Here is a 72,089-nt window from a genome sequence, read left to right as displayed (position 1 = left end):
TATTTGCTGTGAATAATCTTTCGACGCGAGTGGCTGCGCTCCACCATACGTCAGCGATTTCGTGTTTAAGATCGCAGTCCACTACGGTTCCTGATGAAGAGTGAAATGACCGCATTGGACAAGAATTCGAACGCACTTCTTGATATTTTATCAAACTCTTCATGACTGTCTGTATGTTTATTATTTAAAAAGATGATGCAGATGGGTGTCATACAAGCACGGAAGGCAGTCAGTTACGTTTTTAGTACTAATTTGTAGGAGCCAAGATAGAACAACTGCGCGAATAATAGGGCCCGAGAAATGAATTTACTCAGTCTTTCAGCGCTTGCTGTAAATGCCTATTCTCTGTAAACAAGAATTTATAATTTTGCGTAGTTACGTTTTGCCATTCGCCCAATCAAACTTAAAAAGCTCTTTCCAGTAAGTGAATATGACTGTCAGCAATATACCTCTGCCCTCGTTGATCTTTGATATAAAGCTCAGTCTTTCAAGTTCAGAGCTGGCTACGTGAAGCAATGCGCCCATTAAAAAGATTGAACAAATGTTCAGAGAAACAAATGTTTATTTGTCTTCGTCATAATTTTATAAAAGGCTACGCCAGAACATGAAGCTGCCAGGAGCCTGTGATTAAGCACGTTGCAGCAGTATAGGAACTGTCAACACGTCTAGGGCTCAGTTCTTCAATTTACTTGGAGCGAATTTCTTTCAGTGGTGGTGATGGTGGTGACCAGCCTCTGGATCGCAAACTGTGGAAGCACTGTGTATTTCCGAGATTTGAGATTTCTATAAAGAAAAGGACAAAAAGAGAATGCCATCGGGCTTACTTACAACATTCGATATCCCGTCAAGCAATTCAAGTTAGCCATTCACGTCCTCTTCATGTTGTTATCACTATATTTTTACGTAATGCTAATTTGACCAAATACAATCTTCGCATTTAGTTATGATGTAACAATGTTCCGCGCGTTTATTGAATTTACGAGATGGCATGAAAAATGCAAGTATTGTGAATCAGAACCCACGAAGGTTAGCAGCATACCCTACAGAACAAACACAGTGAATGACCGAAGAATGAAGACAGCAAACTGACGTCCACCATGTGGCATAAAAATCACGCCGAAAAGACAGTAAAATAGCGGGTGATGGCTGAACCTAAAGACATAATGCAGCTGTGAGTTAGAAGAAATACAAAGAGGCTAATTCATATGCTAATTCATGCACACTTATTTCCCGTCTTTAAGCAAGCACCAACTAGGCCAGCAAAGACTCCTCTTAAAAATACAGCTGAGCCAAACACTTCATAAAAAGATAGTTTGTGGTCTTGAATTCAGTTGTCTACACTGGCTAAATTAAGCATGTCACGCATGGTGTCTTCAAAGCTATTTCAACATGCATTTATTAACTTTACACTTTCATGTAGCGCTTACTCCCTGCATACAAACACTTGGCAGCGCATATATGAGTACTCATATTCAGTCATTATAAGTACTAGCGCGCCTGGGTTCTACATTGTCAAGCTACAATCAGACATTGGCAACTAACCCAAAGACAAAAACAAAAATTTCTGCCCCCCTTCTTTTATAAAACATGCGCGCACATTTAATTAAAGATGACTTAGTGCAGCCAAAAGATCCACGCGTACTTTTAGTCCTGCGAATGATTAAAGTAAGGACTACCGCACATTCGAATTAAGTCTATGCCGTAGCAAATCGAAATGTTATTATTTAAACATATTATCATTACGTTGTAGTTGTTATAGCGGCTTGATACAACCCTTACATTGCAACCCAAGTCTTCCACTTCAGCCCTCAGTACTGGTTCTTTTACGGAAACATCACAGTAACGCTGTAAAATAAACTGGGTCATACTTACAGACATGCTTGGTATGAATACCTATGATCCTCGTACAGGCGACTCTATAAAGTAACATTATTTTTATGAAATAAACACTTACCGTAAAATGGTTCGCCATGGCAGCTTCCTATTGAACAAAAGAGAGTGAAAAGTTTTTGTAGGTTTGCGCACGCACTGCGAACATTTTACGACACGATTACACTTCCGTTGATATTTGACGGTTCACTGTTATGTCAAAGTTGAAATGGTATTTACCCAAAGATTTCACATTTTTAAACAATCGTGTAGTTTGGGAAATTCTATTTTCTCTTAGTAAACTGTACTTGTCGTTTATGGTTCTTCTACATTAACGTTAAAATATCTAGCAAGAACATTCGGTTAAGTATATTTTGCCATTCCGTGTCTCATTTTTCACCGACAATATTTACTTTATAAAAAAACACTGTAGATTCTCACTAACGCCTCTACGTTCATCTTGACGTGTGTGGTGTCTTTAGCCACGTTGCATTAGGACAACTAATACGGTTTCCTTTCTTCTTCCTTTACGCTTATTCCTTTTTCACAGACATTGGTGCTGTCGCACGTTAAAGGTAACATGCAACTTTAATAGAATGTGTTTTTATCATTAAACATGGGCAATAAGAATGGTCGTATTGAATCCTGCATGAAGAATATAATGTATATAGACTGTTGCCTGCTGTTCAGCAAATATGGGAATTTAGTCTTTGGGACTTCCTATAACCAAGAAGTTTTCAACGACTGCACGCTATTACCTGGAACCTGATGCGTTGGCTTCGCTGTTGGGTGTTAAAAAGCCCGATAAAGAAGAAGGCAAGAATGTAAATTTAAGGGCCCATTTTGTTTATTACGCCCATTATTATTGAGAACTAACAGACATTGATGCCAAGAGAAGTACATGAGATCTTATTAGAAATAATTGTAATGTAAACGTGAAGAAAAAGAAGTGTATGAAAAGATAACTTGGTACCGACAGAAAAAGAATCACTCACAAGGTCGTTTCCAACGCACAACTTCCGGATAACGCAGCTCCAGTCTTTGCAGCCGAGAGTTTTCAATGCCTTGTTAAAACTTTGGTTCGCCTGCAACATACCATCAAGGGATCAGTTTACATGGCCGCACGTTACGAGAATTTCTCAGACACACACACACGTACACATGTACACCAAAACCCACACAAGATTGTATACACATCTGACATTTAGATATTTTCAACTCACAGAAAAACAAGGCAAATGATTCACATCACCTGCAGATAGCCACCACTTCGTTTATTTTTTTTTTCGAATGACATGCATTTCCGACAGCTCTCACTGCGTACAATTAGGTAAAGTTTTTTGCCGAAACTGCAGGGTATGGTAAACAGAAGTGAACGAAAAATGTGTAAAACGATTCTCGAGCCACAAGACAAAAATACTAGAGAAGGAAAGGCGGGGAGGTTAAACAGTCCAGGATAACGAGTTTGTTATTCTAAACATGGGAACAGGATGGGGGAGATTGAAAGAGGAAGAAGGAGTGGCAATCTAATCACAAGCTTCGCTCTATGTGCGTGTAGTTCCTGTCTTACCTCTGCTGAGATATGCAGCCCAATGCACTGGAGTTCAGTTCTCAGCTGATCGTCTTGTTTCTCTGCGCAGAAGAAAACCGGGCACTTCGGTCAGTAGTATAGACAGATAAACCTTATAAGGACACGGGTGCATATTTCAAAGATCAGTGAAAATTGCTTTCTATGTTCCAGCATTGGCGCACCAAGGGAGCATGTCAACTCGAACATGCCCACCGTTGAAAACGTAAATGCTAGAAGGGCAAGTCATGAGCATAATAGAGGAGTGGCGGCAAGTGGACTCCTATACAACTTTAGAAGTCTGCGTCATTTCTTCCGCAGAGGCGAGTGCACAAAAACCTGCATCTACAAGAGCGCAGTCGAGACTGCTGTGATTGGCCGGACTGTCGGTGACTCCGCCTGCGGGCAACACTGCTGAGTGCACCAGCAGGATTAATGCTTAAGTCACATAGGTGTTCGGCTACCGCACTTCCGTCTTCTTGGCGGCGCATATCTGTACCTAAGTTCTTGTTGTATCCAAGTATAATATTTGCAATGTCGTTGAGTGCAAAACAGTGCAGGAAGTGACGTTGGAGACAGAACAGACGATCGCTTATAATCGAAGTTTAATGTAAGGTTTTCAAGAAAGCGGAGTGGGTATGAAAGCGATGTAACAGACAAAATCGTCACGTAAAAAACGTAAATTTATCATACATAATAACACCTAGTAAGAAAGCATTTTTCTTAGCCGTCAGCGCAACTACATTAACACATGTGTGGTAATTGATGAAATGCATGTATCGCGTATTTGGCTTGCCTGATGTATTTGACCATCAACAGTTCTCTGTCGTACTGCAGTCCGCCCAATGACTTTACAGTGGGTCACCAAATGGCTCCGAAATCAACGCTTATGCAATCAATCACTTTGTGAATACAAAATAGGAGGTCACGAATGTGGTACATCTAGATAAACATGACTGCCATTTTCAAAAGGGCTACAGTTACTCTTTAAAGTTTTGTGGAGGAACTGCGCAGTTACCCCTGAAAAGGGCTCTTCGCTCCTCCTCAAGACAGAATGCTTGCAAAAGGTTGCACACGGCATGGCAAAAAGGGACACTTTCCTCCTTGCGGGGTAAAGCGCCCGTTTTTCGGAGTAACTGCAAAAATGTTCGCGTCATGCGCAAATCACCCATCGGTGCCTACACAAGCTTGTTTCCTTTCAGACGGTGCCTAAGCGTGGTGTGGTGCAGTGGTTAGTGTACGCGTATGCTGGCTGAGTGGTTGTGTGTTAAAATCCCCTGTGTTTGCTGCAAATTTTTCAAAATTTATTTGTGATTGTGATGCTTGTATATTTATTGTAAATCTGATCAAATGCCAGCACGCTGTTCGAAAGGCTGGTTAAGCAAACAAAAAACCTGATTTTTTTTTTTTTGCTAACAGTTGCGCGTTTGAGAAGTAACCGCGAGAGCGTGGTTACTCCTTCGCAGTTACTCCCAAAATGGTGCAATGGGTGTGGCAAGTTAGTTACTCCTCTAAAGAAGCAACCTAGATGCCTCTTTTCCTCCTTTACTTCTTACAGTGCAGATTTCACTTTTGACGTTCAACAGCGTGAATGGTGTCGCTCTGCTGAAACATTGCAAAATTACGACATTTTACGCGGTAATGAACATTTTGGCCGTTAAATTATGTAGAAGAATGCAATCAAACAATTACGTGCACCAAGCAGCATATAAAGATGGAATATTTGAGTCGATGCACCTTGAAGCATCCTGCATACTCACTGCAGAGCTCGAGATGGTGGGCGAAGCTCACAGCGGCGAACGTTGCAAGCAGGGCACAGACCACAAAAGCCTTCATGTTTACTCTCTTGTTCTTCGCTGTATGAACACGACTGAATCGAAAAGGTTGAAAGTGGTGAGTGGTGCGGACAGTCGAAACAGCGTCCCTATTTATACTGCAAAGAACGCTGTCCAATTGCTGCTGCAACACGTGGTACCTGTTACCTACACGAGGTGCCAGACAGACGTCACGAAAACGAGCAATAACGAAGCTTTTTCTACTCTTTTGGTCAGACGTGGCGTCAGGTTTGCAAAGTGCACGTGTGACCACTGACGCTGCCAACAACAGCCCTCCGTTCTTTCTGATGCTCACGCGCAGGAAGCAGCCCTCAACGCATAAGAAAACTGCTGCCGTGTACGTGAGAAAATCAAGGACACAAACCACTCGCCACCGAAGACGCGCGCGCTGTTTCTCGCTGTTCGCAATATTCGTTGCACGACGCCGTGAAATTAACCTCGTGTGGTTCCTTCCTTCGAGATCCGCCGGCTGACTGAGAAACATGGTTCATGGTCTATGTGCTGAGTAATAGTCACTGAAGTTTAGCATTGCGTTGTGTATAGTTACTTTTCTTTAATTCATTAATGTAGATTCGCCATTTCTTCATATTTCCTGGTAGCTTATTCTAAAGCGCCTCGGTCCTCTTCGCCTGCAGCTTAAGAGCCCCCCCCCCCCCCTCCCCACGATGTTTCTCCTGCCTTTCCTGCTTTTTTTTTTTCTCACGACAAATGTGGGAAGATCGTTCTCGGCTGGCATGCATGAAGGTCTCCATGGTGGCAGACCGAGTCTGTGGCGCCGCACATACGCTAATGGCAAGTTACGTTGGTTTATCACTAGTTTTTTCTTCGGTCCTTGCACGTTTTGTTTTCCTTTGCTCTTTTCTTATTCTCGCAAGTGCGGTGAAACTGCTTATTATGCAGTGCATGGGTGCAGCGTTGCAATGGGCTTTTTTTGTTATTGACTAGCACAGAGTGCTAGAAGAAAAAGTTCAGTAACGCGGCTCTGTTCACTGGCCTAGACATTCTTTCTACGCTATAGTCCTTCTTAACTATGCTGAGGTACCGGAGCCCTCCACTACGGCGTCTCTCATAATCATATAGGGGTTTTGGGACGTTAAACCCCACATATCAATCATCAACTATGCCGAGGTAGTTGGAGTTGGAAGTTTTAGCATATTATAACATAAAAAATAGTGCTCGGCAATGCATGGATTAACTTCTCATGAGTACAAGAAAAAAAGATTAGTACAACAAAGTGAGAGTACCCGATTTTAGGTTTTTCTGTCAAAATATGCGCCATTTTTGGTAAATTAATTTGAAGGCGTAGGGTTCTTAAAATCGAGACAGCTGTCACTGCATTTTGTAGCATTTGCATGTTTCCTATTGTTGGAAATAAGGAGAACGGGGAGCAAATAATTGAAGTAAAAACAGCATTAGCCAGTTCTCTAACCGGCTAGCTACACCATGCTGGGCGAAGCTAAACAAAGGACAGTACCAAATAAATATTAAGAAAAGAGAAAAAAGTCACCGCCCGAGAATTCCGTACAGATGCGTAAACGGCGAAGCTGAAAAGTGTGACCCCAACGTAGAAAGTGTGTTCACTGGATTAATCCAGACGGTTCATAAAGATATTTCTCAATTACTTGTTACGTGTGTCTATAAATATTAATTGGTGTTTGCTGACACTGTGTGTTATCTTCTTCATTTTCAGTGAGTCACTAGGGAGTATGATTTTCCTTATTTCTGCGACACATACATTTTCGCTACAAACCCCGTATAGCAATAACAAACCGCATAGTGTTCTGTTTCATTCGATAGTCGAATCGAATAGCTCACGTTTTAACCTCTGAATGTTTTGGAATTTTCGTTCGCGTACTTGTAGAGTAATCAGCACTGATAAGAAAACCCAAAGAACAGCACCTTGAAAAAGTGAAACATATTTTCATTTTTATTAACTTGCAAATTACGGTTATGCAAGTCATTACGGAAATAATGAAGCAAATAAGTAGGTGAAGGAAATATTGCTTTTTGCTCCTGTGTCTGTGAAGCGAATGACTCCTCAATCATTTATCGGTATCGTAATATTCGTCAGGTTAGTTCATGAAATAATATTTAACTTAGGTCTTAGTGTTATTTAAAAGCTGGTCGCAAAGTACCACATAGAATACGGAAGTAGTAGCCTAACGACTGTGTTCACCCTCACTGTTCTAGTCAGGGCGGGGAGGGGGAGAGGAGGGTGGATGAGCTCGCTCGGAATTTTCAATTTTGCATGTATGGGGGTACTCACACAAACAAACGCATGCACGAAAATTCATAAAAAATAATTGAACGCCCCCCCCCCCCCCCCCATCTCACCGCCACTACCACCACCGCTGAAAGAATATCTGGTAACGCCAGCCTACACATCAAAAATACCTCGAAGGCTCTAGTCGCTACCGTCTATCAGCTTACCTCAGTTCACACTATAGCGGTAATTTTTTGTTAGTTAACTGTGGCGGTAATCTTACTTCGTTAAGGTTTTTAATTATTTCTTGGAATTCATTGTTCTACAATTATAGGCCTGTCTTGAAAACGATTCCCTTATTATTCGAAAGCTTTTCGAATAGTATGTATTTCTCATTCGATTCGACCCTAAATTTCGCTATCCCTAAATATTATTATTAATATAGTAATTATTATTATTATTATTATTATTGTTGTTGTTGTTGTTGTTGTTGTTGTTGTTGTTGTTGTTGTTGTTGTTGTTGTTGTTGTTGTTGTTGTTGTTGTTGTTGTTGTTGTTGTTGTTGTTGTTGTTGTTGTTGTTGTTGTTGTTGTAAAATTACACTACTTACAAAGCCCTAGTTTTCGCCCGAAGAGAGAAAACTTTATGGGCGGCATAACAAGGTCGTTGAATTCAGCTTGCCAGTGGTTCCAAGGATGGTTGTTGCCAGTAGCTCACCATGACCCTTTCGGCACACTTATTATGTTGCTTGAGGGGATGAGTGTGTGAATGTGTGAGTGTTTCGAGGGGTTTCCAAGTGGCTCTAAATTTTTTTACAATATGACGAATTACAAACTAGCCCAACTGCAAGTTTTAATAATCCTGCCACAATATATGTAAACGTTTTAGAGGGGCAGTGCTGAGTAATGAGGCTTGCCAATTTCTGTACCATATAAGTGACAGAACTTTTTGCTTACACAGGCTGGGCCACTTTTGGATTCACCTAACCATATACAGCTTCGCTGAATAAAGGGAAAAGAAGAGGAGGGGGAAGGAGAAGTGAAGAATGCAACACTGCTTGAAGCCTTAATTTTGAAAACTTAAACTGCGCTTGGAACAAGGCACTAGAGTAGACGACAACGAACGCAGACGAAAAAGCAGTTTATTGAAACCCCACAATTTTGTCTCCTAGAACAATGCGCGTGCGAAAGAACAGTCATGGCCTCTATTTCACGCAAGAAAATTATCTCTTTCTTGAACATATACACAGGTGGTTTGCGGACGCAAATGTCTGTTCTCTGTCTTGATATCCATGAAAATTCTGAGATCTCGCGTGCTTTTTGGTCCTTTGCTTACCCTTGCACCTTTGCAGTATGAGAAATTGGCTCGCAGTTCTTGAAACATGTCCTACAGTAAACTGGCAGGTGTTTCCCCCTGCCATCTTCGAGTGAGAGTGCTTCATTAAAGGATTATTAATGCAGGTTCAGGTATGTCCCACCCCACAAGTCAGGGGGCTTCATACGCCACCTCCGTTTCTAAGAGTACATGCACGTGTTGTCTATAGTAAACGTAAGGGGGAATATTTGTTGTCTTTAACGGCAGTGTAGTGATCCTAGCTTTCATTGAAAAGAACTAGAGTGGACGGAAAATCACTCTTCCTGGCGGCGATTGTGGAACTTTTTGCGAGTGGCTGTCACAGGACAGGCGACGTTCACAAGAGATGGCGGCTGACCAAAAAATATGCATGCTACCTAACACAATGTAACGAGACGTGGTTTGTTTCTTAAGGTGTAGATGGGGGCGCTGATCGTCCCACCTGATTACGAGGCTGCTTGAAGGTTGTTGATACACTTTATACTAGCATGAATAAAAATAAACAAACACACACGTACAAAAGCACAAGAGACGAGCAGAAAGAAAAACTTTAGGAGGCTAATTAGCCTCTCCAGCGAAACATACCATTGGTATTTCCGGCAAGGGCTTACAGACTTGATGTCCGAATTGTTTCTACGGTACGAATAGATGCATGAGCCCAAAGGAGAGTGATGGCTTTCAAGAGCCTGGCGTCGCCTTGCGAAGGTTTGCAATGACACTGGAGTCTGGGTAATGACGGCGGAGAGTGCACACGGCCAGGTGTATACCCCTTAGCCTGAACTCCGGAAACACGTTGCCGAGGTTAGACACTCTAGCTTGGTCACCCGACTCTGCCTTACACCAAATTCCATCTCTCTATTTTACCCTTCCCCACACGAACACTTTTTTGCGCCTGTTCTGCGCCTGATCAGCGTCCACGTCTCCGTCGTCTTCTCTTGCCGCCGCCCACAGAGGCTCACCCGCTCGTTCACGCGCACACCACAGAAGCCATCACTCAAATATTTTGTTCTTTGAGCAATATGAACGAAATAACCCACGTCATATTAGGGCCCAGTACACTCCACACCATAAACCAATCACTTCATGGAAAAGGTTTTCACTCCTGCGTTTGAATACAGCCAATAGAGTCAGCGCCATCATTTTCAGCACCGTTAATATACTGAACGGCAAACATGTACCCTTGCAGCGCTAAGCTCCACCTGAGTACTCTATAATTCACATATTTAGATTTCTGCAAGTACTTAAGTGGTTGGTGGTCCGTCTGCACTATAAATTGTTCGCTATGAAGATGTATATGAAATGGCACCGTGGACGCTGAACAGACCGTTGGTGTCCCTACATATTCCTGAGATTACGAAAAAGCGTCGTGTTAGTTGTGCTCCTTCAAACAACTCACTCTGGCTCTTTTGGCTCAATGATAAGATGATTCTATTCCTGTATTCACTTATCAATCTGTGACTTTATTCGCTTTAGTTGGGGCCTTTGTGACACCTCATTTAGTTACATCTCTAAAATACAAGTTGGACCATAAGTCGCCCTCTATAGCTGCGGAACTTGTCGCAATATGGATATCCGTCCAGTTTGTGTCCAGAGAAGCACCACGTAAATGGTTGATTCTATATGACCCAAATCTGCATTGCGAGCCATTGACTTCTCTTCAAAGAGCAGACAAAAATTTTACATTAGCTTTAGAAGTCATTAAAACATTCGACCACGTGCTGAGGAATGGTCACAGAATCACATGGAAATGAATCCCTAGACACTGGGGACTGGCAGCCAATGAGCTTCCTGATACTGAAGCAAGAGCCGCGGGGTTTAACGCCCACATTGAAGATAAAGTGTCGTACTCCAGAAGTGGCGTGAACTCTTTATTGAAAAAGGCTCATGTGAGAGTAGTGAAATACCATAGATACAGGCGCCTGCGAGAAATAGACCATGTCTTTTCGCCTCCCAGCCGACATGAAACGAGGCAACTCCAATCTGCTTCCCCAAATTCGCCTGTGTCTTGCGTTCACTCACCGGTACCAACACCCCACCTGCCGTGCGGACAGCCCGAACTGTGAAGGTTTCCAAGTGTGCGAAACGACCGAGCATATATTTTGTGATTGCTTACTTCACGTCTCGCAACTGAAAACACGCGCTTTAACACTGTCAGGACTAGGAGTGGGAACGCTTAGTAAAAGTGGCATTTTATAAGCAATGTGTGATTATACTAGATCATAAACTGCTGAAGGGTTTTTATAGGTTTTCTGAAAAGTACTGAACTGGACTCTAGCGAAGCCACAGTGTTGCACCGTTACTTCATGTGTGTATAACTTGTTTCTGCTTACCCTTCATCACCTCGTTTTTTCCCCTTCCCATGTGACGATTAGCAGGCTTGTGTGAACTAGCTAAGGCCGACGTCTCTGCCTTCTAATGAATCATCTCTCTCTTTTTGTATTGCCCACACTAATGCTAAGCGCTCTCTCTCAGCAGTAGAATAACGTGTCTCTCGTGGAAAAACCTGCTTGATAGCATATGCTACAGGATGAAAATTACTGTGATCTTGCTTCAGCACTGCCACTATGTTTTTATCAGAGGCATTGGACCTCAATACGAATGCTTAAAAAATCTGATGCTCTCATAATGGGATTTGTTGCGAGAGCATGGCAGATGTCTTCAAATGCTAAATCTATCTCGAGTGTCCTTTCGACTTTGTCCCTTTCTTGCTTTCTAGTGGCTCGTACCACTGGCTTGGCTGCCTCAGCGAACATTGGAATAAAATCCCTGTAGCAGCTGGCTAGCGCAAGGAATGACCTTATCTTTTTTTTTGTGTCTGGCCACCTGACCGAAAGTAGGTTCTTCACTGTTGTCAGCAGCGGTCGAATGTGTCTTTCACTCACTCAGTGTCCAAGAGAAACGACACTGCGGTGACAAGCTTGCATTGCCATGTCCTCACAGTAAAACTAGATTACTTGATTATGTCTAAAAGCTGTCGGAGGACTGCTGTATGCTCATTCCACGTATCGGTAGCAACAAGTATATTGCCTATTTAGTGCTGCACCGCGTTCATGTCAAGGAGATGTATCCTCATCAAACGCTTAAGCACCACCGATGCACTTTTGATTCCAAATAGCATAAACTTGAACGGGTATAGCCGAAACTGTGTAGTAAAGCTTTTTTTGTGTTGGATTTTCTCAAAAAGGGTACCTGCCAGTATCATTTGGACATGCACAACTTAGAAAATAACTTCTTGTTTCCTACTTTGGTGTAAATGACATTCCGTGGAATGGGGTTTGGCGTCGGACTCAAGTATGCTGTTCATCTTGCGAAAATCAATGCAGAGCCTAAATGGCTTATATGGCTTTTTAACAACCACTACTGTCTAACTGTACGGCGAGGCCAATCTTTCAATTATTCCTAGTCTAAGCATCTCTTCCACTTCTTTCTTGACTATGTCTTCAAGTGCAAACGGAAGAGGACACTGGTGCACTTGGATGGGTTTCCCGGAAGTACACTTCATATCACACTGAAGAAGGTTTTTTTTTTCTGGGAATTCCTGAAAAAAACATCTCTGTATGCTTCGATGAGGTCTTTGATATCCTGCCTCTTTGGCAGTAAAAGGGACTCAGTGAGCTTGGTTGCGTTGACGGCCTTAGATGGCTGGACATGGAAGCAAGGTTTCGCCGGCTCAGGGGCTTTTTCAACTGCGATGAAAGCACTGTTCAGGTCACTTTAGTTTGCCGAGGTGCCTTCGTAATACCTATTCAACAGCTTTATACAAAACACTTTGCCCTTATTATAGGTCTGGTAAAAAGTTTACTTTGTTTTTTTTTTCCAGCCACAATGAAAGGCCCTTTATATTCAAGAAGCAGTGTGTGGTTCGAGAGAGAAGAAGCGCTTTGTCTCCCACTTACAAGTCCAGCTTCTTCGCGCTCTTGTCCTAGTAACTACGCTGGTGCTCCTTCGAAGTGGCTTGTTTCACATGAGCCAACCATAGAGTTTCTTCAACTCTTTTCCACTAGTAGATGATGTTTCCGCGTCATGTCATACGTCTTCGTTAGTCCACAGCTCATTTAGTATTAGTACAACGGACCCTGTCCATATCCCACATATATGAGTTTAAACTGGGAGATGCCGAAGCTTGTGTAAAGTACTTCTTTATATGCGAAGAAAAAGGGGGGGGGGGGCTAAGTATAGCTCCCATCATTCTGGTTTTCTCGTCAAAGCTTGCGAGTAATAATATTAATATGCGAGGTTTAACGTCCCAAAGCCACCATATGAAAATGAGCTTCGCCGTAGTATAGGGCTCCAGAAATTCCGGCCATCTGTGGTTCTCTAACGTTCACCCAAGTGTAACGCCATGTGCCTTAAACATTTTGATTGATTGGTGTGTGTGGGGGGGGGGTGGGTGGCTAACGTGCCAAAACTACCATAAGATTATGAGAGACGCTGTAGTGGATGGCTTCGGAAATTTTTACCACCTGGGGTTTTTAACATGCGTCCAAATCTGAGCCCACGGGCCCACCGCATTTTCGCCTCGATCGAAAATGCAGCCGCCGCAGCCAGAAATCAACACCGTGACCTGCGGGTCCACAGCCGAGTGCCTTAGCCACTAGACCTTCCCGGTGGGGCCGCCTCAAACATTTTCGACTCCTTCTAAAACGCAGCCGCCACGGCTGGGTTTCGGCCTCTATCTAGCACACTATTTTACTATGAAAAAAGCACAACCCACCTTCGAGTGTTCACTAAGAGCAGGGGTCGCAAACTCGCCTCAACTGAAAGGTCGCAGTTCCAGAGTTTTTGTAACACAGCCTGGGACAGGGCAGAAATTTAAAGTGGGAGGAAGGCGCAATATTATTTAACGTTGTCATTTGAGCAAATGTTTTAGTTTTGTATCTTATTTATTGGTTATTTCCATGGCGGATTGTGGATTAGCGTAGTTTTTCCGACCTATGTGAATACATATCTGCAGAAGAACTAAAATTTCTGCATAGTTGTTTTACGCTGACGTTTCGACCTATAATAACCGCATGGGATTCTTCAGGAAGATGTTACATGATAGCAGTCTCGTCTCCGTAGCTCCCCCTTTATAAAGCGATATTAATCACAGTAGGCGAGCAAATGATTTGAACACTTTTCGCACAGCCACAAGAGTTTATTCCTTGTGAAGCCGCGGGCCACAAACAAAAGGCTTGCGCGGATGAGTTGTTTGAAACCACTGACTTGAAGGTTGTGCTACACAGTGAACCACAAATATTTTGTAGAGATCGATGGTATATTTCTCGTGGACATTGTAAATGTCTTTTAGATATCTAGAACTCCAGTTTACAAAGATCAGATGTACCCGCAACTGAAAAGCTCGGCCGAATGAGATTGCAGGTACGTTACAAATGGACACTCTATGGACATTCAAGAGATATACACAGACATGGTCATTTAGTAAATAAAAAGGTTTTTTTCACGCACTTCGCCCACTGACCGCGCGTATTGGGTGTGTTAGACCTGCGGTCTTATGGCTTTTTAGCCCATTGCTCTTCAGGTGTACTTAATCAAAAGCGTCAAAGGCGGGAGGCTGACCAATAATGATTTACATGTGGGGCTTTACTTCCGAAACCACCGCATGAAAGATGCCGTATTGGAGGGCTCCAAAAATTTCGACCACCTGGGTTTTTTTAACGTGCACCCAAATATAACCACGCGAGCCTAAGACATTTTCGCTTCTATTGAAAATGAAGCCACTGCAGCGTGGATTTGAACCCGCGACCTACAGGTCAGCTGCCGAATACCTTTACCACCAGACTACCGCTACGGCGCAAGGCTGGCTAGATTGCTATCAGACGACAAATTTAAGGCCAGCCTTACGGTTTGGACGCTTTCTTTAAGTATAGCATACCAGCTAAGAGCCAGACTGCAGTGGGAGCGCAGGTCTCTAACACACAAAACTACACATGCAGCAAGCTAGAAGGAAGTGCCAGACTGGGAATAAGTCTGCTTTGTTTCTCTGTAGCTTGCTTTCCTCCTCTACTTTTTTTCTTTTTCAGTTGTTTCTCTCTTAATTTCTCCTCCATTTTTTCCATTTATTTTTCTTGCCCTTTCTATTTTCTTCCTATTTCTTTCTTTTCATCCCTTTTTATTTTCACTTGCCTCATCTTTTTTTACTTTTTGTGTGGTTTTTCTCGCGTTACGCCAAGCGACGACAGCCCACTTTCAGGCTGCATGATTTTCCGCTCTCATGTTCGGCAGCACTAACGCCACACATGTTATTGTGTATGGTCATTCGTGTGCTTTATTTGTGTATGCAAGTGTATGCATTACGTATGCTCTAATTTTGCATGTTCATTTATGTTCGAGCACTTTCTAGATTTTACGAGCCAGTATATATTTATCATTCTTATTGTCAACTAAAGTGGTTTTGGAAGACAGAAAATTCTGTGATGCATTTGATGTTCTGAGCACGTATATGCGACATCTTTGCGACGTGTAGTTTTTGCCTAAGAGAGAAGTTCATACAACGTTAATGATGCGTATGCCTTCTAGACTGTAAGTATGGCACATTATGGGAATGTTGATTAGATAATATTGATATACGTAGATGTATGGATCTTATTTTCATGTTGACAGGATATCAATGGTTCACTGGGTAAGAGTGGCAAGTTGTATACCGGACGCCATGAGCTTGTTTACAGAAAGCAAGATCCTGGTAGAACATGGTCCTACATGAAGAGATGAGCTAGTCGTAATAGCTAAACCATCCTGAAATACCTGAAGCATACATTTGTGCACTTAATTTATACCCATAATTAGCTGCCTCATCGCGAAGCCTCGCTATGTTTGAGTACCCAGAATAAAGTTATGATCTATGAAAGCGTTAATATACCACTAATATTACTATTTATTTTTGCCCATTTCGGGCAATTGTATGCATTGACAGCCGCCGCTCCGAACGGGCCACGAAGTGCCACTCAGACACTAAATTGTGTACATTTCACGGAAAAGCAGTTATAATCAGTTAAGAACAACAGATCAAACTTCAAAGCTTTCTTTTCAACAGGGTTGCTGATCGGGCGAGTTGGTCATCCATGAACGTAGCGTGTATTAGCGCAGTACATAAACGAAAGGGACAGACACAGACGTAGAAATAGGTTGGCGCCTACCTATTTCTACGTCTGTGTCGTGTCCCTTTCTTTTATGTACTGCGCTAATACACGCTACGTTCTTTTCAACCTTTGTGTATACGATAAGCACCCTGTGATTCAATGTGGACACCGAGAAAAAATCTTATGTTGGGAAAGTAAAACCAAGCAGCATGCTGGTTGTACTATATTAAGCTCTGAAAATGATCATACCATAGTCCAATTGAAGAAGGGTCTCCCAGCGAAACGAATGTCATTCAAACTTGTGGGGATATTCGCGTTAATCCTTGCGCCATCAGCCAAAAAACAATCTAAAGAAATGGCGAATGCTCCGCATTTTGAAAGCACCACTGTTTTTTACTAACCGGCGGGAAAACTGTTCGCAAATCAATGTTTTTGAAGTCAGAGATGGCGACACGCTCGCACTTTCGCTGATTGACCAAATATAAAAAACGACGTCAAAAACGAAGTTTCTATCTTTTATATGTGACCTTTGAATTTCTGAGCTAAAAAATTATGATGTTCGGTAGGCCTAATCACAGAATGGGAGAGGATATAAGGATCGAAAACTCAAAATTGGAAAGAGTAATACTGAATGACTTTATAGCACACCACCGTATTTCCTCGCATCATCAAAGATAACTTGACAATGTTTCAAGGCGACATGTATTTATTTTTCTTGTTGTGTTAAATAGTTATGCTCATTAGGACAAATCTCTGTCGAGCCGCTCCACGATGTGACTCCGAGAGCTATAGGAACTGTCAGCACGCAGAAGACACCGTGCGAACCGCTTTCAGTGATGGTGGTGGCCATGCCCGGCCTCTGGATCGCAGGTAGTAGCAGCGTTGTGAATCTCCGTGATTTGAGTCTTCTATAACACACAAAAGCAGTAATATGTAACACTTATACTTGCATTCAACGTCCGATAATAACTCAGATATGTGTCCCATGATGCATTTAAGCGTTATATATAATGCGAATGACCTTTACAGGCCGTTACTTTATTTAGTTTTGTGGTACTGCCTCGTGACCTGTAAACTTCAATAGAAATCGTTCGAATTTAATGCATGAAAACTATTATGTGATTATTTGAGACGCAATCTAATATATTTTCAAACACAGGGTAGGTATGTAGCAGGCGCATGTATATGACAGAAAACTTCTTCATTACTTGCGAAAAAATGATGCTAAATGCGGTGGTTATAAACGCGAACTTGGATCCACCGACAACGTCAAGCCATCACCAGGAAAATATCCCGTTTTGCTACTTTTTAGCCCTTGTTCCAGTAAATACGCTTCATTAGGACGTGTAAAACCATTATTCACAATAAATATTCATTTGGAAAGATCAACTCCTCATTCGTCTTGTGAAAAAGTCAACAGCGCCAAACAATACTAGGTGAATAACCGATGACCGAATTAGCACCTTTTAGATCTCAAGAGCTGTTTCTCGTCGATGGACTAGTTTTTCGTCTTTAGTTCCTCATTTGAAGAACATGATGTATATACCAAATATTCAGGCATATACTGCGTATGGGGTGGTATTAACGAAGGAGTATCACAGGACAACTTGAGATATGAATGTTGAGGCGTGATACTCGATACAGAAACCCGCGGACGCTATAGAGCGTCCGCAAGTTCCTATCTCAAGTATCATGCCTTACTATTCATATCTCATGCCTGAATATTTGGCATATATAGTTCTTCGACTGATTTCTACAGTCTTTCATAGACGACTTTGTCAAAGGGTATACAGTTGGTAATGACGCAGCGGTTCCTTTTCGTACCCTTGTTTGTTTATATATCACACTAAATTAGGATGAGTATTTAGGTGTTGTACGTTTACGAACAATGTACAAAACCCAAATGGAAGCAAAAGATGATTTTCTAACGTAATTATTGCATACTAACTGACAAAATAGAGCATGTGCGCACACTTCTATGACACTATTGAATTCCAATTAACAACAATTGAATTCGACTGGAAAAGAACAACTAATATATTGATAGTTCACGGGTGTCGCCAAAACAAACCGACATCATAATGGTATAGTGCATTCTATTCGATCGAGAGTTTATTTACATCACGTTCCTTGATTTCGCCAGTCGAAATTTTTCGGGATCTTGGTGCAACTATCTCTGTCAAGCCTCATCAACTGACATGTATTACTGACAATATGGGAAGAACCCTTAAATGTATGTTATCCTGCGAATTGGTCCTTAATAGGTATATAGCCACAACGTAATATGTCCATAATTGTCAAAATCATTGTTTTCCTTGAAAAGCATCCTACATCACATTCTTTGTCGCGATATCGCTGCAATGCATCTCTCCTTGCATTTATTGTTTCGTTATATGAATTTCGGCATAGCCCCTGAACTGCGAAATTGGTAAACATGTAAACTTCATAAGAGCTTCGTAGTAGCAGATTGCTACGATGAACAAAGTTATTTCATTGTAGTAAATTCAATATTTAGAAGAGCTGGTACCTTTAGGCGTACATTTTGAAGCATACGTGAAATGGGCTTACACTTTAACTTCCCATGGACAAATTTCATTTCAAATAATTGTAAGAACAGGAATCAGATAAATTCTAGCTATTTAGTTGGAATTCTTTAGAGAATATTCTAATATTTTATTTTACTCTACTGAAAGTTTTACATATTGGCAGTATTTTAGCCCTATCATTTTTCGAAAATTTCCAGCATTGAGTTTTATTTTTACAAAAATCTCCTGTTTGACGGGCCGTAAAAAAAGAAATGCCCAAGTTAAGTTACTTAAGTTATTTATTTTTTTACTTTAATAATACAAGGTCATGGCGAAAAAAAGAACAAGCAATGCAGAGGAGAAAATTTGGGCACGCAATTATATTTTGCCATCGACCCTCCAGAGATGTCATGCATGCAAGGCGATATCGAAAGCAATGCCAGCGTTGGAGAAAATCGGCACTTCTACTCACCGTGAAGTGAGTGGCCATGGCGCTTTCCTGTTCAAGAAAAAAAAAGACCAAAATTACTTGAGCCATGAAATCTCAGACAAGGCATCTTTAAAAAAGGTGTGCTTATGTTTGACGTTACTCGGTGTGGTATTTGTTGTGGTACTTGTACCTCCTATATATATTTAACAAAACATTGCTTTTTTACAGCCATTTCAGTGCTATTAACAGTTATTTTACCCTAAGGAGCTATAAACAGCGTCTGTTCAAATTCTTTATGTATCTCTATGTCAGTATTTTTACTTACTTTTTGATATTGCCAGCTATTTTTGATGTAAAGTATTACTTCTTCCTCCACGTGACTTGCAGCTTATAAAATACCACCCAAGCGTTCACGAACAGTTCTTGCTTTTTGCGTATCTGACTCACGCATTTGATTCTGCTGAAGTACTATACCGTCAAAAACATGCGAATTGCGGGGTGTGAAACTACAAAGTACGCAAGAGGCTCTTCATTGGAAAGCATCAATTAATGCCCTCGAGGTTACGACTGCTCAAATAATACTCCGCAAAGATAAAGAAAGTCTCTAAATTTATTCCAAAGTGGAATAAAATTAAGAAACAGCAAACTGAAATAAACAAGCAAACCAGAAAATAATTGTTACGGGTGAGACTACAGCAAAAAGAAACAATGTTTTTGTATACAAACCAGTGCACTTCATTTGAATTTTTCAGAGAAAGCTTATTTAATTAAAAATCACAGAATAAATTTGTGGTTCACTGCTTTCTTGAACAGCATGGCAAGGAACCTCAAACGCCGCGAAATGTTTGGGGAAACGTGACAAATAGTGCTAATATTGCATTCAACACAAGCTCATTCGTCAGGATACGTGAGACGGAATGCGGATTATGTCGTTTCTTAACTGTTACAGTGAGCATCCGAGTTGCGTTATAGCTAGAGTAGATATGCGTTCGGTAAGGCTTCATTCAATCTAAGTCGACGGTATGTAATGGCACGATCGTATGTAAGTAACGCGTCTGATTCTTATAATGAAGCGCTTATACTATAAGCCCTGCATGAGGAAGAGCTTATTCAATCATTTTTGTTAGTCTTTTATGTTGTTTTGTTTTTACCTTATAGAGGACATCATAGCTCTTGTATGCATGTATTAGAAATGATGAACACAAAATTAAAGCTAGCCCATATAGAAGTGCCCATATAGATAACCAGGAAGGCATTTTAATGAAAATGCAAGCTTGAGGCGTTTTGATAAATAACGAATGCCACTTAAACGTTGCAATAATGTCGCTAGCATTTCTGAAATATAATATTACTTGTCTAACCTTTACGCCTTTGATATATGGCCAATTTTGTTTTTATTCCTTGCTTTGCTTGAAGATAGCATGAAAACTCATTTGTGGATTTTGCAAGGATGCCATATGCAGCTAGAATGCATATCACAAGAAAGGTTGGCTTCCTCAAGGTTTAAGTGTATCTTCAAAAATGTCTTAGCTTGAACACACACTTACCAGGTCGTTTCCTGCGCAGAGCTTCCGGACGACGCAGCTCCTATCCCGGCAGCCAAGGGTCTTCAACGCTTTGTCGAAGCTTTGGTTTGCCTGCATTACAATCGCAATGTGGGTTATGATGAACATTCACTTTTGAATGGAAGATTAGTCAATGTTGCCTCTTTGGAGAGTGATTCTAGTCCCGCTGAAGACATATCAATAATGACAACATAGTTGTAAGCATCCAAGACGCCCATTTATGAGAAGACGTTAAAAATGGTAATAAGGGCTGCAGCGCGAGCACGAAGGTGCTAGAAGAAATATGAAACGAAAGGCGAGGCAAGGAAAGCAAAGAGGACAACACCTCTTTGCAGCCCTTATTACCATGAATTCCAACCAACTAGCCCAAATAGCCGTTCTTCTTCAATGCGTTAAAAATCGCATTCGTGAAGCGGCAAAACATGCTATAATCAAATTCTTGAAATATGCTTGCTTTCATGAGACTATTTACCACGCAGGCAATGGCCACGATCACATGTCCACACACTGTTATCTCAACACTCTGTGTGTACGATGTGAACACCGAGTTTGTGTTTCAAGCATGGCCTCCCCTACGCTTTTTTGCGGTATGGTGTTGTCTGCCTTCAGCGCGTGTGTTCTCGCGCATGCACTGAAAAGCGTGCTGTATATTGCGTATTTTGCGTGCGATGTTAACACAAAATTTTTTAATCGCGTAGGATGTTTTTTATCGAAAATGTCATAACCTTCCGACATATAATGAACGAAAGCTTAATCCACTTTGTGGGAACATGGGGGTCATATGTTTGCATAGCAAACTTGAAGGAGGTCATGTTTTAATGGATCTCTTTTCTTTAACTTTAAGAAGACCCTATCCTTCTTTAACGAAATTCACAATCAAGTCATAACAAAACTGGGCGCGCCGGGAGCTCCGGAAAAGCAGCCCTTGTAATAAATTAGAACAAAATTTCTTGTGACAAAAAGCACGAAGAAAATTGAAAATTGAAACACCATATCGTGTCATCGTTTAAGCTTTGCTATGCAGTTATGGGGTGTAGTTGCCTTTTGCTTTGCTTAGCATCAACTTGCTTTTGATATCACCATCTAATATAAAGCTATCATGTTTCATTACGGATACTTAAAACTAGGCGTGTTTCTCACAATTAAAAAAACGGATATTCATTACAATTAAATTGCTTCCAAGTTTGCCATGTACAGGGAAAAAGGTCAAAAGTTTCCAGGCCACTATTCAATGTATTTCTATGGGAGCATGGCCTCCATTTGACCAGGACTGTACCTAATACTATCTCTAAAATTCCAACAGTCGGCAGTTGGATTACTAATTTTTAACATTTTCTTGTAGTTATCAGGATCAAACATCTACGAAGTGCTGCACACATAGCCACTCAAGCTACTTGATCTGTGGAATTGCGTAAGATTTAAAAAAAGAGTAGAAACAGGTGGTAGCAGTTTTACATCGTCCATTTGAATTTAGTGGCAGGCGTGTATACATTTTGGAAGAAGGTGTGTCACCTGCAACCACATGGCTCTGCAGCATCAGAATTACTAACAACGAGGATCAGCTGTGGGACGTTCAGAAAGTCGACAATAGGGTGGTCAGATTTAGCCTGCCCGTCACGATGAGGGAGAAGCCTATTGTGCTCTAGTCGCGTCTCCCGGACAGCTAATAAAGTTTGACCAAGCTACCAACCTGCAACCAGACCCCATTTTTGTCATGCGCTTCCGTCTGCTTGCTTTCCGCCCCAGGGTACCAAGCATACCCCAAAACCTCTCACCAAAATATCATCAGCAGGAATTCATTTTTGCGTTGAAGAACATAACACGCTCTCAATTCGTCAACTAAAATTAGTCCTCCAAGTGGTTCTTGTCTTACCTCTGCTGAAATGTGGAGCCCGATGCACTGGAGTTCAGTTTTCAACTGTTCGTCTTGTTTCTCTGCGTGAAAGAGAACCATATGCACTGTAGTCAGCTATGCAGACTCTCAAACATTTTCAGCACACGCAAGTTGGATTGAATCGCGTCTCTTGTACGGATCTATTTCACAAGTGACCCGTAGCATCTCAGTTATTTGTACATTCGACCTTTCATTAGAAGTTATAAAGGGCAAATTGCCTGGAACTTAAGCATACAGGAATTAACACCAGTCACTGTGAGATCAACATATGAGCATGAGTGCCAGAATGGAAGTAGAACTTTCATCTTCGCGTCGCCTTGCAATAGTGCTTCATATTTGTCGTCGTCTGGAATGGGCTTCGATGGCACTTCCGTGTGATTGCCAAAGTTTATATCCTGTTAAAATGTCACCCAGTTTTTCAATTACCCCCCCTTCCCTGCCCACAAAAAAATACTTTCATCAACACCGTTTTGTAGGAAAACAGTCTCACATCACAATGCGCTATCAGGCGCTGAGAAGTCACGTTGCTATATAAGTCCTGCTCACCTTACATGCTTTCGAAACAAGCCGAACCGGAATTATACTCACTGCAAAGCTCCAAGTGGTGAGCAGTGCTCACAGCGGCGAAAGTGGCGAGCAGGGCTAAGACCATAAATGCCTTCATGATTGTTCTGCGGCTCTTCGCTGGGTAGACACGACTGAATCAGGAAGGCTGGATGCAGCGAGTGGTGCCGAGGGTCGGTGAGGGCGCACCTTTTAAAAGCGGTGGCAATGAGAACCCCGCCCACGTTCGGCCACAACCCCCCGGCCAACCTCGAGCTACGACAGACGCCCTGCGAGCCACAAGTAAAACGAAAAACGATCGAGTTTCTTCAGCTCTATTGGTCAGACATGGCGTCAGACATGAGGTACACGCATTACCCGTCACGCTGCCAACAACACATCCTTCCGCTCTTATTGACGCAATCCGCGTATGAACCAGCACGCGCTGCATCTAAAAACTGCCGCCGCACGTGAGGAACCCAAGGACGCGAATCCCTCGCCACCAAAAGACGCGAGTGCCTTTTCCCACTGTCTGCAATGCTGGTGTTACGCGATGCCGTGAAATTAACCTCGCGCGGCTCCTTCCTCTTTGTATACAGGGCGAATCACGCCTTAGTGCGAGTGCGGGCCGCGTAGGTCCGCCGAGTGCTGCGTTGAGCGTAACATGGGCTCTTTCAGACGGCGTTGCTACCGTAGCCCTATTGCCTCTATTGCTTCCCGGTTGTTGTTGTTGTTGTTGTTGTTGTTGTTGTTGTTGTTGTTGTTGTTGTTGTTTTCACACTTTTAAAGAAGCGTGTGTCAATGTGCGCAACGTCGCCAACATCCACGCGTTGCTTGCTGACCGGTACGGTGCAATGTTCCTCCGGTGTTACCGGCGCTTGCCTTTTCGTGCGCACCATCTGCGTGCAAAGATTAAGCTTAGCTTGCCAGCCCTAACATTATGTTAGGCTAGCCGGCATGTGCTCCTTGAGATAATGTTGTATTACGTACAGCCAGCGTTGTTATTCAGTTATTTTTCACCGTTAGCATTGGACTATTAGCACCGTTTCAGCGTGTTTTTCACCGTTAGCAAAAAAAAAACTGTTCATTTGAGATGGTGGCTTGAACATGCTCATCGCGAAAGTACACCAACATGTAACTATAATTTTATGGTTATTACCTACAACCTTATTATGACCACGTGCTTCAATGCTGACAGAAAAAGATAAATATTCTATCATGAGTTTTGATAACTAATAACTTATTCTGATTTGTGGATAATGTAATGTCCGCATGATTAGGTAATTCACCTGCACAACTTGAAATCTGACGGCGTTTTTTAGGAATTTCTCAGTACAAAAAAGTCTAAGTTCTAGAATTACGGGCTGTAAGGTCAAAGCGGTCCTTTAAAGATGCCCTGAAACGTTTTGTCTACAGCCTGCTGCTTCACTAGAGAGTGCGTGTGGTATTTAGTACTGAGAGGAACGCAAAAAGAACTAAAACAATTGGTGCGCGTAAAATCAAGTTTTTAGTCTTACAACTTCAAAACCTGAAAAGAAACGTGAAAACGATGTTCACTTTTAAACCATAGTCTGCAAATGATTTCGCCGACTACATCCTATCTACGCAACTGTACTCTATACAAGGTGTGCACAATTGTGTCTAAACTTTGGCGAGCATAAATACGTTGCTTGATTAGAAAAGAGACTTAAATCCCCAATATTTAGGGTATTTTCCTCGAAAATGCACACACCTCTCCGAGATCCCTAATTGTGACTGAAAACATTTTTAAAAGCATTTTCTTGGTATTGTCGTGAACCGCCATTTCGCATTCTGCATGATGTTTGCGTTTAACATGACTGCACTACCCTTCAGCAAATTGTTTTTTTTTTTTGGGGGGGGGGGGGCATTGGGAGGCAGCCAAAGTTACCCAAAAGAAATGTCAGGGGATTAAGGAACCGGTCGGATGGCGGGAATGTTGTGTTTGCATGTTGCCCAAAGCGTTAGTTAGATGTGCAGAATGGGTGAATGCGTTAGTCATGAGGCTCCGCGATGGTGGTCTAGTGGCTAGGGTACTTGGCTGCTGAACCGTAAATCGCGGGATCATATCTCGGCTGCGGTGGCTGCATTTTCGATGGAGGCGAAAATGCTGTGGGCCTGTGTGCTCAGATTTGGGTGCATGTAAAGAACCCCAGAGGGTCAAAATTTCTGGAGCCCTCCACTACGGCGTCTGTCATAATCATATGGTGGTTTTGGGACGTTAAATTCCTCATATCAATCAATAAATGAGCTTGCCTCCGCAATTAGCTCCGAGCGGAAGTCACAATTGGTCCTCAGATGTCCACCCTTTCATTCCTTTTCGCATGCCATACCCAGCCCTTGCTATTTTATCGCAAGTTACACAAGCGTATTTAACGTCCTTTATTTTTTAAAAACGTTTGAACTGGGATTTAGGGTGCTTTCGTGGCCGGTATGTATTAGGAAAGAAATTCTCTACTGCTCTAACTACAGTAATTGCGAGTTATATTTTTCTTACCCCGTTGGCAGAGACTTACTAGGGCTTTAATTTTATACTTTTCAAACTCCTTAACTTGGGGATGAAAGAAAACTTTCAAGTCTATTATCTGGTCAAAAGAAAATTAAATAAAAAGTTTAAATCATAACTTTCAGAACATTGAGGTAAATCGGCTTTGCCTGAAAATAAACAAGAACAGCTCTAAAACATTACCATTTCTCTTTCACTTCGTGAACCCTAGTTCTTCCCAGTGGTACGTTAAGCGACAAGGTGTTTGTCCAGACAGGTATAGGCCTACATGCATCAATTTTGCTGTATTTTTTGCAATAGAGTACAAGTATAACGAGTAATTTTTGTATCTGGGAGTAGAACCGATTTGAATGAGCTGAAGTCACGCAAGACAAAACAATAACAAATTGATTAGTTCAGTAGTTTTATTTCACTCAAAAGTATTAAGGATTGTACTACGAGCTGTACCAAGATCACTCAGCTGTTGAACAGAGCTATATTTTGCCATACCTTATATATTATGTGAATCTAAGCACAAACATTCTCTGTATTAATACTATCGTCCGTGTTAATCAAAGAATGCGAGCATAACACCATCAGAGCAAAGTTTTGTGTTGCAAAGACAGCCAGTTGCCTTCGAATAAGCTAAAAAATAGAGTTTTTTTGACACCGTAACGACGGAATTCCTGTCCTTAGTAGTCGTTGAAACGATGAACAGCTTCAGAACTTCCCACGTTAACAACCAGCTCGTTGGTTTGGTATGACCCGAGACATTAACCCCTCGTCAGAATCATGTTCGTGTAAGATATATTACTGGTATGTATATATATATATATATATATATATATATATATATATATATATATATATATATATATATATATATATATATATATACAAGGGAGAGAAGTGTATACCTAAGGGCTCGTATTTCCGTGTTTTAACACAATATTAATGAGATATAACAGACAGTAATGCCAAGGAATGTACAGGGGAAGTTATTAGAGCCAATGGAATGTAAATAAGGAGGAAGAAGAAAGAAAAGTGGATGGAAAAATTACCAGCTGTGAGCAGGAGTCGAACCTACGACCTTCGAATAACGCGTTCGATGCTCTAACCACTGAGCTATCACAGCGGCCGTCCCTCCATCCACTTTTTGGGGTTTATATGTGAATTTAGAAGTAGGAGTGACAATCAGCGCCATCTATAAGCCAACCAACGAGTGTGAAAACACTCTTATTCGCATGTTTGGCGACACGTAGCACGTGAACTTATGAGCGGGCAGCTGATTAATTGTCCCTCTTATACAACCTAAACACACCAAGTCTGCCAGTACGAGACCCTCGTTCAATGAAATAAGGGAGAGAAGTGTATACCTAAGGGCTCGTATTTCCGTGTTTTAACACAATATTAATGAGATATAACAGACAGTAATTTCATTTTCATTTCATTTATTTACTCTCAAGGCCGAAGCATTACAGAGAGGAGCGGGTATACATCGTACAGAAAATCAGGAAATACAGCAAATCAAAATTATATGCGCATAACGGCGGTCTGAAAACCATAAAAGAAAAGAAAGACTGCGTGATGTGAAGAAGAGGCAGGGTGGTTGTAACAACAATGTTCAACATGGTTGCGTCTTTGAATGACACGCGCACACAAAAAACTAACAAGAGAAAACACAGCGTGACTTAAGTGGCGAATTTACGCGAAATGGTTAGAGAGGGCGTTTTTAAACAAAGTGAGGTCAGTGATAGCAGCGATAGGGGCGAGAAGGTGGGTCCACTCATTTGCAGTTTTCGGGATGAATGATTCAAAATATAAATTCGTGCGGGCGCTACGAACGCCCACTTTAAACTGATGATCGTTGCGTGAGGAAACGTACGATGGGGGCTGGAAAAGAGTGTTGCTAAAAGACGGAATACAATGAAAGATCTTATGGAACAGGCTAAGGCGAGATATTTTACGCCGCAGTGAGAGAGTGGGTAAGTGAAGATTGGCTTTCATCGAGGTAACACTGGACGTGCGATGGTAGTTTGACATGACAAAACGTGCCGAGCGATTTTGAACCGCCTCGATGCTGTCAGCGAGGTAATTGGTATGTGGATCCCAGACTGATGACGCGTACTCGAGTTTGGGTCGGACTAATGTTTGATAAAGCAGAAGTTTAAGGTTAGTCGGAGCCAAAGAAAAGTTTCTGCGCAGATAACCTAACGTGCGATTCGCATTGTTTGTAATATAATCGACATGCGTGTTCCAAGAGAGATTGTTAGAAATATATACTCCTAGGTACTTGTAGGACAAAACCAGATCGAGATTGCTGTGGTTAAGTGTGTAGTCGCACGGTACATTATGAGAAATACAACGGGAAATTCGCATAGCCTTGCATTTAGTAACGTTTAGCTTCATTAACCATGCGTCGCACCATGATGAAATGTGATCCAGGTCTGTTTGAAGGGCAAGATTATCTGCGTTAGTCCGGATTTCACGGTAAATTACACAGTCATCGGCAAATAGTTTGATGGATGATGAAATGTCTTTAGGTAAGTCGTTGATGTAGATAAGAAATAGTAGGGGACCAAGAACTGAACCTTGCGGAACGCCGGACGTTACAGGGCTAGTCGGGGAACAATGGTCGTTAGCAGTTACAAACTGGGTGCGGTTAGATAGGAAACATTCAATCCACTTTAAGACGTTAGCATCAATATTTAGCGCGTTTAGTTTCAGAAGAAGTAACTTGTGGCAGACGGTATCAAAGGCTTTTGAAAAATCTATGAAGACACAATCAACAGTAGATGAACGATCAGCAGCAGAGAATAAATCGTTAGTGAAGGCCAGAAGCTGTGTCTCACATGAATAATATTTCCTAAACCCGTGTTGGTGAATGCTAAAGAAGGCGTTACTTTCAAGATAACTCACGACGTGGGTGTAAATTACATGTTCGAGAAGTTTGCATGGTAAACTGTTAGTGAAATGGGGCGATAGTTCCCGGGACTATGAGCGTTTCCTGATTTAAACAAGAGAGCCACCTTCCCCACCTTCCAGTCCTCTGGGAGAACACCTTCTTCTAATGACTGATCAAAAAGTCTCGACAGAATAATTGAGGAATGAACGTCAGTGTTTTTCAAAAATTTAGAAGAAATGCCATCGACGCCTGGTGACGACGAAATTTTTAAATTTTGGATCAACTTGCGTATGCCGGCCCGGTGAACGTGTACAGAATTCATCACAATGAAATCGCGAGCTTGAACACCTGGAAGGACGGCAGGAGTGGTGTTCGTAAAGAATGAAGAAAATGCATGGTTAAGGGTGATACAAACGTTCTCCCTGGAAATTACTTCGTCCGTGTCAGTGGGAAGTTCAATCTGTTTCCTATCGCCCCCATTGACCTGCCAAAAGTTGTGGGGATTGTTTTGCAGAATTAACGGTAGCGTTTGCTGAAGAAAGGACTCCTTTGCCGCGGATAAAGCACGCCCATATTCATCGGCTACCTTTTTGTAAACCTCCCATCTTTCAGATAAATTAGAACGCTTGGCTTGGCGGTAAACGCGCTTCTTTTTATTGGACAGGCGTTTCAATGTTGGCGTGAACCACGGTGATTGACTGTTACATGCGATTTCGCGTAGTGGTATGTACTTGTTAACGAGTTCGGCAACTTTATTTTTAAACAGCATCCAGTTATCGTTGACAGATCTTTGGTTGAAGTCTTCTAGAAAAACGGAGGTGAAATGTTCAAGTTCGGTATTAATGGTTCCATAATCAGCTCTACTGTAGTCCCTGAATCGCTTTTTACTTTTTTGTTTACGGGGCGATGCGCAGGGGAGGTTGAAAACAATTGCTTCGTGATCACTGAGGCCTGGCAAAACAGAAAGCGATTGCACGAGATCGGGGTGAGAAGTCAGAACTAAGTCTAAAGTTGAAGCACTTGAATGTGTATTGCGAGTTGGGCACATAACCAGCTGCGTTAAATTGAATTGCGCGCATGTGTTAAGGAAGCAGGTGCTTTCAGAGGAGCCAGAGCCAGGCGATAAATGGGAGTTGTTCCACGAAATATCAGGAAAGTTAAAATCACCTAGGATTAAAATTGGTGTGGCAGGGAACCTCACGTGCAAGTCACTCAAGACGTCATGAAAATCATTGGAAAAACCAGATGGCGCATTCGGAGGGCGATAGCAGGCACAAACAATGACATCTTTGTGACTTATGCGGATTCGAACGCACACCAATTCAAGGGAACATACAATGGGAATTTTAAAAGACGAATTCCTCTGAAACAGCGATCAAGACACCGCCACCAGAACGCGAGCCACGGTCACACCTAAAAAAGGAAAATTTTTTGTCGCACTGCAGGATCTCACGGTTTTCAACTTTTGACGACAGCCAGGTTTCGGTCAAAACTATCACATCGGAAAGGCACACGTTTATTAACGAAGACAAGTCATCACGCTTGTTGATAACACTTCTGATATTACAAAGCAAAAAACAACAGTCAGGGTTAGAGGTATTACAACTTGTGTTAGCATCTAGCTACAGTGGAGAAGATGGGCCTCTGATGACAGGATCATCGCGATTAGGAGGATTTGAGGGGTCACGCGAGTCCGTTTCTATTTCGCACACGCGATCTGAAGATGCGCAGTAGGTGTATATTTTATTGCCAATGACCACTTTATTGTATTTAAGAGAAAATTTGTGACCAGTCGACTTGGCGAAGTCCATTAGTTTTTTCCGGGTGGCTCGTGTAGCCTTGCAGAAATCCTCACAGATTGATGTATTTGTGTCACGAAACTTGGACTTCTGAGACAAAACACTATCTTTAGTTTTGGAAGAAGTGAAACGTGCTATCACGGGCCTAGTTTTATGCCGCGAAAACGTTCCTAGCCTGTGAGCACGCACGATAGCATCGTCAGGTAGCTGCAAGTTTAACGTAGAGGTAAGAATCAATCGGACCTTTTCTTCAGAATCGGCCCAAGTTTCTGACGCTGAATCTTCAATTCCGTAGGAAATCAGGTTCTCACGACGAGACCTATCCTCGAACTCATCCAGACGCGCTCGGAGCGAAGCCTGTTCACTTCGAACGGCGGTGGCTATCATTTCCTGCACGTGAGAGCCGTCTAGAAATTCTTCAAACGAATCGACTTGTTTTTCTAGATCAGTTAGCCGAGTGGTCAAATCTAACACTTTGGACTCAAGTAACTTTTGGTTTTCTTTCACTTCGTCTATGGATTTAATGAGGGTGTCATGCCGTTGGTCAACGTGTTTTGTTAAATCTTGAATAGCCAGAAGAACGTCACTGCTCTGTTTGCTAGGGTCTTGTTTCGGGGGACCAGGGTTGAGCTCGACGTCTCCGCTGACCAACAACATTTTAGCAACAAAAACACACTCCACAACGGTGCAGGAGAGAACACTTGGGCATGGGAACAGCAGCAGAAAGAGGTTGTTTGAGCGTTTAGAAAAAAGGGGTGGGGCGGGACCAACCTGAACAAAAAGACAAAGGGGGTTGTCAGCCGCCGGCATCACTGCTGCGATCCAATGCCCACTGAAGGGCGAAGGGTTCCGCCAGCCGGTTATATGGTCCGTCTGCCTTGATGACGATGTCACACTGGCTTCTTCTGCGTAGTAGGGTTTCAATGTTGCGTAAGGCGGCCAACCATGGTCGACGCAAGGTGACGAGTCAAACAAGGGACATGCGTCGATCTCAGGAGGCAGTCGCAGTCGATCCGCGCAGGCAGCAGGGCACGTTCCAAGGATTGCAGCCAGCTGAACAAAAAGACAAAGGGGGTTGTCAGCCGCCGGCATCACTGCTGCGATCCAATGCCCACTGAAGGGCGAAGGGTTCCGCCAGCCGGTTATATGGTCCGTCTGCCTTGATGACGATGTCACACTGGCTTCTTCTGCGTAGTAGGGTTTCAATGTTGCGTAAGGTGGCCAACCATGGTCGACGCAAGGTGACGAGTCAAACAAGGGACATGCGTCGATCTCAGGAGGCAGTCGCAGTCGATCCGCGCAGGCAGCAGGGCACGTTCCAAGGATTGCAGTCAGCTGAACAAAAAGACAAAGGGGGTTGTCAGCCGCCGGCATCACTGCTGCGATCCAATGCCCACTGAAGGGCGAAGGGTTCCGCCAGCCGGTTATATGGTCCGTCTGCCTTGATGACGATGTCACACTGGCTTCTTCTGCGTAGTAGGGTTTCAATGTTGCGTAAGGCGGCCAACCATGGTCGACGCAAGGTGACGAGTCAAACAAGGGACATGCGTCGATCTCAGGAGGCAGTCGCAGTCGATCCGCGCAGGCAGCAGGGCACGTTCCAAGGATTGCAGCCAGCTGAACAAAAAGACAAAGGGGGTTGTCAGCCGCCGGCATCACTGCTGCGATCCAATGCCCACTGAAGGGCGAAGGGTTCCGCCAGCCGGTTATATGGTCCGTCTGCCTTGATGACGATGTCACACTGGCTTCTTCTGCGTAGTAGGGTTTCAATGTTGCGTAAGGTGGCCAACCATGGTCGACGCAAGGTGACGAGTCAAACAAGGGACATGCGTCGATCTCAGGAGGCAGTCGCAGTCGATCCGCGCAGGCAGCAGGGCACGTTCCAAGGATTGCAGTCAGCTGAACAAAAAGACAAAGGGGGTTGTCAGCCGCCGGCATCACTGCTGCGATCCAATGCCCACTGAAGGGCGAAGGGTTCCGCCAGCCGGTTATATGGTCCGTCTGCCTTGATGACGATGTCACACTGGCTTCTTCTGCGTAGTAGGGTTTCAATGTTGCATAAGGCGGCCAACCATGGTCGACGCAAGGTGACGAGTCAAACAAGGGACATGCGTCGATCTCAGGAGGCAGTCGCAGTCGATCCGCGCAGGCAGCAGGGCACGTTCCAAGGATTGCAGCCAGCTGAACAAAAAGACAAAGGGGGTTGTCAGCCGCCGGCATCACTGCTGCGATCCAATGCCCACTGAAGGGCGAAGGGTTCCGCCAGCCGGTTATATTGTCCGTCTGCCTTGATGACGATGTCACACTGGCTTCTTCTGCGTAGTAGGGTTTCAATGTTGCGTAAGGCGGCCAACCATGGTCGACGCAAGGTGACGAGTCAAACAAGGGACATGCGTCGATCTCAGGAGGCAGTCGCAGTCGATCCGCGCAGGCAGCAGGGCACGTTCCAAGGATTGCAGCCAGCTGAACAAAAAGACAAAGGGGGTTGTCAGCCGCCGGCATCACTGCTGCGATCCAATGCCCACTGATCAATGCCAAGGAATGTACAGGGGAAGTCATTAGAACCAATGGAATGTAAATAAGGAGAAAGAAGTAAAGTGGATGAAAAAATTACCAGCTGTGAGCAGGAATCGAACCTACGACCTTCGAATAACGCGTTCGATGCTCTAACCACTGAGCTATCACAGCGGCCGTCCCTCCATCCACTTTTTGGGGTTTATATGTGAATTTAGAAGTAGGAGTGACAATCAGCGCCATCTATAAGCCAACCAACGAGTGTGAAAACACTCTTATTCGCAATAAGAGTGTTTTCACACTCGTTGGTTGGCTTATAGATAGCGCTGATTGTCACTCCTACTTCTAAATTCACATATAAACCCCAAAAAGTGGATGGAGGGACGGCCGCTGTGATAGCTCAGTGGTTAGAGCATCGAACGCGTTATTCGAAGGTCGTAGGTTTGATTCCTGCTCACAGCTGGTAATTTTTTCATCCACTTTTCTTTCTTCTTTCTCCTTATTTACATTCCATTGGTTCTAATAACTTCCCCTGTACATTCCTTGGCATTACTGTCTGTTATATCTCATTAATATTGTGTTAAAACACGGAAATACGAGCACTTAGGTATACACTTCTCTCCCTTATTTCATTGAACGAGGGTCTCGTACTGGCAGACTTGGTGTGTTTAGGTTGTATAAGAGGGACAATTAATCAGCTGCCCGCTCATAATAAGTTCACGTGCTACGTGTCCCCAAACATGCGAATAAGAGTGTTTTCACACTCGTTGGTTGGCTTATAGATGGCGCTGATTGTCACTCCTACTTCTAAATTCACATATAAACCCCAAAAAGTGGATGGAGGGACGGCCGCTGTGATAGCTCAGTGGTTAGAGCATCGAACGCGTTATTCGAAGGTCGTAGGTTCGATTCCTGCTCACAGCTGGTAATTTTTTCATCCACTTTTCTTTCTTCTTTCTCCTTATTTACATTCCATTGGTTCTAATAACTTCCCCTGTACATTCCTTGGCATTACTGTCTGTTATATCTCATATATATATATATATATATATATATATATATATATATATATATATATATATGTATATATATATATATATATATATATATATATATATATATATATATATATTTAGGGTGTCCCACGTAACTTTAGCCAGAGTTTAAAAATATGCCAGAACACGTAATTACGACAACACCAAATGCATGTTGCTCACCGTTGCCTGGAGTTAGTCAGACTACTTTTTTGTTCCTAAATAGTGTTTAATTAACTAACTTGAAATGGATATAGATAAGAATTTCAATGAGAAAGTTGTATATCGAGTTGCAAAACGTCTGATTAGACAGTTTTGAACTCTATATCTGTTAAGTATTAGTGTTTTTCCGCTGATTGCAAATGCCCGCGAAATACCAAAAAAAGTACTACGTGACAAACCCGCTCGCGTGTCAGTGCGCACGATGATTCTAGTGCTCCCTAACGTTGCGCGTACGAACGATACGCTTCCCTTGCACCGGTTCATGACAGCGATAAGCAGTCAGAGCGGTTATTGTTTTGTGGCCAATAGAAAAACGTGTTCATCGTAAAGCTACCACCATCATTGCGGCCCTGCCGAGACAGCACAATGGGGCAAATGCTATGGTCGTTCGTACGCAAAACGTTATAGAGTACTAGAATCGTTGTGCGCACTGGCGCACGAGCGGGTTTGTCATGCGGCATTTTTTGGATTTCGCGGGCACTTGTAATTAGCAGAAAAACACTGATACCTAACAGATATAATGTTCATAACTGTCTAATCTGACGTTTTGCAAACTGATCTACAACTTACTGATTGAAACTTTTTATCTATCTTAGTTTGTTGAAAAGTTAGTCAATTAAACATATCGAATAAACAATATTTGCGAACACAAAGAATAGTCTGACTAACTCCAGGCAATGGTGAGTAACATGCATTCAGTCGCATGGCAATTACGTGTTCCGCCATATTTTTAAATTCTGGCTCAAGTTACGTGGGACACCCTGCATATATACTGTCACAGGGTGAGAGTCGACCAAAGGTAGAAAGAAATATATTTACAGATTACACACGGAGAACACAGAGTCCTTCAGCCAAGATGGCAGAGTAGCTACAACAACACGAGCTCTTTTCCAATTGCCATTTCGTCGCCTTGATGGACCATTCCTCGAAGTTCATCATGGCTTGTATTATATAGTCACCATGGCTGGATGCGCCGTCTCGGCGTTGAAGAAAGCGTACGACCCTGCTTACAAAAGTACGGCTTAAGGCGAGAGACGTGTACAATGTCAGCAGACGGCACACACGACGATGGAGTGTCCATTGGGCGACCTCATATGTGACCACGGTCAGTGGTCGCAAGACTTTGTAAGGCCCGTTGTAATGAGCGAGAAACTTCGACGACAGACCAACGTGGCGGGAAGTCCAGAGCAAGACCAAAGACACTGAGGAGTACGAGACAGCTCGGTGACGGCGGTCGTAGCGGTCCTCTTGAGAGAGCTGCGGGGCAGAAAGGCGATCCCGGGCGGTCTGGCGGGCCCCCCAAGCTCGAGTAGTTTCATCGCGAGCGTACTCGGTAGAAGTGTGCGTAGCTTACGGCAGAAGAGTGGCAAAAGGCAAAGTGGGGTGACGGCCGCACTAGAGATAGAAGGGGGAAAGACCAGCGGTGTCGTGGCATGACGAGTTGTAGGCAAACGTCACGTAAGGCAAAGTGGCATCCTAATCACGACCTGCGGAGACGTACATAGATAGCATTGTCGTCAGAGTGTGGTTGATGCACTCAGTATGTCCATTTGTTTGCGGGTGGTAGGTGGTGGCGAGTTTTTGGCGTGTGCACCATGAGCAAAGAATGTCGTCCACAACCTTGGAGAGACACGATTCATCACGGTTGGTCAGCAGTTGACGTGGTGCTCTATGGTGGAGAAGGAGTCGTGAAGGAGTACGTCTGCGACATCTGTAGCGCATCTTGTTGGTAGCGCTCGCGGGATGACATACCGTGTCGCGCATGCTATGTCACGTGTATCGCGCATACCATATATTACTGGTGAAAATATTGTGCTTTTTATAAATTACACCACTTAACATGCAGCATATTCGAATTTTGGACTAAAGCGAGAAAAAAGGAAATAAAACAAAAATGAATAAACCGTCATAGTCATGAAAGAGAAGTATAAATATATATATATATATATATATATATATATATATATATATATGTGAATAAAAAGAAGACACACGTCGAAAAACAGAAAGGTTTCTTTACGTTTCGGCCGTGGGACCGGCCTTCATCAGAATAACTGATGTAACAGTGGTGCAACAGCATATAAGCGCATACGTTTCGCTTGCAATAATCACGTGAGTGTAAACATCTTAAAAACAAGTACAACAATCAGACATGAATTCTATATGGGGGCCCCCGTATCGCATCCTACTTATAAGCAATCAATTAAAAAGTCATGACACGTGCGCAAGGATTACAGCTGGTTCAAGCAATAACATCTACAGCGGTCACTGATGCAAGACGCTAAGTTTCCCCATACTCTCAATTAAACCGCCTCCGATTGTATTGAACTTCAAGATGAGAAATGATTAGCGCACTTCCCTGCCATGATGCTTTCGGAAGCCAGACTCCAGAATCGTGGCTCTAATGTTGTCAAATGAGTGGCCCATTGCGTTAGCATGCTTTGATATTGGAAGGTGAGGAAGTGAAGAGATATGAGCCTTGTGATTGTTAAACCGATATCGGGAGGGTGTTTCGGTTTCGCCTACGTATGCATTCCACAGATCGAGCATTCCAGGAGGAGCATTCCACATTGCGCGTGTCGCAGTTATAGTCACCATTTATTTTCACAATGAAGTTAGATGCGGTGCTGTTTGCGATAAGTGAAGTGGTCATATGCTGGCAGATTTTGCAACGAGGTTTGTTGCAAGGACGGCAGCCAGTAGGTTTACTGCGTACGCGTTTTGACGACATGAGTAGGTCACGCAGATTTTGCGCTCTTCTGTACGTCACACGCAGTTGTTCTGGGAAAATTGATTTAAGTCGTTCGCTTTGTAGAAGTATGTTATGGTGCTTTCTTAAAACGGGATTTACGTGTTGCGCAGGCGCGGCAAATGTTAGAACAAGGTTAGTGCAGGAGAAGACCGGCTGTTTATTTTTGGTGCGTAAAAGCGTTTTGCGGTCCTGGTTACTTGCCCTTTTTATGGCGTCATCTATAATCTTAGAAGGGTATTTCCGTTTTGATAAATCACTCCGAAGCTGCGCACAATTGGAATAAAATCAGTTTCTTGGGAGCATATTCTGTTAAAACGAAGGGCCTGGCTATAGGGTATGCTGGTTTTAGAGTGCGTGAAATGGTTGCTATTAAAAAGAAGGTATTGTTGAGTATCAGTTGGCTTTCTGTAAACTTTAGTGGCAAGCTTGCCGTCACACATTTTTCACTGTTACGTCAAGAAAGTTGATAGCTTGTCTTGAGTAGGTATGAGAGAATGAAATGGACGGATGAGCGTTGTTGAAATCGTGAATGAATGATAAGGGATGAGGTTCACCGTGCTGCCAAATCATGAATATATCGTCAATGTACCTTTTGTAGTACAATGGTTTAAGTGAACGGCTTGTCGGAAATTCGTTTTCAAATATGCCCATGAAAATATTGGCATAATTAGGGCCTATGGGTGTGCCCATCGATGTACCATTAACATGAAGGTAATGAGTGCCGTAAAATTCAAAGTTGTTAGACGAATTTTAAAAGGGTCATCAAAGTCTAGCTGGTAATTACTTTGTCACAGACAGACTCGTATGAGTGAAGTACTGCTCGTATTCCATGTTCTTTTGGAATGTTTGTATACATATATATATATATATATATATATATATATATATATATATATATATATATATATATATATATATATATATATATATATATATATATATATATATATATATATATATATATATATATATGTGTGTGTGTGTGTGTGTGTGTGTGTGTGTGTGTATGTATATATATATATATATATGTATATATATATTTATATGTATATATATATATATATATATGTATATATATATAGAGAGATATTGACCCGCAGGTCGCGGGTTCAAATCCCGGCTGCGGCGGCTGCATTTCCGATGGATGTGGAAATGGTGTAGGCCCGTGTGCTCAGATTTGGGTGCACGTTAAAGAACCCCAGGTGGTCTAAATTTCCGGAGCCCTCCACTACGGCGTCTCTCATAATCATATGGTGGTTTTGGGACGTTAAACCCCACAAATCAATGTTCGTATATAGGGACGCCACGTCAAGGGTAACCAGGAGTGAATCAGAGGGGACAGAGAGGTCAACGATGTCGGACAAGTGGTTTGTGTCTTTGATGTACGATTGAAAAGAAGACGGAATTCGGTTAAATACTGTATCTACAAATTGGGAGACCAGTTCCGTAAGTGTACCAATGCCGGAAACGATGGGTTGATCAGGGTTTCCTGACATGTATTTTTGGCAGGAGGTAAAAGCGACTCGCGATGGGACTTAGTGGAACGAGGGTATGCAGAGCAGAATTGGGAATTTTTCGCTTTTCAATGGGGTTAGTTAGCGCGCGTATAAGCATAGATTTGAGCTGCTCAGTGGGTCTTCGTCTAGCCACCTGTAAAAAGTGCTGTTGGAAAGCTGTCTGGAAGCTTCGCTGTCGTAATGGTGTTTGTTTAGTAGTACCACAGCTCCCCCTTTATCAGCTCGTTCAATTATGATATCACCACGACCTTTCAGTTGCTGCATTGCTGTGGTTTCGTTGATCGAAAGGTTTCTCCTAAACGGAACCTGTTTGCGGTAAATAAGTAGCACATCGCGTTGAACGGTAGAGATATAGAGGTCTAGCAACTTATCCTGTTGGGTAGGTGGGGTCCAAAGTTTGTAAGATGGCAAAATAGAGGTAGGGTCATTAGCAGGGCTTTTGTCAACGAAGTATTTTCTCTGTCTTAAACTTCTGGCAAAAGTGTCCAAATCCTTCATCAGCTTCAATTCACTAAAACCTCCTGTCACTGGGCAAAAATTGAGTCGTCGTGACAATAGCGAAATTTCATCAGCGGAAAGTTCATACGAAGACAGGTTGACTACGTTACCTGATGATAGGGGGTCACCTAGAGGTCTGGAGTTAATATATTTCGAAGAAATTTCAGCGGTATGCAATATCGGGGGAGTATGAGGCGTAATAACTTTGTCCCTGACAAGCTTCTTTCTTTTAGCTGCATATACTTCATCTGATTTTTCGCGCTGGTATGCTGCCAGCAGCACGCATTCATGGATGGCGAGTTTATGATGGGGAAGTAATTGGCTTTCTTGGTTACGAATGGCTTTGAGCGATGTTTCGTCATGGCGAATGACAATGCGCACCAAACCAAAAGAAGCTCTGGAGAGCACCTCGTTCCACGCGATAACCTCAGAACCAGACATGCTAGCTGTGGCGGGTTTTATGGCGATGCGGAGGCCTCTAGGTACAATGCTAGCTTCTAAATAAGTTTTTAACGTAGAGATATGCAATTCGCACCGAATCCGCTTTTCTATCACTTTGCGAATTTTTAAAAATATTCTAGATAGAGAGTAGTCGGAAGAATTTTTACCAGGACGTGTAGATGGTAGTCACTGGGCCTTGCTTTTTAGAGGGCCATCGGTGCGATGAGTTCGCAGTAAGTAGCGGGAGGCTTGAGCAGTACTAGCAGTACTTCACTCATACGAGTCTGTCTGTGACAAAATCATTGACAGCTCGCCTTTGATGACCCTATTAATATTCGTCTTGGAATCTAACAACTTTGAATTTGATGGCACTCATTACCTTCAAGTTAATGGCACCTCGATGAGCACACCCATAGGCCCTACTTATGCCAATATTTTCATGTGCATACTCAACAACGAATTTCTGACAAGCCGTTCACTTAAACCATTGTACTACAAAAGGTACATTGACGATATATTCATGATTCGGCAGCACGGTGAACCTCATCTCTTATCGTTCATTCACGATTTAACAACGCTCATCCGTCCATTTCATTCTCTCATACCTACTCAGGACAAGCTATCAACTTTCTTGACGTAACAGTGAAAAATGTGTGATGGCAAGCTTGCCACTAAAGTTTACAGAAAGCCAACTGATACTCAACAGTACCTTCATTTTAATAGCAACCATGTGAAGCACTCTAAAACCAGCATATCCTATAGCCAGGCCTTTCGTTTTAAATGAATACGCTCCCAAGAAACTGATTTCAATTCCAATTGTGCGCAGCTTCGGAGTGCTTTATCAAAACAGAAATACCCTTCGAATATTATAGATGACGCCATAAAAAGGGCAAGTAACCAGGACCGCAAAACGCTTTTAAGCACCGAAAATAAACAGCCGGTATTCTCCTGCACTAACCTTGTTCTAACATTTTCCGCGCCTGCGCAACACGTAAATGCTGTTTTAAGAAAGCACCATACCATACTTCTACAAAGCGAACGACTTCAATAAAATTTCCCAGAACCACCGCGTGTGACGTACAGGAGAGCGCAAAATGTGCGTGACCTACTGATGTTGTCAAAAAGCGTACGCAGTAAACCTACTGGCTGCCGTTCTTGCAACAAACCTCGTTGCAAAATCTGCCAGCATATGACCACTTCACTTATCGCAAACAGCAACGCATCTAACTTCAGCGTGAAAATAAATGGTGACTATAACTGCGACACGCGTAATGTGGAATGCTCCTCCTGGAATGCTCCTCCTGGAAGGCTCGATCTGTGGAATGCATACGTAGGCGAAACCGAAACACCCTTTCGATATCGGTTTAACAATCACAAGACTCATATCTCTTCACTTCCTCACTTTCCAACATCAAAGCATACTAACGCAATGGGCCACTCATTTGACAACATTAGAGCCACGATTCTGGAGTCTGGCTTCCGAACGCATCATGACAGGGAAGTGCGCGAATCATTTCTCATCTTTAAGTTCAATACAATCGCAGGCGGTTTAAATGAGAGTACGGGGAAACTTAGCGTCTTGCATCAGTGACCGCTGTAGATGTTATTGCTTGTACCACCTGTAATCCTTGTGCACGTGTCGTGACTTGTTAATTGATTGCTTATAAGTAGGATGTGATACGGGGGCCCCCATATAGATTTCATGTCTGATTGTTGTACTTGATTTTATGGTGTTTACACTCACGTGATTATTGCAAGCGAAACATATGCGCTTATATGCAGTTGCACCACTGTTACATCTGTTATTCTGACGAAGGCCGGTCCCACGGCCGAAACATAAAGAAGCCTTTCTGTTTTTCGACGTGTGTCTTCTTTTTATTCATACTATTTACCGGCGTCCAAGAATTTATTCCCTACCGTTATATATATATATATATATATATATATATATATATATATATATATATATATATATATATATATATATATATATATATATATATATATATATATATATATATATATATATATATATATATATATATATGTGTGTGTGTGTGTGTGTGCGTGTGTGTGTGTGTGTGTGTGTGTGTGTGTGTGTGTGTGTGTGTAGCGGCGATGGTGGAGTTGTTAGAGCATCCGCCTTGCATGCAAAAAGTCCGTGCTTTGAATCCGGTTGCCGCGCAGTTCCCAACCAGGTAAAAACATAACTCGCGTGGTGATGGAACTGCATTGAGAGGCCTGGAGTGCGGCCTCACCGGTGACCACCACCGGTTACGCACTCCCTCACAAGAGAAGGATTGGCCACCCTGGTGCAGTATCTGGCCACTACCTTCAACATGCATACGTGAATTAACTCACAGCCCTCAGTCCCCAGCCCATGTGAGGCAATTGACCACGGCGGTGGTCAGATCTTCAACGCACCAGAGGGTGCTAAGAAACTCTCGATTCAGAAAGGCCGCGATTGGAACCTGAACTTGGCAATGTTTAACGCTAGAACCTTATCTCGTGATGCAAGTCTAGCTGTACTATTCGAGTAGCTAGAGGGTGTTAAATGGGATACAATAGGGCTCAGTGAGGTTAGGAGGACGCATGAGGCCTATACAGTGCTACAGAATGCGCACGTCCTTTGCTATCGGGGCTTGGCTGACAGAAGAGAACTCGGAGTGGGGTTCCTTATTCACAGAAACATAGCTGGAAACATATAGACATACAATAGCAATAATGAAAGGGTGGTAGGTATTGTAAATAAACTCAACAAACATAAAATATAAAGGTGGTACAGGCTTACGCACCTACATCTAGCCATGATGACGCTTCAGTTGAAAGCTTCTATAAGGACGTGGTATCGGCAATGAGTAAGGTAAAATTACAGTACTGTACTGTTGGGAGACTTTAATGCAAAGGTAGAAAGCAGGCTGGAGACCAGGCAGTAGGAGATTATGGCATCGGTACTAGAAATGGCAGAGAAGGGCTACAAGTAGAATTCGCAGAACGCAATTATTTAAGGATTTTGAATACCTTCTAGCGAAAACGAGGAAACCGTAAGTGAATATGGAGGAGCCCTAATGGCGATCATAACAACGAAATAGACGTTATGATGAGTGCATACCCAGTCATCGTGCAGGATGTGAAAGTTGTTGGCAAGGTACGATACAGTGACCATAGAATGGCACGGTATCGAATTCGCCTAGACTTGAAGAAGGAACGACTGACACTGATACGCAAGTAGCCAATCAATAATCTAGCACTGAGAGGGAAAGTACAGGAATTCAGAGCTTCGCTTCAGAGCAGGTACTCGGCTCTTATTGAAGAAACCAACTTTAGCGTAGATACAAATAATGATCGATAATCTGACGGGTATCATTACGGAGTGTGCAGTAGATGTTGGAGGCACCGTAGTTAGGACACTGGAAATCTTTCTCGGGAAATGAAGACTCTCATTAAGAAGCGTCAAAGCATGAAATTCTCAAGTACAACATACCGTTGCAAATAGAACTGGCAGAGCTTTTGAAGTTCATTAATAAGCGTAAGGTATCCTATATAAGAAGGTGCAACATGGAGAGAATGAAGTACGCTCTGAAAAACGGAGGAAGCGTCAAAGCAGTAGAGGAAACTTGGGATAGGCAAAAATAAGATGTATGCACTAAGGGACAAAGAAGGCAAAATAACTGCAATTGTGGATATGATAGTTAAAATAGTGAAGGAGTTTTACAGAGATCTGTACAGTAGCCGGGATAACTACGACCTTAATACTATAAGAACTAGCAGTGACCCAAATGACACCCCACAAGTAATGGTAGAAGAAGTCAGAAAAGCCTTAGGGAGCATGCAAAGAGGCAAAGCTGCTGGTGAGGATCAGGTAACACCAGATCGGCTGAAAGATGGAGCACAGATTGTGTTACAAAACTAGCCACGTACCTCACAAGAGGGGAAGCTTGGGCTAGTTGCTGCTAGTTGGTGCAAGATTCTACGTTCAGAATGGTTTCGGCAGGCTCACCTGTACCGTCAAGCCCTGCAACTACAAATCCTAGGAAACGAACGCACAGCAGTTAAACAGAAGAAGTGTCGTGAACTCTCAAGCCTCGTAGACCGAAACGTCGAGTTCATTTGGCGTCAGTCGCTCAGTTTCCAGCGGGCCATCACACCAAGGAAGTCTCCATCTGCTAGGAACCGTGTGCGTGTTCTCAGGGATGCTTTTCTTCCCGACAACGTTAAGCACACCCTATGCCTCGGACCAAAGTACGTGGTGGCACCTTCAAGAACACCGCACGAACTCCTCACTCTGGTCACGCAAATCGCCCGTCGTGCTCCTGACTCTGAATTTGATAGATGTGTTGCCCAAGTCGTGCAGGGGCTCTCGAGATGTAAGCCTTCGAACAAAGTTGTCAATAGAGGAGGCACTGTCGCGTACCTAAAGGCACATTCCTTGTCACTTCTGCCGGCTGACAAGGAAGGTGGTTTTGCGGTTCTTCCTCGTTCAATGTTTAAGGTGAAAGCTATGCAGGCAATGCAGTCTCTTTTAAACGAGAATGATGAGATTGGTCAGCGCTCTTTCTGTCTACCCTGTCCTTTTTCCTTTGTTGGCGCGCTGAAACATCTTGCATATATGACTACGCACCAACTAGCCCAAGCTTCAACACTCTTGAGTTACATTTCTAGTACATCGGGCATCTATATATCCTCTTCTACAAGCCCTTCTCTTTTCGTCAGTTTAATCAGTGTGGCTGCTTGCCGCGCACGCTCATTGGCGTACTGCATCGGGCTAAAGATACTTCTTTCCGAAGTCAACACGTACCTCTTTACGAGGTGTCTCCTGACGGGAAGAGTACCAGAGTCTTGGAAGATTGTTAACATCATCTTAATACGTAAGAAAGAAGATGAGAAGGACTTGAAGAATTACAGGCTGATAAGCTTGTTCTTCATAGTATACAAGTAAACTTACAAAGGTTATTGCTAACTGAGTTGAGAAAACGTTAGAATTCAATCAACCAAAGGAACAAGCAGATTTCGAACAGGCTAAACAACAATCGACCTCATTCATACTATCATTCAGGTAATAGATAAATACTCAGAATATGGCCAACCACTATACATAGCCTTCATAGATTACGAGAAGGCATTTGATTCAGTAGAAATATCCGCAGTCATGCAGACGCTGCGGAATCAGGGCGTCGATGATGCGTATATAAACATCCTGGAAGAAATCCACTGGGGATCAACTGCTACCATAGGGCTTTGTAAAGGAAGCAACAGAATACCAATCGAGAAGGGTGTAAGGCCAGGGGATACAATCTCCCCAATGATATTTACTGCGTGCTTACAGGAGGTTTTGAGAGGCCTATATTGAGAAAAGTTAGGGATAAGAGTTATTAGAGAGTATCTTAGTAACCTGCGCTTCGCCGATGACATTGCATAGCTGAGTAACTCAGGGGACGAAATGCAACTCTTGATTACACAGTTAGACAAAGAGAGCAGAAAGGTGGGTCTTAAAATTAATCTGCAGAAAACGAAAGTAATGTACAACAACCTCGGAAGAGAGCAGCGCTTTGAGATAGGTAATAGTGCACTTCAAGTTGTAAAAGACTATGTCTGCTTATGGCAGGTAACAACCGCGGAGCCGAACCACAGCATTGAAGTAAATAGAAGATTAAAAATGGGGTGGAACACATTTGGCAAGCACTCTCAAATCATGACAGGTAGATTGCCACTATCCTTCAAGAGAAACGTATATAACAGCTGTATCTTGCCGGCACTTCGCTACGAAGCAGAAACCTGGAGACTTACAAAGGGCAATCAGTTTAAATTGAGGACGACGCAACGAGCAATGGAAAGAAAAATGGTAAGTGTAACCTTAACAGACAAGAAGAGAGCACAGGGGATTACGGAACCAACGGGGGTTAAGGATATCATAGTTCAAATCAAGAAGAAAAATGGACATGGACTGGGCATGTAGCGCGTAGACAGGATAACCTCTGGTCATTAAGGGTAGCTAAGTGCATTCCCAGATAAGGCAAGCGGGTTAAAGGGAGACGGAAGCTTAGGTGGGCAAATGCGATTAAGAAGTGTGAGTGTATAAATTGGCAGCAGCAAGCACAGGACCGAGTTAACTGACGGAACATGGGAGAGGCCTTTGTCCTGCAGCTGGCATAAGCAGGCTGCTGCTGATGATAATATTAGTAATATTAATGATGATAATACTGATGATATGCATACTGCGGGGGCTACGGCCATTTCTTATGCTGCCTCAGACGACGGCAGCTTCGCAGATCCCGTCACCAGAGTTCGTTTTCTCGTGTGGACCACCGCCATGGAGAAGGCGGTTGCTGATTGTCACCGTTGTTGCTCTCTCTCGCTCGTTCGCTCGCTCGCTCGCTCGTGAGTGCGTGAGTGACGCCAAGACAGTGGTCCAAAACTTTATGAAGGGATGGGTCTCTGTCGAGGCGGCGCACATGCTAAACGCCAGAGCCGTAGATTTAAATCTGGCGCGATTGCTACCAAGTCTCTCAAGTGGTTTCCCGCGTGCGTAAAAGAGATCAGCAGCGACCATATATCTGACCTTCAATCGAACCACAACGAATGCACCCACTTCTTCATGTGATTGCCAACCTGCCGCGACGCAGACGAAAGGGCCGCCGATGTGCGCCACATTAACGATGTTGAGGCATTCGATGTCGGAGAACATAATACCTCTGCAACGACAATAACAGACCCCGAGGTCTTACAGGACTGCAAGAACATCACGGTTACTTTCCACGAGATCCTAAACCATTGTAGTGTCACGTGCTTGCTCAAGAAAGACAATGGCAGTTGTGCATGTGCCATGAAGGACTATGAAATGAACGGAAAAGAAGAACTCGCTTGCGCGTTCTATTAAAAAGACCCACCTCCTTCTGGTGTGTCAATCTCTGCGGCAAGACCTGTGTTTTTACGTCGTGACAATATAAAAACGCGACGATGTTACCCACCACCCCACATGCAGCTAGAGAGGTCTCAGGCCTCTGATCTGACGCGTCTGCAGACCGGCACATTTCACAATCTCCGACACCTGCATATACTGTGTCACTCACTATACCCGTCACCCGGCTGTCCATGGTGCTGGCATGAGACTGCCGACTTGGCACATATACTTTGGAAGTGCGAGTGCGGTGTTCGCCGCCACTACTCGGGCGACAGTGAGTGTACCCAGGACGACTGGCTGAGCGGTGACGAACCGCCATTCTCAACCCACGTGCAGTGGAGCAAATCTCGGCTGTTCAGCGAGCAAGGGCTATCGCCGACGACATCGCACGACGCTCCGCGGACGATGGCTCCTGCAGGCCTAGCCCGCCCGGGCCAGTGATTCCTCGTTGGATCTTAAAAAAAGTTTATTACCAACCTTATATATATATATATATATATATATATATATATATATATATATATATATATATATATATATATATATATATATATAGGCAGGCATGGTGGTTGAGTGGCCGTAGCGTTGCATATAGTCTAGTAGATCCTCCGTGAGCGGTCACAACGTGGTTTATTTCGACGTTTCGGCCTAGAGTCTGGCCTTCATCAGGAATAAAGATACAGTTTGTCGGTGCTCAGCTTTATACAATCTCAAATCAGAGGGCAAGGTAAGAGGGAAAAAAAGGAAAGAAAAAAAAGAAAAGAAAAGGAAAGAAAAAAAAGAAAAAAAGAGAAAAATAATATACGGTGGACGCCCCTCGGGTGCCCCCCTCTCCCCTTTTCCCTCCACTCCCCCCCATCTCTCTCCCCTTCACCTTTCTGATGTCAGCGGTCTGTGTATGTTTCCGTTCACTAGCGCATTCCTCCCGATCAGACGGCCCCTCCTGGCACTGGCGGTTCGGTGTGGGGCAAAAAAGAGCTTTTCAGGAAGTCCTAAGCCTTTAACTACTCGGGGTCCCGTAAACAATTCGTCGTAGAAGGACGGGGGCCGCGTATTGTGGCAGAGGCTGGTCAGCGGGCATTTTAGGAAGTTCTAAGCCTTTAACTACTCCGCGCCCTGTCAACATTTCGTCGTAAAAATAGGGGTGCCCCGCATTGTGGTAGGCTGTGCAAGCGCGTGCAATGCGAATTCCTGGCCCGCTTCTAAATTACGCGTGTCGTGGGGGCCTCCCGGCTGTGCACATGGTTGCTGTTGGGCATGTCGTGCATGGCACAATTGATTGGGTAGTAAAATAAAACAGAAAAACAGACGACAGCTGCACTTAGGAAGAGTAGTTACACTTGGAATTGTTTTAGGTTGTCCAGTGCCCTTCGCAGCTGCAGTGCCGTGAACTCAGTTACTATTTTCATTGTTGCCGTTATTGTTTTCTAATGCTTTAATTGCTGCAAGTGTACCAGGATTCTCATTTATTCCTCTATCGAGGGTGTTAAATCGGTGGATAAGGTATGACTCTCGTTGTTCACGTTCTCGATTTGATTTAAATCCCGTCTCTAAGAGCGTTACTGATAGTTTGTCGAATGCATGGTCGGGAAGATTGAGATGTTTTGATAGAGGTAGACTTGGGGCTGATTTCGCATGGGCTCTGTGATTATTGAAGCGAATCCTAAATGGTGTTTCTGTTTGTCCGATGTACTGCATACCACACACGTTGGATTCGAGTAGGTACACCACATTAGAAGAATCGCATGTTAGGTTTCCTCGTATGTTAATCGAAAAGTTGGATTGCGTGCTGGTTGCTTTGTCTGTTTCTCGCATCGCCTTACATACAAGACATCGTGGCTTTAAGCAAGGGCGGCATGAATTATTGGGGGGTGATGTGTTAATTTGGGAGTGGACAAGGGTGTCTTTGAGGTTACGTGGTCGTCGGTAAACGACGCCTGGAGCGGATGGGAATGCGCGTTTCAGACGTTCACTTTGTTCCAGAATGTTGTAATGTCGTTTAAGGATTTTGTTTACATTGGGGAAGTTTGTGCTGTAAGTCAAGCAGAGGTTTGTTCGTTGCGGGTCTTCTCGTGGTGGTCGCTTCATAAGTAAGTCTTCACGCTTTAGTTTTCTCGCTTTTTGAACAGCGTCATTAATTACATGTGGGGGGTATTTTTGTTGCTCGAGCATAAGTTTTAGCCTCTGTGAGCTCGTGACAAAGTCAGCGTCTCTAGAGCAGATTCGCTTAAACCGGTGAGCCTGGCTGTATGGAATACTGTTTTTACAGTGGCGTGGGTGATCGCTTTGGTAATGAAGGTATTGTTGTCGATCCGTTGGTTTGCGATATAGGGTTGTAGAGAGCTTCTCTTCTTCTATCGTTATGGTAACATCAAGAAAATTTACGGTAACTTGCGAGTATGTGTGTGTGAAGTGTATGTTCGGATGTACAGCATTGTAAGTGTCTATAAAGCTGAGAAGTTCGTCCTCGTTGTGGGTCCAAATAAGAAATATGTCGTCTATGTATCTTCTGTATAACATTGGTTTCAAGGAACTTTGTGCAAGAAATTCAGACTCTAGCTTTCCCATAAATATGTTGGCATAATTAGGTGCCATTTTGGTGCCCATAGCAGTCCCGCTGATTTGTCGAAAATACTCTTGGTTAAACTCGAATGAATTTAATTCGAGGACCATCCTCGTCAATGTTGCAATGGCAGAGAAATCTGGGGTGTTAGATTGTCTATGGTTTGTGTACATGTTTTGTAATGCAGCTATGCCGTCATCGTGAGGAATATTTGTATATAATGAAGAGACATCAAGAGTAACCAAGTACGAGTTTTTCGGCACACAGATACCCGCAATATCTCGAAGAAAATGTGTGGTGTCTTTTATGTACGACGCGAGGGTGCATGGAATATGGCTTATTAGTTTGTCCACGTACCCTGATATGGGTTCAGTTATTGTACCGATGCCTGATATGATTGGTCGACCTGGGTTACCGGGTTTATGAATTTTTGGGAGGATGTAGAAGCGACCTGGACTAGGGTATGCTGCTTGCATCAGTTTGTGGTCATTGTTGGTTATCTTTTCTGCGTCCAACAGTTTCTTTAGTTCTGTTGATACGATACGTTTGTATTCGTCTGTCGGATCACCTGGGAGGCGTTCGTAAAATCTTGAGTCGTCTAGTTGGCGGTATGCTTCTTGTAGGTAGTTGGTTGTATTAAGGACTACAATTGCTCCTCCTTTGTCAGCGGGTTTTATTGTTATGTCTGTCCTAGATGCCAAATTTTTCATGCTTATTTTTTCAGATTTGGTCAAGTTTTCTCGGTTTCCTTTCTGTCTGTGGTATTCGTGTACTATATCTTTCTGTACTGCGGTGATATAAAGGTCCAAGCACTTGTCTCGATTACTGTTCGGTGTCCAATCATTTGATTTACGACGGTGAATTGTTTCGTGGTTAGAAGGCCTATCTAAGAAATATTCGCGCAACCTTAAGCTTCGAGCGAAGTTGTCGAGGTCTCGGAGTAAGTGGAATTCATCGAAAAATTTTGTGGTCGGGCAGAAGCTTAGTCCCTTAGATAGCAGTTTTACTTCGTCAGGTGACAAGCTCGTGTCCGATAAGTTTACAACCACAGTGTCACACGGTGTGTTCCTAGATGGGTGCTCGTTTGTACCATTAGTGTTTTCCAGGGTGGTGGTGTTGTAATGATAAGGCACTGTATCAGGGAACGCGGGTATGGGCACATGGTCTCTTTCGAGTTTATGAAGTTTTGTGGTCCTGATGGCTTGGTATTTATTTTGCTCAAATTCTGTTAATCGCGTGATTTCTTCGTTCGATAAAGTGTTGTGGCGGAGAATGGTGTTGGTCATAGCGACCAGTTTCTTTACCTGCTTGTCACTATGATTAAGAGCAATTTCTGTTAATTCAAGAGATGCCTCAAGGAGGACGTTTTTCCATGTTTTTTGGTCGTGTTTATCTAGATTTGTAGCGGCTGGTGTGAGGGAGAGTGTCATACCCTTGGGGGCTATTCTAGCACGAAGGTACACTTGCATTGTTGATTTATGCATTTCATGTCTAATTCGTTTGTCAGCAAGTTTTCGTACTTTAAGGAAAGTGGCACTGCAACTGGGAAGTGATGAGCTGGACTTACATTTCAGAAGTCAATCTTCTTTTGGGTGCGGGGATGGCACTGATGAGGTGCGCAGGTTGTAGTTATGTCCGGCAGGCCTTCGTCGTTGTGGGGAGAATTTCGGCGTTGGGCTCCCGGCGAACGTGTTCGTTGGCAGTTCCGGGGTCCGTAATAGGGGGACGCGGTTCCGTAGTTCGGCAGGCTTCCCTTTGAGGAGTGGTGTAGTGGTGCTGTCGTGTAGTGCTTCTGGTCTCGACATCCGCAATGGAGGGACGCGTGTTGGCTGTTCTGCAGACTTCCCCCCCAGTAGTGGTGCGCTGTTGATGATGGTGAGGGGGTGCTTGAGGCTCGCGGGAGTCACAGTTTCGTTGATCGTCGGGAACTCATCTGTGGTGTTGGGTGGGTGTGGGGCTCCTGGTGTATGTTGATATGCAGAAGTCTTCTTGTGGGTGTCTTGTTGTGTTGAACGTATATTCACGGGAGCTGCTGGTTGAGTCGACCACCCCGTTGTAGATTCAAGATCTCCACGACCAAGTGCTTTCTTGAGGGTTTCGGCAATCAAAGCGACACCCATAAAACTCGGATGAAGCCCATCCGCAGCAAGAAAGCGTCTTGGTGGCAACTGCTCGAATTGGTAGTCAATGTATGACACCTTGCTTGGTCTTCGGCAGTAGGCCTTGACTGTCTCGTTGAATTGACGAGCGTCCCGGTTGAAGCGGTGCACGAATTGTTCGTTCGATCGTTGCAGGTGTAGGTTGAGGTACCGGGGCAACACGCATGAAACCACGAGCCTTTCGAGTTCCTGGCGTGTTCGAAGCGTGTTGTTCACTAGGCGGCGAAGGCGGCGTAGCGATTCGTCTAGTCCGTACGACGCCAGCTCGCTCGTACCGACGTGAAAAACGAGCGTGGTCACAGATCGTGGTATGCCAGCAAGCTCTTTCTCGATGTCGAATGTAGAGGCTCCGCGGATGGAAATGATTGCAGGTGTCGTCTTCTCATGTGGGTTGAAATGCCGATGTAAATACCTTGTTTGCGAGTTTCCGATGATGGCTGTAGTTGGTGCATGTTTAGGGAAATTCCGTGAGACCTGCTCGACTGGAGGTGCGCCTGTGGCCGGTCTTGTGTAGGCAGGCATGGTGGTTGAGTGGCCGTAGCGTTGCATATAGTCTAGTAGATCCTCCGTGAGCGGTCACAACGTGGTTTATTTCGACGTTTCGGCCTAGAGTCTGGCCTTCATCAGGAATAAAGATACAGTTTGTCGGTGCTCAGCTTTATACAATCTCAAATCAGAGGGCAAGGTAAGAGGGAAAAAAAGGAAAGAAAAAAAAGAAAAGAAAAGGAAAGAAAAAAAAGAAAAAAAGAGAAAAATAATATACGGTGGACGCCCCTCGGGTGCCCCCCTCTCCCCTTTTCCCTCCACTCCCCCCCATCTCTCTCCCCTTCACCTTTCTGATGTCAGCGGTCTGTGTATGTTTCCGTTCACTAGCGCATTCCTCCCGATCAGACGGCCCCTCCTGGCATTGGCGGTTCGGTGTGGGGCAAAAAAGAGCTTTTCAGGAAGTCCTAAGCCTTTAACTACTCGGGGTCCCGTAAACAATTCGTCGTAGAAGGACGGGGGCCGCGTATTGTGGCAGAGGCTGGTCAGCGGGCATTTTAGGAAGTTCTAAGCCTTTAACTACTCCGCGCCCTGTCAACATTTCGTCGTAAAAATAGGGGTGCCCCGCATTGTGGTAGGCTGTGCAAGCGCGTGCAATGCGAATTCCTGGCCCGCTTCTAAATTACGCGTGTCGTGGGGGCCTCCCGGCTGTGCACATGGTTGCTGTTGGGCATGTCGTGCATGGCACAATTGATTGGGTAGTAAAATAAAACAGAAAAACAGACGACAGCTGCACTTAGGAAGAGTAGTTACACTTGGAATTGTTTTAGGTTGTCCAGTGCCCTTCGCAGCTGCAGTGCCGTGAACTCAGTTACTATTTTCATTGTTGCCGTTATTGTTTTCTAATGCTTTAATTGCTGCAAGTGTACCAGGATTCTCATTTATTCCTCTATCGAGGGTGTTAAATCGGTGGATAAGGTATGACTCTCGTTGTTCACGTTCTTGATTTGATTTAAATCCCGTCTCTAAGAGCGTTACTGATAGTTTGTCGAATGCATGGTCGGGAAGATTGAGATGTTTTGATAGAGGTAGACTTGGGGCTCATTTCGCATGGGCTCTGTGATTATTGAAGCGAATCCTAAATGGTGTTTCTGTTTGTCCGATGTACTGCATACCACACACGTTGCATTCGAGTAGGTACACCACATTAGAAGAATCGCATGTTAGGTTTCCTCGTATGTTAATCGAAAAGTTGGATTGCGTGCTGGTTGCTTTGTCTGTTTCTCGCATCGCCTTACATACAAGACATCGTGGCTTTAAGCAAGGGCGGCATGAATTATTGGGGGGTGATGTGTTAATTTGGGAGTGGACAAGGGTGTCTTTGAGGTTACGTGGTCGTCGGTAAACGACGCCTGGAGCGGATGGGAATGCGCGTTTCAGACGTTCACTTTGTTCCAGAATGTTGTAATGTCGTTTAAGGATTTTGTTTACATTGGGGAAGTTTGTGCTGTAAGTCAAGCAGAGGTTTGTTCGTTGCGGGTCTTCTCGTGGTGGTCGCTTCATAAGTAAGTCTTCACGCTTTAGTTTTCTCGCTTTTTGAACAGCGTCATTAATTACATGTGGGGGGTATTTTTGTTGCTCGAGCATAAGTTTTAGCCTCTGTGAGCTCGTGTCAAAGTCAGCGTCTCTAGAGCAGATTCGCTTAAACCGGTGAGCCTGGCTGTATGGAATACTGTTTTTACAGTGGCGTGGGTGATCGCTTTGGTAATGAAGGTATTGTTGTCGATCCGTTGGTTTGCGATATAGGGTTGTAGAGAGCTTCTCTTCTTCTATCGTTATGGTAACATCAAAAAAATTTACGGTAACTTGCGAGTATGTGTGTGTGAAGTGTATGTTCGGATGTACAGCATTGTAAGTGTCTATAAAGCTGAGAAGTTCGTCCTCGCTGTGGGTCCAAATAAGAAATATGTCGTCTATGTATCTTCTGTATAACATTGGTTTCAAGGAACTTTGTGCAAGAAATTCAGACTCTAGCTTTCCCATAAATATGTTGGCATAATTAGGTGCCATTTTGGTGCCCATAGCAGTCCCGCTGATTTGTCGAAAATACTCTTGGTTAAACTCGAATGAATTTAATTCGAGGACCATCCTCGTCAATGTTGCAATGGCAGAGAAATCTGGGGTGTTAGATTGTCTATGGTTTGTGTACATGTTTTGTAATGCAGCTATGCCGTCATCGTGAGGAATATTTGTATATAATGAAGAGACATCAAGAGTAACCAAGTACGAGTTTTTCGGCACACAGATACCCGCAATATCTCGAAGAAAATGTGTGGTGTCTTTTATGTACGACGCGAGGGTGCATGGAATATGGCTTATTAGTTTGTCCACGTACCCTGATATGGGTTCAGTTATTGTACCGATGCCTGATATGATTGGTCGACCTGGGTTACCGCGTTTATGAATTTTTGGGAGGATGTAGAAGCGACCTGGTTTAGGGTATGCTGCTTGCATCAGTTTGTGGTCATTGTTGGTTATCTTTTCTGCGTCCAACAGTTTCTTTAGTTCTGTTGATACGATACGTTTGTATTCGTCTGTCGGATCACCTGGGAGGCGTTCGTAAAATCTTGAGTCGTCTAGTTGGCGGTATGCTTCTTGTAGGTAGTTGGTTGTATTAAGGACTACAATTGCTCCTCCTTTGTCAGCGGGTTTTATTGTTATGTCTGTCCTAGATGCCAAATTTTTCATGCTTATTTTTTCAGATTTGGTCAAGTTTTCTCGGTTTCCTTTCTGTCTGTGGTATTCGTGCACTATATCTTTCTGTACTGCGGTGATATAAAGGTCCAAGCACTTGTCTCGATTACTGTTCGGTGTCCAATCATTTGATTTACGACGGTGAATTGTTTCGTGGTTAGAAGGCCTATCTAAGAAATATTCGCGCAACCTTAAGCTTCGAGCGAAGTTGTCGAGGCCTCGGAGTAAGTGGAATTCATCGAAAAATTTTGTGGTCGGGCAGAAGCTTAGTCCCTTAGATAGCAGTTTTACTTCGTCAGGTGACAAGCTCGTGTCCGATAAGTTTACAACCACAGTGTCACACGGTGTGTTCCTAGATGGGTGCTCGTTTGTACCATTAGTGTTTTCCAGGGTGGTGGTGTTGTAATGATAAGGCACTGTATCAGGGAACGCGGGTATGGGCACATGGTCTCTTTCGAGTTTATGAAGTTTTGTGGTCCTGATGGCTTGGTATTTATTTTGCTCAAATTCTGTTAATCGCGTGATTTCTTCGTTCGATAAAGTGTTGTGGCGGAGAATGGTGTTGGTCATAGCGACCAGTTTCTTTACCTGCTTGTCACTATGATTAAGAGCAATTTCTGTTAATTCAAGAGATGCCTCAAGGAGGACGTTTTTCCATGTTATTTGGTCGTGTTTATCTAGATTTGTAGCGGCTGGTGTGAGGGAGAGTGTCATACCCTTGGGGGCTATTCTAGCACGAAGGTACACTTGCAATGTTGATTTATGCATTTCATGTCTAATTCGTTTGTCAGCAAGTTTTCGTACTTTAAGGAAAGTGGCACTGCAACTGGGAAGTGATGAGCTGGACTTACATTTCAGAAGTCAATCTTCTTTTGGGTGCGGGGATGGCACTGATGAGGTGCGCAGGTTGTAGTTATGTCCGGCAGGCCTTCGTCGTTGTGGGGAGAATTTCGGCGTTGGGCTCCCGGCGAACGTGTTCGTTGGCAGTTCCGGGGTCCGTAATAGGGGGACGCGGTTCCGTAGTTCGGCAGGCTTCCCTTTGAGGAGTGGTGTAGTGGTGCTGTCGTGTAAAGCTTCTGGTCTCGACATCCGCAATGGAGGGACGCGTGTTGGCTGTTCTGCAGACTTCCCCCCCCCCAGTAGTGGTGCGCTGTTGATGATGGTGAGGGGGTGCTTGAGGCTCGCGGGAGTCACAGTTTCGTTGATCGTCGGGAACTCATCTGTGGTGTTGGGTGGGTGTGGGGCTCCTGGTGTATGTTGATATGCAGAAGTCTTCTTGTGGGTGTCTTGTTGTGTTGAACGTATATTCACGGGAGCTGCTGGTTGAGTCGACCACCCCGTTGTAGATTCAAGATCTCCACGACCAAGTGCTTTCTTGAGGGTTTCGGCAATCAAAGCGACACCCATAAAACTCGGATGAAGCCCATCCGCAGCAAGAAAGCGTCTTGGTGGCAACTGCTCGAATTGGTAGTCAATGTATGACACCTTGCTTGGTCTTCGGCAGTAGGCCTTGACTGTCTCGTTGAATTGACGAGCGTCCCGGTTGAAGCGGTGCACGAATTGTTCGTTCGATCGTTGCAGGTGTAGGTTGAGGTACCGGGGCAACACGCATGAAACCACGAGCCTTTCGAGTTCCTGGCGTGTCCGAAGCGTGTTGTTCACTAGGCGGCGAAGGCGGCGTAGCGATTCGTCTAGTCCGTACGACGCCAGCTCGCTCGTACCGACGTGAAAAACGAGCGTGGTCACAGATCGTGGTATGCCAGCAAGCTCTTTCTCGATGTCGAATGTAGAGGCTCCGCGGATGGAAATGATTGCAGGTGTCGTCTTCTCATGTGGGTTGAAATGCCGATGTAAATACCTTGTTTGCGAGTTTCCGATGATGGCTGTAGTTGGTGCATGTTTAGGGAAATTCCGTGAGACCTGCTCGACTGGAGGTGCGCCTGTGGCCGGTCTTGTGTAGGCAGGCATGGTGGTTGAGTGGCCGTAGCGTTGCATATAGTCTAGTAGATCCTCCGTGAGCGGTCACAACGTGGTTTATTTCGACGTTTCGGCCTAGAGTCTGGCCTTCATCAGGAATAAAGATACAGTTTGTCGGTGCTCAGCTTTATACAATCTCAAATCAGAGGGCAAGGTAAGAGGGAAAAAAGGAAAGAAAAAAAAGAAAGGAAAAGGAAAGAAAAAAAAGAAAAAAAGAGAAAAATAATATACGGTGGACGCCCCTCGGGTGCCCCCCTCTCCCCTTTTCCCTCCACTCCCCCCCATCTCTCTCCCCTTCACCTTTCTGATGTCAGCGGTCTGTGTATGTTTCCGTTCACTAGCGCATTCCTCCCGATCAGACGGCCCCTCCTGGCACTGGCGGTTCGGTGTGGGGCAAAAAAGAGCTTTTCAGGAAGTCCTAAGCCTTTAACTACTCGGGGTCCCGTAAACAATTCGTCGTAGAAGGACGGGGGCCGCGTATTGTGGCAGAGGCTGGTCAGGGGGCATTTTAGGAAGTTCTAAGCCTTTAACTACTCCGCGCCCTGTCAACATTTCGTCGTAAAAATAGGGGTGCCCCGCATTGTGGTAGGCTGTGCAAGCGCGTGCAATGCGAATTCCTGGCCCGCTTCTAAATTACGCGTGTCGTGGGGGCCTCCCGGCTGTGCACATGGTTGCTGTTGGGCATGTCGTGCATGGCACAATTGATTGGGTAGTAAAATAAAACAGAAAAACAGACGACAGCTGCACTTAGGAAGAGTAGTTACACTTGGAATTGTTTTAGGTTGTCCAGTGCCCTTCGCAGCTGCAGTGCCGTGAACTCAGTTACTATTTTCATTGTTGCCGTTATTGTTTTCTAATGCTTTAATTGCTGCAAGTGTACCAGGATTCTCATTTATTCCTCTATCGAGGGTGTTAAATCGGTGGATAAGGTATGACTCTCGTTGTTCACGTTCTCGATTTGATTTAAATCCCGTCTCTAAGAGCGTTACTGATAGTTTGTCGAATGCATGGTCGGGAAGATTGAGATGTTTTGATAGAGGTAGACTTGGGGCTGATTTCGCATGGGCTCTGTGATTATTGAAGCGAATCCTAAATGGTGTTTCTGTTTGTCCGATGTACTGCATACCACACACGTTGCATTCGAGTAGGTACACCACATTAGAAGAATCGCATGTTAGGTTTCCTCGTATGTTAATCGAAAAGTTGGATTGCGTGCTGGTTGCTTTGTCTGTTTCTCGCATCGCCTTACATACAAGACATCGTGGCTTTAAGCAAGGGCGGCATGAATTATTGGGGGGTGATGTGTTAATTTGGGAGTTGACAAGGGTGTCTTTGAGGTTACGTGGTCGTCGGTAAACGACGCCTGGAGCGGATGGGAATGCGCGTTTCAGACGTTCACTTTGTTCCAGAATGTTGTAATGTCGTTTAAGGATTTTGTTTACATTGGGGAAGTTTGTGCTGTAAGTCAAGCAGAGGTTTGTTCGTTGCGGGTCTTCTCGTGGTGGTCGCTTCATAAGTAAGTCTTCACGCTTTAGTTTTCTCGCTTTTTGAACAGCGTCATTAATTACATGTGGGGGGTATTTTTGTTGCTCGAGCATAAGTTTTAGCCTCTGTGAGCTCGTGTCAAAGTCAGCGTCTCTAGAGCAGATTCGCTTAAACCGGTGAGCCTGGCTGTATGGAATACTGTTTTTACAGTGGCGTGGGTGATCGCTTTGGTAATGAAGGTATTGTTGTCGATCCGTTGGTTTGCGATATAGGGTTGTAGAGAGCTTCTCTTCTTCTATCGTTATGGTAACATCAAGAAAATTTACGGTAACTTGCGAGTATGTGTGTGTGAAGTGTATGTTCGGATGTACAGCATTGTAAGTGTCTATAAAGCTGAGAAGTTCGTCCTCGCTGTGGGTCCAAATAAGAAAGATGTCGTCTATGTATCTTCTGTATAACATTGGTTTCAAGGAACTTTGTGCAAGAAATTCAGACTCTAGCTTTCCCATAAATATGTTGGCATAATTAGGTGCCATTTTGGTGCCCATAGCAGTCCCGCTGATTTGTCGAAAATACTCTTGGTTAAACTCGAATGAATTTAATTCGAGGACCATCCTCGTCAATGTTGCAATGGCAGAGAAATCTGGGGTGTTAGATTGTCTATGGTTTGTGTACATGTTTTGTAATGCAGCTATGCCGTCATCGTGAGGAATATTTGTATATAATGAAGAGACATCAAGAGTAACCAAGTACGAGTTTTTCGGCACAGAGATACCCGCAATATCTCGAAGAAAATGTGTGGTGTCTTTTATGTACGACGCGAGGGTGCATGGAATATGGCTTATTAGTTTGTCCACGTACCCTGATATGGGTTCAGTTATTGTACCGATGCCTGATATGATTGGTCGACCTGGGTTACCGGGTTTATGAATTTTTGGGAGGATGTAGAAGCGACCTGGACTAGGGTATGCTGCTTGCATCAGTTTGTGGTCATTGTTGGTTATCTTTTCTGCGTCCAACAGTTTCTTTAGTTCTGTTGATACGATACGTTTGTATTCGTCTGTCGGATCACCTGGGAGGCGTTCGTAAAATCTTGAGTCGTCTAGTTGGCGGTATGCTTCTTGTAGGTAGTTGGTTGTATTAAGGACTACAATTGCTCCTCCTTTGTCAGCGGGTTTTATTGTTATGTCTGTCCTAGATGCCAAATTTTTCATGCTTATTTTTTCAGATTTGGTCAAGTTTTTTCGGTTTCCTTTCTGTCTGTGGTATTCGTGTACTATATCTTTCTGTACTGCGGTGATATAAAGGTCCAAGCACTTGTCTCGATTACTGTTCGGTGTCCAATCATTTGATTTACGACGGTGAATTGTTTCGTGGTTAGAAGGCCTATCTAAGAATTCCACTTACTCCGAGACCTCGACAACTTCGCTCGAAGCTTAAGGTTGCGCGAATATTTCTTAGATAGGCCTTCTAACCACGAAACAATTAACCACGAAACAGACATAACAATAGAACCCGCTGACAAAGGAGGAGCAATTGTAGTCCTTAATACAACCAACTACCTACAAGAAGCATACCGCCAACTAGACGACTCAAGGTTTTACGAACGCCTCCCAGGTGATCCGACAGACGAATACAAACGTATCGTATCAACAGAACTAAAGAAACTGTTGGACGCAGAAAAGATAACCAACAATGACCACAAACTGATGCAAGCAGCATACCCTAGTCCAGGTCGCTTCTACATCCTCCCAAAAATTCATAAACCCGGTAACCCAGGTCGACCAATCATATCAGGCATCGGTACAATAACTGAACCCATATCAGGGTACGTGGACAAACTAATAAGCCATATTCCATGCACCCTCGCGTCGTACATAAAAGACACCACACATTTTCTTCGAGATATTGCGGGTATCTGTGTGCCGAAAAACTCGTACTTGGTTACTCTTGATGTCTCTTCATTATATACAAATATTCCTCACGATGACGGCATAGCTGCATTACAAAACATGTACACAAACCATAGACAATCTAACACCCCAGATTTCTCTGCCATTGCAACATTGACGAGGATGGTCCTCGAATTAAATTCATTCGAGTTTAACCAAGAGTATTTTCGACAAATCAGCGGGACTGCTATGGGCACCAAAATGGCACCTAATTATGCCAACATATTTATGGGAAAGCTAGAGTCTGAATTTCTTGCACAAAGTTCCTTGAAACCAATGTTATACAGAAGATACATAGACGACATCTTTCTTATTTGGACCCACAGCGAGGACGAACTTCTCAGCTTTATAGACACTTACAATGCTGTACATCCGAACATACACTTCACACACACATACTCGCAAGTTACCGTAAATTTTCTTGATGTTACCATAACGATAGAAGAAGAGAAGCTCTCTACAACCCTATATCGCAAACCAACGGATCGACAACAATACCTTCATTACCAAAGCGATCACCCACGCCACTGTAAAAACAGTATTCCATACAGCCAGGCTCACCGGTTTAAGCGAATCTGCTCTAGAGACGCTGACTTTGACACGAGCTCACAGAGGCTAAAACTTATGCTCGAGCAACAAAAATACCCCCCACATGTAATTAATGACGCTGTTCAAAAAGCGAGAAAACTAAAGCGTGAAGACTTACTTATGAAGCGACCACCACGAGAAGACCCGCAACGAACAAACCTCTGCTTGACTTACAGCACAAACTTCCCTAATGTAAACAAAATCCTTAAACGACATTACAACATTCTGGAACAAAGTGAACGTCTGAAACGCGCATTCCCATCCGCTCCAGGCGTCGTTTACCGACGACCACGTAACCTCAAAGACACCCTTGTCCACTCCCAAATTAACACATCACCCCCCAATAATTCATGCCGCCCTTGCTTAAAGCCACGATGTCTTGTATATAAGGCGATGCGAGAAACAGACAAAGCAACCAGCACGCAATCCAACTTTTCGATTAACATACGAGGAAACCTAACATGCGATTCTTCTAATGTGGTGTACCTACTCGAATGCAACGTGTGTGGTATGCAGTACATCGGACAAACAGAAACACCATTTAGGATTCGCTTCAATAATCACAGAGCCCATGCGAAATCAGCCCCAAGTCTACCTCTATCAAAACATCTCAATCTTCCCGACCATGCATTCGACAAACTATCAGTAACGCTCTTAGAGACGGGATTTAAATCAAATCGAGAACGTGAACAACGAGAGTCATACCTTATCCACCGATTTAACACCCTCGATAGAGGAATAAATGAGAATCCTGGTACACTTGCAGCAATTAAAGCATTAGAAAACAATAACGGCAACAATGAAAATAGTAACTGAGTTCACGGCACTGCAGCTGCGAAGGGCACTGGACAACCTAAAACAATTCCAAGTGTAACTACTCTTCCTAAGTGCAGCTGTCGTCTGTTTTTCTGTTTTATTTTACTACCCAATCAATTGTGCCATGCACGACATGCCCAACAGCAACCATGTGCACAGCCGGGAGGCCCCCACGACACGCGTAATTTAGAAGCGGGCCAGGAATTCGCATTGCACGCGCTTGCACAGCCTACCACAATGCGGGGCACCCCTATTTTTACGACGAAATGTTGACAGGGCGCGGAGTAGTTAAAGGCTTAGAACTTCCTAAAATGCCCGCTGACCAGCCTCTGCCACAATACGCGGCCCCCGTCCTTCTACGACGAATTGTTTACGGGACCCCGAGTAGTTAAAGGCTTAGGACTTCCTGAAAAGCTCTTTTTTGCCCCACACCGAACCGCCAGTGCCAGGAGGGGCCGTCTGATCGGGAGGAATGCGCTAGTGAACGGAAACATACACAGACCGCTGACATCAGAAAGGTGAAGGGGAGAGAGATGGGGGGGAGTGGAGGGAAAAGGGGAGAGGGGGGCACCCGAGGGGCGTCCACCGTATATTATTTTTCTCTTTTTTTCTTTTTTTTCTTTCCTTTTCTTTTGTTTTTTTTCTTTCCTTTTTTTCCCTCTTACCTTGCCCTCTGATTTGAGATTGTATAAAGCTGAGCACCGACAAACTGTATCTTTATTCCTGATGAAGGCCAGACTCTAGGCCGAAACGTCGAAATAAACCACGTTGTGACCGCTCACGGAGGATCTACTAGACTATATGCAACGCTACGGCCACTCAACCACCATGCCTGCCTACACAAGACCGGCCACAGGCGCACCTCCAGTCGAGCAGGTCTCACGGAATTTCCCTAAACATGCACCAACTACAGCCATCATCGGAAACTCGCAAACAAGGTATTTACATCGGCATTTCAACCCACATGAGAAGACGACACCTGCAATCATTTCCATCCGCGGAGCCTCTACATTCGACATCGAGAAAGAGCTTGCTGGCATACCACGATCTGTGACCACGCTCGTTTTTCACGTCGGTACGAGCGAGCTGGCGTCGTACGGACTAGACGAATCGCTACGCCGCCTTCGCCGCCTAGTGAACAACACGCTTCGGACACGCCAGGAACTCGAAAGGCTCGTGGTTTCATGCGTGTTGCCCCGGTACCTCAACCTACACCTGCAACGATCGAACGAACAATTCGTGCACCGCTTCAACCGGGACGCTCGTCAATTCAACGAGACAGTCAAGGCCTACTGCCGAAGACCAAGCAAGGTGTCATACATTGACTACCAATTCGAGCAGTTGCCACCAAGACGCTTTCTTGCTGCGGATGGGCTTCATCCGAGTTTTATGGGTGTCGCTTTGATTGCCGAAACCCTCAAGAAAGCACTTGGTCGTGGAGATCTTGAATCTACAGCGGGGTGGTCGACTCAACCAGCAGCTCCCGTGAATATACGTTCAACACAACAAGACACCCACAAGAAGACTTCTGCATATCAACATACACCAGGAGCCCCACACCCACCCAACACCACAGATGAGTTCCCGACGATCAACGAAACTGTGACTCCCGCGAGCCTCAAGCACCCCCTCACCATCCTCAACAGCGCACCACTACTGGGGGGGGGGGGGGGAAGTCTGCAGAACAGCCAACACGCGTCCCTCCATTGCGGATGTCGAGACCAGAAGCACTACACGACAGCACCACTACACCACTCCTCAAAGGGAAGCCTGCCGAACTACGGAACCGCGTCCCCCTATTACGGACCCCGGAACTGCCAACGAACACGTTCGCCGGGAGCCCAACGCCGAAATTCTCCCCACAACGACGAAGGCCTGCCGGACATAACTACAACCTGCGCACCTCATCAGTGCCATCCCCGCACCCAAAAGAAGATTGACTTCTGAAATGTAAGTCCAGCTCATCACTTCCCAGTTGCAGTGCCACTTTCCTTAAAGTACGAAAACTTGCTGACAAACGAATTAGACATGAAATGCATAAATCAACATTGCAAGTGTACCTTCGTGCTAGAATAGCCCCCAAGGGTATGACACTCTCCCTCACACCAGCCGCTACAAATCTAGATAAACACGACCAAATAACATGGAAAAACGTCCTCCTTGAGGCATCTCTTGAATTAACAGAAATTGCTCTTAATCATAGTGACAAGCAGGTAAAGAAACTGGTCGCTATGACCAACACCATTCTCCGCCACAACACTTTATCGAACGAAGAAATCACGCGATTAACAGAATTTGAGCAAAATAAATACCAAGCCATCAGGACCACAAAACTTCATAAACTCGAAAGAGACCATGTGCCCATACCCGCGTTCCCTGATACAGTGCCTTATCATTACAACACCACCACCCTGGAAAACACTAATGGTACAAACGAGCACCCATCTAGGAACACACCGTGTGACACTGTGGTTGTAAACTTATCGGACACGAGCTTGTCACCTGACGAAGTAAAACTGCTATCTAAGGGACTAAGCTTCTGCCCGACCACAAAATTTTTCGATGAATTCCACTTACTCCGAGACCTCGACAACTTCGCTCGAAGCTTAAGGTTGCGCGAATATTTCTTAGATAGGCCTTCTAACCACGAAACAATTCACCGTCGTAAATCAAATGATTGGACACCGAACAGTAATCGAGACAAGTGCTTGGACCTTTATATCACCGCAGTACAGAAAGATATAGTACACGAATAACACAGACAGAAAGGAAACCGAGAAAACTTGACCAAATCTGAAAAAATAAGCATGAAAAATTTGGCATCTAGGACAGACATAACAATAAAACCCGCTGACAAAGGAGGAGCAATTGTAGTCCTTAATACAACCAACTACCTACAAGAAGCATACCGCCAACTAGACGACTCAAGATTTTACGAACGCCTCCCAGGTGATCCGACAGACGAATACAAACGTATCGTATCAACAGAACTAAAGAAACTGTTGGACGCAGAAAAGATAACCAACAATGACCACAAACTGATGCAAGCAGCATACCCTAGTCCAGGTCGCTTCTACATCCTCCCAAAAATTCATAAACCCGGTAACCCAGGTCGACCAATCATATCAGGCATCGGTACAATAACTGAACCCATATCAGGGTACGTGGACAAACTAATAAGCCATATTCCATGCACCCTCGCGTCGTACATAAAAGACACCACACATTTTCTTCGAGATATTGCGGGTATCTGTGTGCCGAAAAACTCGTACTTGGTTACTCTTGATGTCTCTTCATTATATACAAATATTCCTCACGATGACGGCATAGCTGCATTACAAAACATGTACACAAACCATAGACAATCTAACACCCCAGATTTCTCTGCCATTGCAACATTGACGAGGATGGTCCTCGAATTAAATTCATTCGAGTTTAACCAAGAGTATTTTCGACAAATCAGCGGGACTGCTATGGGCACCAAAATGGCACCTAATTATGCCAACATATTTATGGGAAAGCTAGAGTCTGAATTTCTTGCACAAAGTTCCTTGAAACCAATGTTATACAGAAGATACATAGACGACATCTTTCTTATTTGGACCCACAGCGAGGACGAACTTCTCAGCTTTTTAGACACTTACAATGCTGTACATCCGAACATACACTTCACACACACATACTCGCAAGTTACCGTAAATTTTCTTGATGTTACCATAACGATAGAAGAAGAGAAGCTCTCTACAACCCTATATCGCAAACCAACGGATCGACAACAATACCTTCATTACCAAAGCGATCACCCACGCCACTGTAAAAACAGTATTCCATACAGCCAGGCTCACCGGTTTAAGCGAATCTGCTCTAGAGACGCTGACTTTGACACGAGCTCACAGAGGCTAAAACTTATGCTCGAGCAACAAAAATACCCCCCACATGTAATTAATGACGCTGTTCAAAAAGCGAGAAAACTAAAGCGTGAAGACTTACTTATAAAGCGACCACCACGAGAAGACCCGCAACGAACAAACCTCTGCTTGACTTACAGCACAAACTTCCCCAATGTAAACAAAATCCTTAAACGACATTACAACATTCTGGAACAAAGTGAACGTCTGAAACGCGCATTCCCATCCGCTCCAGGCGTCGTTTACCGACGACCACGTAACCTCAAAGACACCCTTGTCCACTCCCAAATTAACACATCACCCCCCAATAATTCATGCCGCCCTTGCTTAAAGCCACGATGTCTTGTATGTAAGGCGATGCGAGAAACAGACAAAGCAACCAGCACGCAATCCAACTTTTCGATTAACATACGAGGAAACCTAACATGCGATTCTTCTAATGTGGTGTACCTACTCGAATGCAACGTGTGTGGTATGCAGTACATCGGACAAACAGAAACACCATTTAGGATTCGCTTCAATAATCACAGAGCCCATGCGAAATCAGCCCCAAGTCTTCCTCTATAAAAACATCTCAATCTTCCCGACCATGCATTCGACAAACTATCAGTAACGCTCTTAGAGACGGGATTTAAATCAAATCGAGAACGTGAACAACGAGAGTCATACCTTATCCACCGATTTAACACCCTCGATAGAGGAATAAATGAGAATCCTGGTACACTTGCAGCAATTAAAGCATTAGAAAACAATAACGGCAACAATGAAAATAGTAACTGAGTTCACGGCACTGCAGCTGCGAAGGGCACTGGACAACCTAAAACAATTCCAAGTGTAACTACTCTTCCTAAGTGTAGCTGTCGTCTGTTTTTCTGTTTTATTTTACTACCCAATCAATTGTGCCATGCACGACATGCCCAACAGCAACCATGTGCACAGCCGGGAGGCCCCCACGACACGCGTAATTTAGAAGCGGGCCAGGAATTCGCATTGCACGCGCTTGCACAGCCTACCACAATGCGGGGCACCCCTATTTTTACGACGAAATGTTGACAGGGCGCGGAGTAGTTAAAGGCTTAGAACTTCCTAAAATGCCCGCTGACCAGCCTCTGCCACAATACGCGGCCCCCGTCCTTCTACGACGAATTGTTTACGGGACCCCGAGTAGTTAAAGGCTTAGGACTTCCTGAAAAGCTCTTTTTTGCCCCACACCGAACCGCCAGTGCCAGGAGGGGCCGTCTGATCGGGAGGAATGCGCTAGTGAACGGAAACATACACAGACCGCTGACATCAGAAAGGTGAAGGGGAGAGAGATGGGGGGGAGTGGAGGGAAAAGGGGAGAGGGGGGCACCCGAGGGGCGTCCACCGTATATTATTTTTCTCTTTTTTTCTTTTTTTTCTTTCCTTTTCTTTTCTTTTTTTTCTTTCCTTTTTTTCCCTCTTACCTTGCCCTCTGATTTGAGATTGTATAAAGCTGAGCACCGACAAACTGTATCTTTATTCCTGATGAAGGCCAGACTCTAGGCCGAAACGTCGAAATAAACCACGTTGTGACCGCTCACGGAGGATCTACTAGACTATATGCAACGCTACGGCCACTCAACCACCATGCCTGCCTACACAAGACCGGCCACAGGCGCACCTCCAGTCGAGCAGGTCTCACGGAATTTCCCTAAACATGCACCAACTACAGCCATCATCGGAAACTCGCAAACAAGGTATTTACATCGGCATTTCAACCCACATGAGAAGACGACACCTGCAATCATTTCCATCCGCGGAGCCTCTACATTCGACATCGAGAAAGAGCTTGCTGGCATACCACGATCTGTGACCACGCTCGTTTTTCACGTCGGTACGAGCGAGCTGGCGTCGTACGGACTAGACGAATCGCTACGCCGCCTTCGCCGCCTAGTGAACAACACGCTTCGGACACGCCAGGAACTCGAAAGGCTCGTGGTTTCATGCGTGTTGCCCCGGTACCTCAACCTACACCTGCAACGATCGAACGAACAATTCGTGCACCGCTTCAACCGGGACGCTCGTCAATTCAACGAGACAGTCAAGGCCTACTGCCGAAGACCAAGCAAGGTGTCATACATTGACTACCAATTCGAGCAGTTGCCACCAAGACGCTTTCTTGCTGCGGATGGGCTTCATCCGAGTTTTATGGGTGTCGCTTTGATTGCCGAAACCCTCAAGAAAGCACTTGGTCGTGGAGATCTTGAATCTACAACGGGGTGGTCGACTCAACCAGCAGCTCCCGTGAATATACGTTCAACACAACAAGACACCCACAAGAAGACTTCTGCATATCAACATACACCAGGAGCCCCACACCCACCCAACACCACAGATGAGTTCCCGACGATCAACGAAACTGTGACTCCCGCGAGCCTCAAGCACCCCCTCACCATCATCAACAGCGCACCACTACTGGGGGGGAAGTCTGCAGAACAGCCAACACGCGTCCCTCCATTGCGGATGTCGAGACCAGAAGCACTACACGACAGCACCACTACACCACTCCTCAAAGGGAAGCCTGCCGAACTACGGAACCGCGTCCCCCTATTACGGACCCCGGAACTGCCAACGAACACGTTCGCCGGGAGCCCAACGCCGAAATTCTCCCCACAACGACGAAGGCCTGCCGGACATAACTACAACCTGCGCACCTCATCAGTGCCATCCCCGCACCCAAAAGAAGATTGACTTCTGAAATGTAAGTCCAGCTCATCACTTCCCAGTTGCAGTGCCACTTTCCTTAAAGTACGAAAACTTGCTGACAAACGAATTAGACATGAAATGCATAAATCAACATTGCAAGTGTACCTTCGTGCTAGAATAGCCCCCAAGGGTATGACACTCTCCCTCACACCAGCCGCTACAAATCTAGATAAACACGACCAAATAACATGGAAAAACGTCCTCCTTGAGGCATCTCTTGAATTAACAGAAATTGCTCTTAATCATAGTGACAAGCAGGTAAAGAAACTGGTCGCTATGACCAACACCATTCTCCGCCACAACACTTTATCGAACGAAGAAATCACGCGATTAACAGAATTTGAGCAAAATAAATACCAAGCCATCAGGACCACAAAACTTCATAAACTCGAAAGAGACCATGTGCCCATACCCGCGTTCCCTGATACAGTGCCTTATCATTACAACACCACCACCCTGGAAAACACTAATGGTACAAACGAGCACCCATCTAGGAACACACCGTGTGACACTGTGGTTGTAAACTTATCGGACACGAGCTTGTCACCTGACGAAGTAAAACTGCTATCTAAGGGACTAAGCTTCTGCCCGACCACAAAATTTTTCGATGAATTCCACTTACTCCGAGACCTCGACAACTTCGCTCGAAGCTTAAGGTTGCGCGAATATTTCTTAGATAGGCCTTCTAACCACGAAACAATTCACCGTCGTAAATCAAATGATTGGACACCGAACAGTAATCGAGACAAGTGCTTGGACCTTTATATCACCGCAGTACAGAAAGATATAGTACACGAATACCACAGACAGAAAGGAAACCGAAAAAACTTGACCAAATCTGAAAAAATAAGCATGAAAAATTTGGCATCTAGGACAGACATAACAATAAAACCCGCTGACAAAGGAGGAGCAATTGTAGTCCTTAATACAACCAACTACCTACAAGAAGCATACCGCCAACTAGACGACTCAAGATTTTACGAACGCCTCCCAGGTGATCCGACAGACGAATACAAACGTATCGTATCAACAGAACTAAAGAAACTGTTGGACGCAGAAAAGATAACCAACAATGACCACAAACTGATGCAAGCAGCATACCCTAGTCCAGGTCGCTTCTACATCCTCCCAAAAATTCATAAACCCGGTAACCCAGGTCGACCAATCATATCAGGCATCGGTACAATAACTGAACCCATATCAGGGTACGTGGACAAACTAATAAGCCATATTCCATGCACCCTCGCGTCGTACATAAAAGACACCACACATTTTCTTCGAGATATTGCGGGTATCTGTGTGCCGAAAAACTCGTACTTGGTTACTCTTGATGTCTCTTCATTATATACAAATATTCCTCACGATGACGGCATAGCTGCATTACAAAACATGTACACAAACCATAGACAATCTAACACCCCAGATTTCTCTGCCATTGCAACATTGACGAGGATGGTCCTCGAATTAAATTCATTCGAGTTTAACCAAGAGTATTTTCGACAAATCAGCGGGACTGCTATGGGCACCAAAATGGCACCTAATTATGCCAACATATTTATGGGAAAGCTAGAGTCTGAATTTCTTGCACAAAGTTCCTTGAAACCAATGTTATACAGAAGATACATAGACGACATCTTTCTTATTTGGACCCACAGCGAGGACGAACTTCTCAGCTTTTTAGACACTTACAATGCTGTACATCCGAACATACACTTCACACACACATACTCGCAAGTTACCGTAAATTTTCTTGATGTTACCATAACGATAGAAGAAGAGAAGCTCTCTACAACCCTATATCGCAAACCAACGGATCGACAACAATACCTTCATTACCAAAGCGATCACCCACGCCACTGTAAAAACAGTATTCCATACAGCCAGGCTCACCGGTTTAAGCGAATCTGCTCTAGAGACGCTGACTTTGACACGAGCTCACAGAGGCTAAAACTTATGCTCGAGCAACAAAAATACCCCCCACATGTAATTAATGACGCTGTTCAAAAAGCGAGAAAACTAAAGCGTGAAGACTTACTTATAAAGCGACCACCACGAGAAGACCCGCAACGAACAAACCTCTGCTTGACTTACAGCACAAACTTCCCCAATGTAAACAAAATCCTTAAACGACATTACAACATTCTGGAACAAAGTGAACGTCTGAAACGCGCATTCCCATCCGCTCCAGGCGTCGTTTACCGACGACCACGTAACCTCAAAGACACCCTTGTCCACTCCCAAATTAACACATCACCCCCCAATAATTCATGCCGCCCTTGCTTAAAGCCACGATGTCTTGTATGTAAGGCGATGCGAGAAACAGACAAAGCAACCAGCACGCAATCCAACTTTTCGATTAACATACGAGGAAACCTAACATGCGATTCTTCTAATGTGGTGTACCTACTCGAATGCAACGTGTGTGGTATGCAGTACATCGGACAAACAGAAACACCATTTAGGATTCGCTTCAATAATCACAGAGCCCATGCGAAATCAGCCCCAAGTCTTCCTCTATAAAAACATCTCAATCTTCCCGACCATGCATTCGACAAACTATCAGTAACGCTCTTAGAGACGGGATTTAAATCAAATCGAGAACGTGAACAACGAGAGTCATACCTTATCCACCGATTTAACACCCTCGATAGAGGAATAAATGAGAATCCTGGTACACTTGCAGCAATTAAAGCATTAGAAAACAATAACGGCAACAATGAAAATAGTAACTGAGTTCACGGCACTGCAGCTGCGAAGGGCACTGGACAACCTAAAACAATTCCAAGTGTAACTACTCTTCCTAAGTGTAGCTGTCGTCTGTTTTTCTGTTTTATTTTACTACCCAATCAATTGTGCCATGCACGACATGCCCAACAGCAACCATGTGCACAGCCGGGAGGCCCCCACGACACGCGTAATTTAGAAGCGGGCCAGGAATTCGCATTGCACGCGCTTGCACAGCCTACCACAATGCGGGGCACCCCTATTTTTACGACGAAATGTTGACAGGGCGCGGAGTAGTTAAAGGCTTAGAACTTCCTAAAATGCCCGCTGACCAGCCTCTGCCACAATACGCGGCCCCCGTCCTTCTACGACGAATTGTTTACGGGACCCCGAGTAGTTAAAGGCTTAGGACTTCCTGAAAAGCTCTTTTTTGCCCCACACCGAACCGCCAGTGCCAGGAGGGGCCGTCTGATCGGGAGGAATGCGCTAGTGAACGGAAACATACACAGACCGCTGACATCAGAAAGGTGAAGGGGAGAGAGATGGGGGGGAGTGGAGGGAAAAGGGGAGAGGGGGGCACCCGAGGGGCGTCCACCGTATATTATTTTTCTCTTTTTTTCTTTTTTTTCTTTCCTTTTCTTTTCTTTTTTTTCTTTCCTTTTTTTCCCTCTTACCTTGCCCTCTGATTTGAGATTGTATAAAGCTGAGCACCGACAAACTGTATCTTTATTCCTGATGAAGGCCAGACTCTAGGCCGAAACGTCGAAATAAACCACGTTGTGACCGCTCACGGAGGATCTACTAGACTATATGCAACGCTACGGCCACTCAACCACCATGCCTGCCTACACAAGACCGGCCACAGGCGCACCTCCAGTCGAGCAGGTCTCACGGAATTTCCCTAAACATGCACCAACTACAGCCATCATCGGAAACTCGCAAACAAGGTATTTACATCGGCATTTCAACCCACATGAGAAGACGACACCTGCAATCATTTCCATCCGCGGAGCCTCTACATTCGACATCGAGAAAGAGCTTGCTGGCATACCACGATCTGTGACCACGCTCGTTTTTCACGTCGGTACGAGCGAGCTGGCGTCGTACGGACTAGACGAATCGCTACGCCGCCTTCGCCGCCTAGTGAACAACACGCTTCGGACACGCCAGGAACTCGAAAGGCTCGTGGTTTCATGCGTGTTGCCCCGGTACCTCAACCTACACCTGCAACGATCGAACGAACAATTCGTGCACCGCTTCAACCGGGACGCTCGTCAATTCAACGAGACAGTCAAGGCCTACTGCCGAAGACCAAGCAAGGTGTCATACATTGACTACCAATTCGAGCAGTTGCCACCAAGACGCTTTCTTGCTGCGGATGGGCTTCATCCGAGTTTTATGGGTGTCGCTTTGATTGCCGAAACCCTCAAGAAAGCACTTGGTCGTGGAGATCTTGAATCTACAACGGGGTGGTCGACTCAACCAGCAGCTCCCGTGAATATACGTTCAACACAACAAGACACCCACAAGAAGACTTCTGCATATCAACATACACCAGGAGCCCCACACCCACCCAACACCACAGATGAGTTCCCGACGATCAACGAAACTGTGACTCCCGCGAGCCTCAAGCACCCCCTCACCATCATCAACAGCGCACCACTACTGGGGGGGAAGTCTGCAGAACAGCCAACACGCGTCCCTCCATTGCGGATGTCGAGACCAGAAGCACTACACGACAGCACCACTACACCACTCCTCAAAGGGAAGCCTGCCGAACTACGGAACCGCGTCCCCCTATTACGGACCCCGGAACTGCCAACGAACACGTTCGCCGGGAGCCCAACGCCGAAATTCTCCCCACAACGACGAAGGCCTGCCGGACATAACTACAACCTGCGCACCTCATCAGTGCCATCCCCGCACCCAAAAGAAGATTGACTTCTGAAATGTAAGTCCAGCTCATCACTTCCCAGTTGCAGTGCCACTTTCCTTAAAGTACGA

General features: G+C 44.4%; 2 protein-coding genes across 2 annotated transcripts; both read right to left on the bottom strand.

Moving 5' to 3' along the window:
- Positions 1-544: 544 nt before the first annotated feature.
- LOC119161396 (antimicrobial peptide microplusin) lies at positions 545-5,449 on the bottom strand. Its single transcript, XM_037413835.2, has 5 exons — positions 5,197-5,449; positions 3,440-3,501; positions 2,865-2,954; positions 1,955-1,981; positions 545-783 (listed from the first exon to the last, which is right to left on the bottom strand). Exons 1-5 carry the CDS (start codon positions 5,270-5,272, stop codon positions 706-708), a joined length of 333 nt encoding a protein of 110 aa, XP_037269732.1. The 5' UTR covers positions 5,273-5,449; the 3' UTR covers positions 545-705.
- Positions 5,450-16,594: 11,145 nt separating this feature from the next.
- LOC119161397 (antimicrobial peptide microplusin) lies at positions 16,595-23,073 on the bottom strand. The gene is made up of 5 exons (XM_037413836.2): positions 22,909-23,073; positions 22,300-22,361; positions 20,409-20,498; positions 18,904-18,930; positions 16,595-16,814 (listed from the first exon to the last, which is right to left on the bottom strand). Exons 1-5 carry the CDS (start codon positions 22,982-22,984, stop codon positions 16,737-16,739), a joined length of 333 nt encoding a protein of 110 aa, XP_037269733.2. The 5' UTR covers positions 22,985-23,073; the 3' UTR covers positions 16,595-16,736.
- Between the last annotated feature and the right edge of the window lie 49,016 nt (positions 23,074-72,089).

The sequence above is a fragment of the Rhipicephalus microplus genome, chromosome X (genome assembly GCF_043290135.1).
Source record: "Rhipicephalus microplus isolate Deutch F79 chromosome X, USDA_Rmic, whole genome shotgun sequence".
Taxonomy (NCBI): domain Eukaryota; kingdom Metazoa; phylum Arthropoda; class Arachnida; order Ixodida; family Ixodidae; genus Rhipicephalus; species Rhipicephalus microplus.
The sequence above is the reverse complement of the archived record's forward strand: the minus strand, read 5'-3'. Positions and strand labels throughout refer to the sequence as shown.

What these genes read in the sequence shown, in the direction of transcription:
- LOC119161397 (XM_037413836.2), bottom strand. Translation starts at nt 22,984, where the DNA reads ATGAAGGCATTTATGGTCTTAGCCCTGCTCGCCACTTTCGCCGCTGTG. An exon ending in GGCTCCACATTTCAGCAGAG is followed by an intron (nt 20,499 to 22,299) that starts GTAAGACAAGAA and finishes ATTGTAATGCAG; the next exon opens with GCAAACCAAAGCTTCGACAA. An exon ending in CCATGGCCACTCACTTCACG is followed by an intron (nt 16,815 to 18,903) that starts GTGAGTAGAAGT and finishes TGTGTGTTATAG; the next exon opens with AAGACTCAAATCACGGAGAT.
- LOC119161396 (XM_037413835.2), bottom strand. Translation starts at nt 5,272, where the DNA reads ATGAAGGCTTTTGTGGTCTGTGCCCTGCTTGCAACGTTCGCCGCTGTG. An exon ending in CCACCATCTCGAGCTCTGCA is followed by an intron (nt 3,502 to 5,196) that starts GTGAGTATGCAG and finishes TCTTCTGCGCAG; the next exon opens with AGAAACAAGACGATCAGCTG. An exon ending in CCATGGCGAACCATTTTACG is followed by an intron (nt 784 to 1,954) that starts GTAAGTGTTTAT and finishes TTTTCTTTATAG; the next exon opens with AAATCTCAAATCTCGGAAAT.